At 36.9% G+C, this 72,089-nt stretch overlaps 1 protein-coding gene across 1 annotated transcript; it reads right to left on the reverse strand.

Annotated features, from left to right (window-relative positions):
- Positions 1-25,468: 25,468 nt before the first annotated feature.
- On the reverse strand, positions 25,469-33,543 carry LOC149141574 (putative serine/threonine-protein kinase PBL7). The gene is made up of 7 exons (XM_089447513.1): positions 32,665-33,543; positions 32,301-32,542; positions 28,930-29,062; positions 28,541-28,799; positions 26,326-26,458; positions 25,934-26,023; positions 25,469-25,828 (listed from the first exon to the last, which is right to left on the reverse strand). The coding sequence occupies exons 1-7, from the start codon at positions 32,894-32,896 to the stop codon at positions 25,694-25,696; spliced, it is 1,224 nt and encodes a 407-aa protein (XP_089303639.1). The 5' UTR covers positions 32,897-33,543; the 3' UTR covers positions 25,469-25,693.
- Positions 33,544-72,089: the final 38,546 nt, after the last annotated feature.

Consider the following 72,089-nt stretch of genomic DNA (forward strand, 5'->3'; position numbering starts at 1 on the left):
GAATTCTCTTTTCAAACTTAATATTGATTGTTAAGAATTTTTGTCGCTAGCAATCAGGCCAAATAATAAACATTATAAATGTTTATATGCCCACAATTTATAATGAAAAGGTAGAATGTTGGATTCTCTCTTAGCATTAAGAAGTTAAGAACATTGTAAAAATAGTACCATTGTTAATGACTTAACATAAGCCTAAACCATAAAGGAAAAAATGAAGGGATTATAGATTGAGATACATTACAGGAGAGAATGGAAGATTTGATTTCTCTCTAAGATCTAGTGGGTGTTAAACCTACAAAGGAGAAGGTCACTTAGTCAAACAAAAGAATAGGCCTTGGGAATATAGTGACTTGGCTATATTAATTTCTTATTCAAAGCAATTTTCTCATTCACAACCTTTCAATCCTGTAAAATATTATTTCTTGGGCAACCTTTGATCATAGGCCCATCTCTCTTGTTAGTGTCAGTGTTTGCATATTGCCATCAGTGATCAAAAATCCTCTTTTCATATTATTTCTTGCGAATAAAGTGGTTAGAGGTGTAAAAAGTATTAACCACTCAGTTTTTTGATGACATACCATTTCTAGGTGGTTCATGGCAGGAAAACTTAAAAAGGATTTAGGAATTTTTTTATGTTTCTAAGGGAAGGATTAATAATAGAAAAAAGTAAAATATTTGAATGGAATGTAAGTAATAGATTCCTATTGGTAATTTCCACAATTCTTATGTTTCCCCTTCAAGAAACATGGTCCTATTTTAGATACCTAAGCATGCATGTATACTTGTCCACCCCATCTTCTCAAACGTGGCAAAGTGTATTAAACAAGATTAAATCCATGTTTTATTAGGAGGCGTAGTGGTTGAACCAATTAAAAGAGGTTCCATCTAGGCATCTGGCCAATAATCATAGCTCTTAAGGAAAATGATGGTTTTCAAAAAAATATCCCACCTTAATGAATTTAACTCTTGGAGTAAAGTTACTCTAGAGGATGATCTACTACAATATTTGGGGGAATTTTTTTTGTATGAGAAATATTTTGCAAGATATAGGAAGAGATGTCTTGATAATATTTAATAAATAATAAAATGTTCTCCCATATGGAAGTTGATCAAATCAACAACTCAGGAAATGGTCAATTTATAGATATATGGCAGGATAGCATTATGGGAAAGAAATTGTTAGCCATCAAACGAGAGTTATGACCTCTACAAGAATGTTTGGCTAGTCAAAATAAGAGAATGGTTTTTGATACCCCATCTTCATCTAGTAGATCAAGTCAATGGAAGGGATGGAAATTTAGCTTTCCCCCCTCCCATATGTTTCCTCTTGTTTCTTCATTCATTAACCATCCATAAAGTTTTATGTTAATCATAAGAACCCTTACTATGCACTAGGTATTGGGCTATTACATTTCTAATGTTATATTAATAGGTTGGTCAAAACCTTTCATTACACCCTTTCATTATAATTGTACCTTTGTCTCATATATATATATATATATATATATATATAGAGAGAGAGAGAGAGAGAGAGAGAGAGAGAGAGAGAGACACACACACACACACACACACACACATATGTGTGTGTGTCTGTGTACACACATATAGATAGAGATACACACACAAATGAGACCTATTGTTAGGATCATCTCATCTTGTTTTTTACATCATATTCATTGTAAGAGGAGGCCCCCCCTCAAAGTGGATTGTATTCATTAAACTTTTGTCATTTTCAAGGCTTCTTTTCCATAACATTTGGAATCAAGGTTATGATCCTAGGGTTTTTCTTCTTCAATCAAGTCATCTTGGCATTTTCACTATAAAAAAATTTTACAATGTTTCAAAACAAAAGTAATATGTATGTATGTATGTACACACACGCGCGCAAAGGAGATCTATTGTTAGGATCATCTCAGCTTGTCTTGTATGTCATATTCATTGTAAAAGGAGGTCCACCCTTAAAGTGGATTGTATTCGTTAAACCTTTATCATTTTCAAGGATTTTTTTCCATAACATTTGGAATCAAGGTTATGATCCTAGGGTTTTTCTTCTTCAATCAAGTCATCTTAGCATTTTCGCTATAATTTTTTTAGAAAGTTTCAAAATAAACACACACACACAAAGAGAGAGACACACACATGCACAAAGGAGACTTATTGTTAGGATCATCTTGTCTTGTACATCATATTCATTGTAATAGGAGATTACCCCTCAAAGTGGATTGCATTCATTAAACTTTTGTCATTTTCAAGGATTTTTTTCCATAACATTTGCAATCAAGGTTATGATCACAAGGTTTTGCTTCTTCAATCAAGTCATCTTGGCATTTTCACTATAATTGTTTTTAGAAAGTTTCAAAACAAAACAAAATCGATATATTGAGACGAATACCAAGGTATAGGTGGTAAAAATTTCAAGTTCTAATTTGTATTGCTTTCAAAGATATGGCCTATGGAAAATAAAGTTTGTTACTAATCCTAAAATAATTTTCCAAGTCATCTTGGTATTTTCACCATATTTATTTTTCTAGGAAATTTTAGATAGTAAAGTTTTTTGGACATTGAGGAGAAATATCATAGTACAAGTGGTACAAATTTTAGGTATTGATTCACTATGCTTTCATAAATGTGATCTATGGAAGTTAAACTTTGTTCCTAATCCTAAAATCAATTTTGAAAGAGTCACCTGGAATTTTCATTATATTTTTTTGGATGAAGTTTTAGACTATTTTTAGAATCTTTAGATGATACAACAAATTACATGTGGAAGAATTTTCAAATTTTGGCTCATTATATTTCATGATAAGATTGTGTGGAAGTTAGGGTTTTTTACATTTAATTTCTAGTGATTTTAAGAGCTTTTTCCAAGGTTCACAAGCTCACTTAAAAAAAATAAAGAGACATTTTTGAGCTTCTTTAAATAACATAGTGATCTATCATCCATTGGGTAAAGCTATAGTTGGGGAAAAATATGCATAAAAGTACACATGATTTCATTTGATTGGAAACCCCTATAACCTTTGTTGGTATCCCTTTGAGTATTACCACATTAGAATACATATACACAGAATCTCACTTTGACTTAAATTTAGGTATACAAGAAGTACCCTAGTTATACTAAAACCAACTTTAGATACACTAATCGATCATGTTGTTGCTATTGTGCACCAAGAACAACACTTGAGGAGACCACTCTCTAATACCTGGGTAGTCCAGTAGCATGACTAAGGGTGTGATTGAGCCTTCTTAGTGAGTTCCCTAAGATATTGGGTTGAGTACTACTACTGGACCCCACATGTATATCAAAGAGCTATAATACCTAGCACTCACTTGTCCTTCAAACAAAATAATTTTTTCTCACATGGCTTCAAAGAAAGATCCAAAAATTATTTCACCGTTAAACCTCCAAAAAATCTCATCCATGACTCCTGAAGAAATAGAAGACATGTAGTATTGAGTATCCAAGTTATAGATTTAGGTTAAGGAAATAAGTGATACTATGAATGTTAAATTGTCATAAATGCAAGAACCGGTTAAAAAGGATATGGAACAAAAGATGGAGGAAAATAAGGAAGAAATATAAAACTTTATCAAGGAAGAAATACAAAAAATTATCAAGGGAGAAATACGAAAATCCATGAATTGCATGGAAAATATTCTTTAGAGAGGCTTTCTAAAATGGATATGGAGATCCAAGGAAATCATAAAAATAAGGAGAACAATTGTGTTGGGACTCAATCACATATGGAGAATATTTTATCATAATTGGAAAGCGCAAGTATTGAATCATTGAATCATATTGACCATTCATCAGTCTAAGATATGTACCATCAAAGGTTCAACTCGGCACCAAGAAAATCCTTCATTTCGAAGATAGATGTGAGGAAGTTTGATGGTAAAGACCCTATAACATGCATATTTCAAATGGATAAATACTTTGATCTACACAAAATGTCATCCTTATAAAAGGTAAATATTGCAATTTCTTTAAAATAATATCAATTTGTATGGTATCAATGGCTTTGTGAAAGGAAAAATGATTCTATTGTATCTTGGTCTAATTTTATGTAGGAATTGACAACACATTATGGGGATATTAAGAGAAAAGTATCCTTTATTAAATTTGTAAATATTCAACAAAGAGGTCCAATTATAGAGCACATTCAACAATTTCAAAAGTTGAGTCTCAAGGTAAAGAACATTCCAAAGGGTAATTTGTTAGACTTATTTATGACAACTTTAAAGGAAACCATCCAACATGAAGTGCATCTCTTTAAATCTAAACCCCTAGAGAATGCTTTCAGTATGGAGAGGAAATTTGAAAGAAAAAGTTTGGATACTAGAAGAGTGGTCACTAATAACTATATAGAACATCATGCTCCCTCTCGTAACCTCACTCAAATGTCAAGGTTGACACCTAAGAAAATGGATGAAAGTAGTGAAAAGGGAATATGTTTCAATTATGACATCAAGTACATTAAGGGGCATAAATGCAATGAGAATAAATTATTGTACATAGAATGTGAAGAGCAAGAAATAAATAATTGGAAATATCACAAGATTTATAGCTAAAAGAGATTCTTCCAACAATATCTTGTCATGCATTGGCTAACATTAGTATTCCAAAATCCCTCAGGATAGAAGGATATATCAAAAGGAAAAAGGTAACAATGTTGATTTATTTAGGTAGTATGCATGCTTTCATCAATTATAGATTAGTAAAAATCCTCGCTTGCTTTGTATTTCTAACACCATAATTTCAAGTATTGATTGCATATGGTGAGACCATAAATTGTTCAGGGAGGTGTCGTAGTACTAAGTTGAATGTGGGAGGATATTTGTTGGATAGCTTTATGATTGCAACCTAAATTGGTGGTGTTGATGTTCTATTAAGATTCCAATAGCTACAATCATTGGGAATAGTTTCCCTTGATTTTCAAGTCCTTTTCATGATATTTTCCTCATAAGGAAAGGAAACTAAACTTAGAGATGTCAGAGGGAAACCATTTAAAGCGATAAGCTCTAACAACATGACACAATTAATCAATAAAATTCACTATGGTGCAATTGCACATTGGTTCTGACTAAATGTTTAAACATGGATCTCCCCTACTCTAGTGGATCTCCAAAATTTATCAACAATCATTCCAAGGTAAGGCCTTCCACCCGCTCAAGATCAATGATGTTATTCATTTCCAACTTGGAATTGTACCACCTAGCATTAGTCCTTACACGTATTGATATGCATAGAAGAGAGATATTGAGTAGATGTTTCAAGAAATATTAGATGTTGACATCATTGAACCTAGCCAAAGTACTCTTCACCAATGGTGGTCCTTACGAAAAAGGATGGTTTATGTTGTATGTGTCCAGATTATAGACAACTCAAAAAAATAACCATCAAATATAAGCTTCCTATTTGTGTCATTGATGAATTGCATGGAGAAATTTTCTTTACTAAGTTGGATCTACAATTAGGATATAGTCAAATCAGAATGAAGCAATAAGGAATTCCCAATACACCCTTCATAACACATGAAGGTCATTATGATTTTTTGGTCATGCCATTTGGACTTACTAATTCACCCTCAACATTTCAAAGCTTGATGAATTCTATTTTCAAACCCTTCCATAGAAAATTTGTGTTCGTAATTTTTGATGGCATATTAATCTATAGTAAATATTGGGAAGAGCATGTGTAACATGTTGATAGTGTCTTTAAACTATTGCAATAACAACTATATGAAAAGCCTTCCAAATGCACCTTTGGGGTTCAAGAAGTGGAACACTTGGGTCATATGTATCTCATGAAGGTGTCAACGTGGATCCTACCAAATTAAAGCTATAATGACATGGCTAATCCCAAAACCTTGAAGAAACTTAGAGGGTTCTTAGTCTTTATAGGCTATTATTATAAGTTTATCAAGAATTATGGTCAAAAAATAGCACCTCTAATAACATTATTAAAGAAGCATTTTCTTGGACTCAAGAAGCAATAAAATCCTTTGAAAACTTATGGAGGCCATGTGTACAACTCCTATCATGGCCATAACTAACTTCACAAAAGCCTTTTTTTTAGTGTAATGCCTCGAGCCATCGCATTGGCGTAGTTTTAATGCAAGAAGGAAGGCCCCTTGTCTTTGAAATAAGCCAAATTAAAGGAATAACTTGCTCAAACCCATTTATGAAAAATAAATGTTGGCCAAACTACTTGATATTTAAAATGGTGCCCTCAGTTAATAGGAAGACACCTCGAAGTAAAAAATAAAACACAATAGTTTGAAGTACTTCTTGGAGCAATAATTATCTTCAGAAGAGAAATAAAAATGGGTTATAAAGATGCTATATTATGAATTTGAAATTATATACAAGAAAAGAAAACATGATATGGCGGTAGATACACTTTCAAAGAAAGAAGAAGAAAGAGATATTTTATTGTGTGTTGTTTCTATTCCACAATCTAATTGTGTGGAAGAAGTAAGGATGGAATGGAAGCAAGATCAGAAGGCACACAACATCATTCAACAATTACAAGAGTACACAAGTGCATTAGATAAAATTGTGTGGAAGAATGATCTATTATGGTATCAATATTTCGTATATTTGTGTAATAATTCCCAACTCAAAGAAAGTGTCCTTTTGGAATTGCACACTCTCCTATAAGAGGATATCCAGGGTTCTTGAAAACTTACTACATGGTCAAGAATAATTTTTTTAGGGAAGGTATTGAAACTGATGTTCAAAATTTTGTGGTTGAACGTGTGGTATGCCAACATAATACGAGAGAGATATCAATGCCATAGGTCTCCTATAATTATTAGCTATACCAAGTCAAAGTTGGGAATAAGTTTCAATGGATTTTATTATATATGTACGCAAATATGAAGGAAATAATGTCATTGTGGTAGTAGTAGATTGACAAACAAAGTATGCCTACTTTTTTCTCTCTTTGTCAACCATTTAAATCAAGTATATTGTTAACACCATTCATGGAAACAATCCAAAAGCTACATGAAATATTGAGGATCATTTTAAGTCATAGAGATCCAACTTTCACTATATATTTTTGGACTATGTTATCTTCTTTTTTCAGTACTCAATTGGTTCAAAACTCATCTTACCATCCTTAATCCAATGGGAAAACTAATATTATGAATAAATGTTTATAAAAATATATTTGTTTCTTTGTATATGATAAACGAACATAATGGGTCAAGTGGTTACCCTTGGTAGAATGGAGATACAACACATCCTTCCATGTTTCATCAAAAATGTCCCTAGTTATGGCACTTTATGGATATCATCCTCCATCCATCACATCACCCATGAAAGGGACTACAAAGGTTCAAGCAATAAAGGACCACATAGGGCACCAATAAGAGGTTCTCAAATTATTGAAGGATAACTTGGTTATAACACAAAATATGATGAAGTAACAAGTAGATACACGTCATAATGAAGGTGAATTTGAAGTGGGGGATGGGGTATTTTTGAGCTTCAAACCATATAAACAGGGTTCCCTGATGTAAGAAAAGAAGGAAAATAAATTATCACCTATGTATTATGGCCCCTATAAAGTGTTGTAGAGGATTAGAAGTATGGATTACAAATTAGAGTTGCCTCCATCTTCACGTTTAAATCCAATGTTTTGTGTTTCTTGCATAAAGAAAGTAACTAGTGACATGATCCAAATCCAAACTATTTTACCATAGATTAATGAATAAGTGAAAATCATATTAGAACAAGAAAAAATATTTGAAACAAGGATTAAGCAACTATGAAATTGAGCAATTATAAAGTACCTCATCAAATGGAAGAGCCTATTAATGGAAGAGGTGACATGGGAAGATGAGTTATTCATGTCAAAACACCCATAGTTAGTTAAGTGTTGAGGATACCATTTGTTTGAAGGGGAGGAGTATGTTAAGAATAAATCCTTTTTACGCCATATATATTGAGTTACTTCATTTCTATTCTTATATTAATAGGTTAGCCCAAACCTTTCATTGTACCCTTTCATTATAATTATAACCTTTGTCTCCTATATATACAACAAGGATACCTAGCCTTAGGATAATTTAATATTGTCGTGTACATTGTATTCATTGTAGAAGGAGGTTTCCCCCTCAAAGTGGATTGTATTCATTAAATTTTAATAATTTTCAAGATGTTTTCTCCATAGCATTTTGCACTATGGAATCTCAATGCTCCTAACCCAAAGGATGGTAATTTATGAACTACATTGTCAAGCAAGGGTCTTCCAAAAATAAACATTTTATATTGGACACTACCTCATGGGAAGGTCTTACTTCATCAAGTGATTTAGCCCTTTGGTGGATCTCATCCTTTTGCCATACTTCAAGTTGGTAGGGCCACTTATATTTACACGGTGAGTAGTGCTAGGATACAGTTACATTGAGGGGGTCATGCCTTATAAATCCTTCTTCCCATAAATAAAAAATAGCTAGTGTCTCACTTTCTTGATTAGCAACCTTAATATTGTCTATGTCATATGCACTTATATGTAGAAACAAGGTAGGCTATGGGACCTTCTTATCTCTAGCAAGAGTAGCTCAAACTACATTTAAGAACCTATGATGTGGTATGTCTTAGATGATGAGATTTTTTGGAATGAACTTGGGTGGTAAGTGCAAGCTCTTGGTAGCTCAAAATATGCTTATATATGTGTGCCATTTTATATGATGTACCAATTATCAATTTACTTATCATCAATGTGGCCTTTTCCATCATACTCTATGCATGATCATAGAAAATCAGCGTATGCATGGGAGCCATGGAGTTTTTTCATATCTTAGTATAATGAAACCTATATTTATGTTCCCATAGAATTTGGTAGTAAACATGAATTGGTTCTTCACTGGGCTACCACTATGATCCCATTCTTGTAAAAGTGTTTGTGGCATAAGCTAAATTTAACAAATATGATGACATATGAAATGTCGAAGGAACCCTTGTAGCTTGGTATTTACCCTTGCAGATAGTGTGAGTCAATGTAACCAGTAAGACAAAGGACGGGCTGAAAATTGACCCAACTTTCATCACTTTATGCAATAATGGGCTCAAAACTTACTTGAACGGGTTGCACCTTCTTCACCATGAAGTTTTCTAATCAAGGCCACTATTATCATGTAAGGTGTTTGGAAATGGGCCATTGAGTATACACCTATTTGTCATGTCCTAAAGACCTTTCCTTTAATCCACTAACTTTTGAGGAGTTGATGGTATTAATTTGAAGCTACATGACCCACTCATTGATGAGATAAAATTCAAGACTTGGAAACTTATATCATACATCTAAGCTTGAATGATGAAAGGCTACAATATCTTTTCCCTCCCTGTCTCTTGTAGATCTATTTTTTTGTTAGATTTTTGAATCTTTGATATAATAAAATCTCCAACATCATGTTACATTTTTATTGCAATAACACAATAATTTAATTGCAAAAAAGAAGCAACACTGGCAATGAATCTTGAGACAAAAGAGAATTAAAGATCACTCTTTGGACTAAAGAGATAAAAAGACTAATTTGAATTATGAAGCCGAAAGATCAATGTAATTTCTTGCATTACATTGAATTCCATGAGTATATTTATAATACTCTCTTAAAGAGAGGAACAATGTGCACTAGGTTTGGTTCCTTACTACATGCACATGCACGAAAAAATAAGCTATCCCTTAGTTTCAATTAACTAGCCCAAGAATAGAGTTAGCTAGTCAAAGATAGAAATAAACTCCAAAAATAGGACTAATGTCTAATGGCTAAGGTGTATCCAAGAATAGAAGGATGAGTGGATAAGGTGAACTTCAAGAATATAACTAGAGTCTCTAAGGATAATTGTGCACTTGTTCAGGAGAGGGATAAGGATAATAGACAAGGCTAGGCTAGTGCACTATGATTCCATGTCACTACCTTGTCACTGCCACATGTCATCTTGCATGGAAACACTTGCTAAAAATAGGAATCACAATGTAGAAAACCATCGCACCAAGCTACTCTTAGATGCTCCAAAGGCCCAAAAAATGCTAGCATTAAAAATAAGAAGTCAATATCCATCTCCCACTCACATCACACAAATATATCTCCAAGTTTGCATCACACAAGCTCCTAGTCTTCTTCACTCATTTAGTGGTCATGTTTAACTCTAAAGCTTGCATTATTCCAGCCCTAGGCTTTCTTTCATCACAAAGGATAAAGGCTTCAAGATATTACCTCTAGAGGTAGCTTTCCAAGCTTCTTTCCCATCCCATGGTTTATATCCCACAAACCCTAAGTCTTCTCTTGCATCACACGAGCGCTAAGACTTATAAACAATGTTGCAATGGAATATGAAGAGTATATTAACATATTCTCCAAGTCTTCTTCAAGCTTAGCATCACAACAAGGTTAATCTAGTGCTTAATCTTCTTCCTCTAGGTTTTACATCACACAAATCCTAAGTCATATTATCTTGCATCAAATAAGTGTTAAGACCTCAACTCTTTCCTAGAATTAACGCTCATCTTCATATGTCCTCTGGTATTTACATCACAAACCCTAAGTCTTACTACCTACAAGACTTCTGTAAGGAAATTACAAAGATATAATAATGCATACACCAATAGTGAAAAAATTCAAAGGCCCTCTCTTTCCTTTATATAGAAGCAGGTAAGGGAGGTCAACATAAAACATGGACTAAGTCAACATAAGTAACCCTAGACTTAAGTCAACAAGGCACCCCCCCATAAAATTCTCCACTACATAAGGAGGTACTAGCATCACACTAGGTTTATCCATTTTTTAAGATGATATATCTTCCAAGAATGATGCCCGTTTGGGCCCAACACCTCTCCTCCTAGATGGTGCATTATCCAACAAGTTGTTAAGCCAAAACTCCCTCTTACATGGTGATTTTTTCTCCAAGTGTCCTCATGCAAGGTGCTCTTATAATTTCATGCAACCAACCTCCCTCTAGTAAGCTCCTCAAACCAAACATCGTTAAGTATTACCAAACCTATAGGGTTTAATATGTCACATGGTCCCATACTCTTATGGTTAAGTTCCCTCCTCCACGTACCTACAACTCATGCTCCTAGGGGGGTACCCTATCCTAATCAAATAACCAATTCCCCTATTGTATACATCCAATGGGTTATATATCATGCCACATATGATAACAACCTCCTAAGAAAGTGCATTATGCTAACATTACAAGGATGTAAAAAATTCAATCACATTGAGTCATCCATATGTACATTAAGCATCATCAAAGGGTTAGGATACCACTAGGTGACAATACTTTTGGATTAACCCCAAAAGATAACAATAATTAAGTTGGAGATGTTCAAAATACTTCCTCAAGTCCCAATGTTTCTCTACTAGGTATGAAGAGGATCGGAGGATTCAATGGCACTACTATTTCCAACAACAAAGACAAGGTTTTAGAAGCAATCCATTCAATGGATGATAAATCCTAAGGTCCTACCTAGCTAGCCTTCACAATCACATAAAAGACAACTTATGTTATTCAAACACAAGTCCATAGATGAGTCATATGATCCCATTATGGGGCTTCTAATAAAGGGGGAATAAGAAGGTAAACATGAAAAATAACAACACTCACAATTGCACGAGTAGGACCCTAACAACAACTATGTTATTGCAATATTGATGGTCACACTAGGAAAATGTGTGTGTGTGTGTGTTAGTAACTACATCTAAAGCATTGAATCCCAACAACCACAAACAAGAGAATAAGAAGAATAATTTATAGTGGACAAGAGGGAGATAAAAACAACACAGATGTTTAATAAAAGTTTTTAAAGTTAGAAATCATAGCAATTGAAGGGGATCATCAACCTCTTAACAAAGAGGTGTGATCTTACAAAAATCATTTATTGAACATAACTTGGGATAGTGGTCAAGCCTTGAGGTAGAAAGTTCAATCAAATAAGGGTTAATTGAACCCAAGGCACATATCAAGAAGGGAGTGTCATTTTGGTTGATGACAACCAACTCAAGGGCACATGCATGATGGTATAAACTTATTATCATGCAAATACTAGCAATGAAATGTCCATCAATAATAGTTTAAGATCCCACCATTACTAACAACCTAAAATCCCTTTTAGTGTTAGTCTCATATTCCATCCCTTTTAGTGGTAATCTCATATTCCATCAAATCCCTTTTAGTGTTAGTCTCATATTCCATCCCTTTTAGTGGTAGTCTCATATTCCATCAACAATAATGGGAGGTTTTAGGTCAACATCTCCTAAAATCCTTATCAACATCGAATCCAAAGTCCTTGTCAACATCAACACAAAAGGAAAATTGGCTAATGTCAAATTAATAATTATAAGAAATGAGAACCATCTATCATTAATAATTACTATTTAAAAAATAATATTTCAAGAACTTATTCCTCTCATCTTTATAATTTAGGATGACCTTTGGTACAATTCCAATCAATAAACAATATTATCCCATATAATACAATAAAATTCCTATTTATCATTAAATTTTATGATACCCGAGATTTTTATCTAAAAAAATATTTTTCCCATTTGTAAAACTTGTTTTATATCATCGACGTGATTGTGATGTTCTTGCTGATATATAATAGTCCATTTTAATATATAGAATTTGTATTTGATAAATAATTAACCAAAGAGGAACTATGTGTGATTCGACCTTTTATTTACAAAGTTGATGAGGGGAATAACTTCAAATTGGCCATTTTCAGCTCATAAAGTGATCAAACTCTTTGAAAAGGCAGCCAGATTACTTTTGAGGGTCATAAAATTTGAGGGTGAGAAAAAGACATCCTTGCAAGGAATCGTCTTTAAAGTAAATCTTATCCAATTATGGGTAAATTTTTCCTATTGTTTTTTAAAAAAGTGAAAAAAAAATTATATTATAGTTATATAAAGTAAATTATTTTATTCAAAGTAATTTATTAATGGTTTATTAAAAAATAAGTTTTTTATTTTTAATAAATATGTTGGATTATAAACGTATTTTATTTCAAAAAATTAATTACATAAAAATAATTTTAATGATATTCAAATTAATATGTTTTTTTTTAAGTTTATTCACATATATTAATATATTAATTTATAATCTTTAATTTAAAATTATATAAAAAAAAAATATAATATATATATAAATGTAAAATTTACTTTTTATGTTAATTTTTTCATTTAAAAACTATTATATTGTTTGATGGGATGGATTACAATTTCATAATTATCATTTTTCTTTGTTTTTTATTAGAAGTCATATTCACCTATTGCATAGTTAATAAATGAACAAAACTTACTTGTTGGCTCATACATTTGTAATTTTGTAACTCAATCAACTAGCTAGAATTTATGCTCATTTTTTATTTTAATTAATAACTTTGGCTTTGATATATTTATCCAAATATTGTATGTTAGAAGGTGATTAATGAGAGGTTTCAAAATAATATGAAGACTTGAAAGTTTGTGTTGGTATTTTGAGCCCGTAATTTTAAATTAACAAGAAGGAAAAATGCAGTTGGGACGGTGTTTGCGTCTGTCACCATTTTAGGTGCTTTGGGTACGTTGGGACGCCTGTCACCAAGGGAGACCACGGTGTGGGGGTGGCAATCCGCGACAAGTAGATCAGCTAGAGCGAGACAATGACACCATGTTGGGTTCGTCAGATAGCCATGAGACAGAGGAGAGAGTTGATGGCTCCCCGGGGCATGTGGTTCCTCCAGCAACGTTGGAGTCTATCACTGCTCAAATATGGAACACTCAAGTGAATATGGACAACGTCAAGGACCAAAGGTATGATGCTTGTAATGAGTTGGTAGCTTTCGTCAATGACATTCAATTTGGCCAAAGTGAAATCATGGAACAATTGGATAATCTGCAATGCCAACAAAGGCACACCAACGACCACCTTCATAGTCTGGAAGCGAGGGTGGAGCATATTGATTTTCATATGCACGAATATGCTAGCTATTTCACAGCTCCCCTTGTAATCCCTCCCAACCCCCCTCCTTAATATGTTTCTTTTTGTTATGTTTCTCTTTTTGTTTACAGTATGTATGTCATGGCTCCTAGGCCACCGGAAAATAATGCATGAAGTTGGTAGCTCATGTTATCCTCTAGGTCCCAATCTCAACAAGTTTGGTTGGACTGAGAGAAAGGGGCTTGTTGAGATGCATTTTGTACTCTTCACTGTGATGTTAATATAATGATTGAACTTTGACTGACAAAAAAACAAGAAGGAAAAATGCACAATCAAATAGGAAAATTGAATAACAAAACATAAACATATGATCTACATGGTAAAACCTTTACAAAATGTCAAGGAAGCCTCCACGGGGCAAGGGATTGGAATTCTTTTATTAATCAAGGTTACCAATGACTCTCCAATACATTTTTACTCTCAAGATACAACATCTTAACCAATAGGCATCGTTTCAAACTGCTTATAGGTATACAATTGTCTGATCGGTAAAACAAGATTTACATTTACATAATATTTTAATTGTTGGAATTTTTAACAATCTCCACCTTGACAGCAATTTTCCTAATCCCTTTCCCATGCCCATTCATCATCTTTTCTACAAGCCAAGAGAATCAAAACACCACCACATCTTCTCTTTCGAAACTGGTTTCATAAACATGTCTGCGCAATTCTCCTGTGTGTGGACCTTTTTGAGACCTACTTCATCGCCATCAATTACCTATTTTACAGAATGGTATTTTACATCAACATGTTTAGTCTTAATATGATAAGCTCGATTAGTGGCCAAATGTGTAGCACTCTAACTGTCACAAAATACTTCCACTTTCTCTTGCATCCTTCCAAGCTCACCCAGTAGACCCTTCAACCAAATTACCTCTTTACAAGAATGTGAAACAACTATATACTTTGCGTCAGTAGTGGACAAAGCAATTGCTTCCTGAAGCTTTAACATCCAGCTAATCGCTCCACCTGTAAGAGTAAAGACATAATCTAAGTAGATCTCATTTTCCCCAAGTCACCAACATAATATTAATCAAAATATTCATAGAATAAATCACTTAAACCACTAAAGATGATACAATGGTCACTTGTGCCTCTCAAATACTAAAGAACCCATTTCACTACTCGCCAATGTTCTTTTCTTGGATTTACCATGAACCCACTGACAACTCCCACTGCATGTGAAATGTTAGGTCTCATAGACACCATCACATACATTAAGCTCCCTACACATTTGCATACAATACACGAGACATATACTCCTTTTCTTCATCAATACTAGAACTTAAGCCCAAAGAAATCTTAAAATGGGAAGCCAAAGGAACATTAACAGGTTTCACATTGTTCATGTCGAACTTTACAACTATCGTCTCCACATGCTTTTGTTGTGATAACTAGAGCTTTCCATTTTTTATGTCACTGTATATCTCCATGCCCAAGATTTGTTTTGCAACTCCAATATCATTAATATTGAACATCCTAGCAAGTTGAGCCTTTACCCTGTCGATCTCTTCCATGCTTTTACTTGCAACAAGCATATCATCAATGTATAAAACCAAGATAATGAATATACCATTGAAACTTTTGAAGTACACACAATGGTCATATTCACTTCTAGTGAAGTTCTGGCTCACCATGAAGGAATCAAACTTCTTGTACCATTTCCTGGGTGATTGTCTTAGGCCATATAATGATTTCCTGAGCTTGCAAACTAATCTTTTGTTGTGATCTTGTACAAAACCTTCTGCCTATTAAATATAGATCTCCTCATCCAAATCTCCATGAAGAAAAGTTATTTTAACATCTAACTGCTCTAACTCAAGGTCAAGTAATGCAGTTAGTGCTAACACCATACGAATAGAAACAAGTTTTACAATTGGTGAAAAAAATTCATGAAAGTAAATATCTTTTGTCTGAGAGAGCCCTTTTGCTACCAGCCTTGCTTTATATCTTTCAGTATTTCCATCAACATCTCTCTTCAATTTGAAGACCCATTTACATCTAACAACACTTCTCCCTTTAGGAAGTTCTACAAGATCCCAGGTTTTTTTCTTGGCCAAGGAATCCATTTCCTCGTCCATAGCCTTCTTCCATTTTTCACTATCCACATCATTCATTGCTTCCTGATAACAAGAATGTTCCCCATCCTTAATCATTAGGGCAACAGATGAAGCGAAATATTCATACCCCTTAGGAGATTTTATTTCACTTGTAGACCTCCTAAGAGTGATTGGTTGTTGAGTTTCTACACTTTCCTTTATATCTTCTCCACCTTTTTCTTCATAATCTTCTTCTTTCTTTTGTTTTTCGAAAAAAAAGGTTGTCTCCAACTAAATTTGCTAATTCTGCGATACATGTTCCTGTTCAACTTTTTCAACATCTACTTTTAGAAGAGAAATTTCATCAAACGTTACGTCTCTATTGATGATGATCTTATGCATAGAAGGATCCCATAACCTATATCCTTTCACAGCATCATCATACCCAACAACGACGTAGCTTTTTTCTTTTGGGTCTAATTTAGAACGATAATTCTTTAGAATAAGGTCATAGTTAGCACAACCAAAAAAAATTAAGTATGAATAGTCACAATACTCACCCAACCAAACTTCTTTAGGAATTTTATAATTAATATCAATTGAAGGTGAACTATTTACCAAATAACAAACAATGGATATTACTTTTGCCAACAACTACTTCTGTAGATTAGCATTATTGGTCATGCTCCTAGATATTTCCATAGGAGTCCTATTCATACATTCAACAATGTCATTTTGTTGAGTATAGACAACAATTTTGTGTCTAATAACACCTTCATCCATGCAATAATTTTCAAATTCTAAGGAAGTAAATTCACTGCCATTATTAGTTCTTAAATATTTAGTTGTTTTCCTATTTTATTTTCCACCATAAATTTAAACTATTTAAAAACATTAAATACAACAAAATTTCCTTTTAACATATAAACCCAAAAACTCTTGGAGTAATCATCAATAAATGTTCTAAAATAGGATGCACCTCCATAAGACACTATAAGAGATGGTCCCCAAAAATCAGATTGAATATAATACAAAACTCCTTTACTATTATGATTGTCAACTTTAAATTTTTGTCTACATTGTTTTCCATACACACAATGTTTGCAAAATCCAAATTCAAAGATTTCAAATTAGGAAGCAATTTGTGATTCATTAGTACCTGAAGGCCTTTCTCGCTCATGTGACTTAATTGTTGATGCCATAGGCAAGTAACTTCTCTTGCCTCCTCAGATATAGGCATTTTCTCATTGACTTGAATACTTCCTTTAATTCTATAAAGGTTTCTGATCTTCTTTACCTTCATAACAACCAAAGTGCCCTTTGAAACTTTAAGCACTCCACCTTGACTTGTGAATTTGTAACTCTTTGAGTCCAATACTCCTAAAGAAATCAAATTCTTCTTCAACTCAAGTACATGTTTGACATCAGTCAATGTTCTTATCGTACCATCATACATTTTTATTTTGACATTTCCCACTCCAATAGTATAACAAGATACTTTATTAACCATAATCATAGAACCGCCATTCACAGCTTGATATGAAGTGAATCAGTTTTTGTGCAAACTCATGTGATGAGAAGCACCAAAATCTAACAACCAATCTTCAAGGTGATGTGAAACAATGCAAATAGACAAAACTTCATCTATCACACCTCGATTCGATGGAGAGAACCTCATATATCATACCTAATTCAACTTGATTTGTTTCTTTCTTTGAGTTTTCACCAAACTCTTGTCTTTTCCAGCAGTCCTTCTTGAGATGCCCAATTTTGTTGCAAAACCAACATCTGGCTTTACACTTCTTACCTCTTGACATTGATTTGGAATAGCCCCTTGATTTCTCTCCTTTCTCCCTAGACCATATTTGGGCTACCATAACTTCTAATGTGGAAGTTTCAATGCTAGACTTCCTCCGCACTTCTTCAGATAACAAAGCTCCCACAACCAAATCAAAATCTAGAGAATTAGTTGTGCTCAAATTGATAGAAGTCACAAAATGGTCCTAAGATTCAGGCAAGAAGCATAACAACATAATGGCTTTATATTTTTCTTCAAATTTGACCTCCATACTAGTCATCTGGAAAATAAGATTATTAAATACATTCACGTGGTCTACAATCTTAGTGCCTTCCTTCATTTGGAGGCTATACAACTGCCTCTTCAAGTAAATCTTGTTGGTTAGAGACTTGGTCATGTATAAAGTCTCCAATTTCTCCACAATCCTATTGTTGAACTCTCTTCAACAATGTTGGAGAAAATGTCATCCACGAGAAACAACTTGATGGTACTTAGAGCTCGAGCATCCAAGTCCTTGTAGTCCAAATATGTCATGCCAACAAGTCTCTTTCTTGCCCTTTCTAATACTTTGTAAAACCCTTGTTGCACTAGTGAATCCCATACCTTCAGCTTCCATAATGCAAAATTATTTTTGTCGATGAATTTCTCCACCTCAAACTTAGCATTAGTCATTTTTGCCATTTTCCAGCGACACTAGTTCCTTTAACAAAGTTTAGAAAAAATTGGCTAGGTTCTTACAAAAGAGTTATCTTATGAATGCTTCTACTAGGGTTTTTGTAAAAAGAAATCTTGTTGCACCGTTTTCCTTTTTTTAATGGGTTTTATGTTCTTCAAGCAAAACCCCACTTCATTTTCAGGAAATCCAAAAACTTCAATTTTGTTTACAGAAAGTTCTACATTAAACTTTCTTCCATTATAAATTCTTGAGAGATTATTTATAGATTTTAAATTGAAACTCTGTTATGGATTATTAAAGAAAAAAAATACCCAACAGCTAGGGTTTTACACTGTGTGTGGATCTCAAAAAAACTTGTTGCTAATCTTCTTCAGCCCGCCTCATTTCTCTGACAGCGGCTAGGGTTTTTCATAAAGTGTTTTTTTTTAAGCGCAGACTTCCTTTCATGCGGACTAACCATAGTCCACGGTCAATGACTGCTACTTTGAACTTCCCTTGGCAGCATTTCCTTTGCAAGGGTAGCTTCTATGGATCTAAGACTTTCTCTTAACAAGGACCAGCTTCCTTGGATTGAATCAACTGTTGACGCTAACAAAAATGGAAACTCGACTCTTCACACTAGCAAAAAATAAGTGCTTTCTCAGAACCCCTACCAAATCTCCCAAAAAAATACAAGTTTTGATGTGGCTTTGAACGATCTTCACAAAATCACTGTGATCCTTTTAATCAAAATCAATCCCAATGAACTTGTGGCTATGATACCACTTGTTGGTATTTTGAGCATGTAATTTTAAATTAACAAGAAGGAAAAATGCGCAATCAAACAGGAAAATTGAATTCACAAAACATAAACACGGGATGTATGTAGTAAAACCCTAACAGTTTGTTAAAGAAATTTCCACAGGGCAAGAGATTGGAATTTTTTTATTAATCAAGGTCAACAATGACTCCCCAATACATTTTGCCTCTCAGACTACAACATTTTAATCAATAGGCACCGTTAAAAATTGTTTATCGTTATACAACCGCTTGATCGGTAAAACAAGATTTACATTACATAATCTTTTAGTTGTTGTCCTTTTTTAATAGTTTTATCATATCTTTTTTTTTTTTGGAATAAATATGTGTGTGTATGTGTTTACAGTAAAATAAATTAAAAATATTAAAAAAGTTTAATAGTAGAAATGTATTATTGTAAATTTAATTTGATTTTAAGAATATAGAATATTGGCACTGGAACATGTCTTTAAATTGTTTCTTCTTTGCTAAGAACTCGTCTTCCCCTTCCTTTGACATAAAGAAACAGGTAAATGGCCCAAGACCCAGAGGCATTTGGTATGAGTGAAACCCTACCCCCTTACAGACCACTAATGGGTAATTACAGGTGGCATAGTTTTCCTTGAATAATAGTGATGAGTCAACCTGCATAAGTGGATAGCTGCCAATGATGGTTGTCCCAATGGTTGGTTTGACGAGTTATGATAGGTTTTCTCACTGCTTAAAAAAAAAAATATATAAAAAAATTAGAAGTCAACAAATAAGAAGGAAATTAAAAAAATTGACTTCATTCTAATCCATAGAATTTCAAAATATTTCAGACATTGACAATCCACTTAGAGATGACTACTTCAGTGTACCACATGATTATCATTAAAATGAAGAATTATTTAAGGACAACCAAATTATGCTGAAGTTAATTAACAATTATGAGATGAAATGTGGTGTCCCACAAGGCATACTAGTAATTGAGGTACCACAGTCCTTACAGCCTACAATCTGGGCAAATATGCAACACCATGCACTAAGCCAATGATTGGCTCACGACCTTTTCATCTTTCTGTTGAATACTTTATTCTCATCCAACAAACAATACAAAAAAGAATTAAACCAATATTTAACTTACTACATCATACTTATAATATGCCTTTAATCAAATACACATTAATGCCATTGCCACACATACAAAAAAATAACAAGCTCTTCACCAGATATGCATGACTTGACTCATTACTTGTAATAGTTAATTCATGTACTGAACAAATACACATTACGTATTAAAAAAAATATACAGTGACAAATATCTAAATACTCACACTAAAACAAACTAAGAACATGGACAAAGTTGAATATCACTTTATTCTCATCCAACAAACAATACAAAAAAAATTAAACCAATATTTAACTTACTACATCATACTAATAATATGCCTTTAATCAAATACACATTAATGCCATTGCCACACATACAAAAAAAAAACAAGCTCTTCACCGGATATGCATGACCTAACTCATTACTTGTAATAGTTAATTCATGTACTGAACAAATACACATTACATACTAAAAAAAATATACAGTTACAAATATTTAAACACTCACACTAAAACAAACTAAGAACATGGACAGAGTTTAGTAGAATAAATAGACAATGCGCCATCACCCCTGAAATGATGAAAGAGGATTTGAGGGCAACCAAATCGTGTAGAAGTTGTTAACAATTCTTGGATACAGAGCAGTCCCTAACAAGGGGATTTGGTAATTGTGCTACAATAGTCATGAACGACCTATAATCGATCTCTTGTCTGATACACATTGTTGACATCATTGTTACCTGCATAATGTAATAAGTTACACATTAAATAAGTAGGGAAGAAAAAGTGGCTTCAAAGGATATGCACTAACTAATTACCTGTATGGGTTCCTTCATAGATAAGTGCCCTTCCATAGGAGGATCCACCATTCTGATAAGCTTCTTTGTTAGTTAGCCTAGGAAGAGTGTATCAAACAAATGGGCCCCATACACAGAAAGATTAGCGCTTTGTAACCTGTTTTATGCATGGATAGGTAGATTAGTGTCCCATAACTTGTGTTATGTATTTTTATTTCAACAAAGGCTATGCATAATATTGGCATTTTCTTGAGTAATATGAATGGGGTTAGATTTTTTGTCATGTTTTTTTGAAGTTGTTTACATCACACAAATTTTAACTCTTATTATGTTGTATTATACATTTTGTTAAGTTTATAGTATGATGTATTATACATTTTGTTAAGTTTACAGTATGATGTATTGTACATTTGTTAAGATCTAATTTCATAGATTTTGTGTAATGTCTTTCCAAAGGTTTACATTTATTATGTTGTAAGTAATTTACATATGTTAAGATACAATTTCATATTATATAAATCTTTTTTTTGTATTTTTTTTAAATAATAAATTCTAGGTTTTGTTTTCTATAAGAATTATTTAAGACAACAAAAAATATGGAATAACTAATACATCAATGATAAATAATATTAAATGTTCTCTCTTTTCCCTTTATACAAGAGTAGATTTAGCTGAGAGAGGTCAATATAAAACATGGAATAGGTCCACACTAATAACCCTAGACTTAAGTCAACAATGCAACCTTGGTAGGAAAATTCCATTACATAAGGAAGTGCAAGCCTCACACTAGGTTTATCCACCCCTCAAGATGATGCACCATCCTATCATAATGCCCCTTTGGGTCCAATGCACCTCCTTCAAAATGGCATGTTAACCAAAAAGCTATTAACCGAACACTCTTTCTTGCATGGTGGTTCATTTTCCAAGTGCCCTCATTCAAGGTGCTCCTCTCATTGTAGGCCACATTACTTTTACGCCCCATACTCCTCAACGTGTGTGCCAAAGCATCACTTGCTCAAATGTTGCTCCCCAACAACATGCCCAAGTCCACAACCAACCTCCACCAAGTATGCTCCTCAATCCGAGCATCCTCAAGTCAAATTTTCAACCTCTAAGTTATATGTCAGATGACCCCATGCTCTTATGGCTAAGTGCTCTCATTCAAGTGCCTAATGCTCATTCCTCTGGGTAGGTACCTCTCCTATTCATATAACCAACTCTCCATTATGTATATCCAATTAGTTAGTTATAATGACACATAGGATTACAACCTCCTAGGTAATTGCACTGTTCTAAGACTATCGAAGGTCAAGCATCCACTCACATTAAGTCATCCATATGTTCATCAAGCATCACCAAGGGAGTAGGAGACCTAACACTCTCCTAGCTAGGTAACACTACTTATGGACTGACCTTGAAAAATAACAAGTGGGAAGTATTCTAAGATCTCCTCAAGTCCCATCATTTCCCTATGGGGTATGAGGAGGACCACACGATTAAGTGGCACTACTATCAACAACCACAAAAATAAAGGGTACAAAGTAGACTACAAGGTTTTAGAAATAATCCATTCAATGAGAAGGATAAATCTCAAGAACACCAATGTGGACATAAAGTACTGAGCTAACCTTCACAATCACATAAAATGGACACTTATATTACCTAATTCCAAGACAATAGATGAGTCATACGACACCATCTTAAAGCTTCTATAAAAGGAACAATAGGAGCACTCTTACCATTGCATGAGTGGATCCTAAGAACCATTTTTACCATTAAAATATTAGTGGTAGCATTGAAAAAAATGTTAGTAAATACATCTAGAGCATTGGGTCTCAAGAACACCAGCTACATCAATAAAAAATGATGAATATATTATATTAGATGCCATGAAGATTTAAAATACAACTCAAATGTTAAATAAATATTTTTCAAAATGCAAATAATAAAATTAAAAGACCATGAACCTTTTTGTAGAAAGGTAAACATATGTTTTTCAAAAAAACCATTAACCTTTTTGTGAAGAGGTGTAATATCTTGATAACTATTTGTTACACAAAATTTTGAAATCCTAAATTAGAAAGCTTAAGTAAATAAAATTCAATCAAACTCATGTCACATCTCAAGGGTGTCATCCTGATTATGACAACTAATTTAAGACAACATGGATAATGACATTAATTTAACATTCAATCAATGCTAACACTTAATGTTTATGGACGATGGTTCAAAATCTTAGTTGATGTGAACCCAAAATCTCTTTTAATCTCTCCATGTTCCACCAACATTGATAGAAAGATTTCAAATTGACATCTCCTAACATCTTGGTCAACAATAACAATGACCCAAGGTTGAATGCAAAAAACTTCAGATTAACATCTCCTAACACCCTAGTAAACATTGACCCAAGGTCGGAAGCAAAAACATTATAAAATATTTTAGATTGACATCCCCTAATATCCTGGTCAACATTTGAGACAAGGTCCTCGTTAATATCAATTTAACAAACATCCTGGTAAACATTAACTCAAGGTTGAATGCAAAATATTTCAGGTTCACATCGCCTAACATACCAGTCAAACATTAAACGAAGGTCCTTGCTTACATCAATGTAATAAATAAATCAATCATTGTCAATTTGACAATTCCAGAAGCAGAAAACCATTTGCTCCAAATCAGTAAAAACTGTTACAGTTACAGTTACAATTGAACATGAGATATCAGGTACAACACAATTCAATTGCATTGCTTATCACTAAAGTTTCACTCCATTGGAAACAGTAACACAACAAACAAACAAATTTCAAATGCAACTCATCTGCACAACAGAGTATTTAAACATCCGCAGGCTTTTATTTCAGGTAAGGGTTGTCTCCAATTGCCAGACTTCTCTCTATCATCGATGTGATTGTTATGTTCGCTCGTTATCAAATTTGGTTCTGATAAATACTTAACCAGAGAGGGGCTCTATGCTTCGACCTTTTGGGGCTCTGTGATTCGACCTTTTGTTTGCAAATTTGATCAACGGAAAATATAATTTCAAACTAGCTATTATATGAACCGTTAGCTTTCGCTCAGGCTCATGAAGTCATCAAACTCTATTTGAAAAAGGATGCAATATAGTTTTGAGGTTGAGGGTGCGGAAAGGTAGATCATTGCAAGGAAGCATCTGTTTTTAGAAAAAAAAACCTACAGTGAAAAATCTGGTTTATCGAAATGTTTTTAAAAAAGATGCAATATAGTTTTGAGGGCAGACAATTATCTAAAAATAATGCAATATAGGTTTGAGGGTGAGGGTGCAAGGAAGCATCTGCTTTTAGAAAAAAATTCTCTGCAGTGAAAAATCTGGTTTATGAAAGTATTTATAAAAGTGAAAGTATTTATTAAAGTTTAAACTGTTTTGATTTGGGAAGTTTATTTTTTTTTAGGAACTATTTGGAGCTGAATAGAATTTGAAGTCTATTTTTCTTTTTTCTTTTTTTTTTTATATAAATATAAATTTTACGAGTAAGCTAACTGTGAGGGTTAGATTAATTGGTCAAGTTCTTGTAAAGCACCATTGTTATTGAAAGATCGTGGATTCAATTTTCTTAAGATTTGCAGGTTAAGTAAATCTGCCTAATACATATATTTGCTAGACATAGCAGCCACCAATTTCGCTGTAACAGTCACCTATCTCCAATCCTTACAAAAAAAAAAATACATTATTTTAAACAGTGTTCAAATTAGATAAATTCAACATAATTTATAATAACCATATAACCATATGTAATGATTTGATTCAATATAAAGTTTTGGTAACAATATCTTATATGACACGTATTATTCCATTTAACATATAACTAAAACCAATATCTTTACATAACTCTATAATGGAAAATATAACTATAAACATATTTTAATATACATTTAAGGGGTAAGATTTCACTTATTTATCTATAGTTAATAAATAAACCAATATATTTACACAACTCTGCAAAACATGAGTGAAATTATTTACAAATCGATTCCAAACACCAAAATTCTAGAGGTTAGAATTGGTAATAAAACATACTTTCTTATTGCTTACATCCTCCTACACTAAAACATAAATCCTCCCCACGATAGCGTAAAATTTCACTGACCCATCCATAGTTAATAAAGAAAGGAAACTTGCCTTTCTGCTTCGCATTTGTAATTATGTAAAACAGGTCTTAACAGAACCGGTGATGATTTAATGTGACTTTGGCTTTAATATAATGAACCAAAATAGTGTGGGACACCAAACGATCAGTCACCGTTCTCATAATAAACAAAGCTCGGCAATTTATTACTTACTTTTATTTGGAACAGAAAAATGAACTGTAAAAGTATACATATCATGTTAAGAAATGGCATACACAGTAAAAATATATATAAACATTCTCGATAAAACAACCTTTGAACATTGAAAAGGTTCAATGTTATTCTTTTTGGGAAAATACAGGGTAGGACCTCATCCCTGAAATGAACTAGGATTTGAAAGGCAACCCAGTTATCCGCAAATTAGTTTACGGTTCTTGGATTGAGCGCGGTGCCTGACAAGGGGAACCAGTGACTGCGCTACATCGGTCATGAACGGCCGATAATCTGCTTCGGGTTGGATACACATTGCTGCAACTGCTGCAACCTGTAGAAGGTAACAAGTTACACGTTAAAAATAACAAGGAAATAGCAACAAACAAGAGGTTTCAAGGGATATGTATGACCTGATTCACTAACTGATAATTATTACCTGTATTAGTTCCTTCACAGAGAACTGTCCTTTCAGAGCAGGATCCACCATTTCCAGAAGCTTCTGTCGATCAGTCAGCCTAGGAAGAGCCTATCATACAAATGGATATACATATATATAAAATTAGATTAGTGCCCTATGTTATACATCAGGTTCCAACTGTTGCTGTGCATAAAAGTATGTTCCAACAGTTACTGTGTATAAAATGAGCAATTTTTTTTGGTGAGACATAAGAAGAATTTGTTTATCACAAATATTAAGCACTATATATTAAAAATAAAATGTAAAAACAATAAGTAAAACATTAACTGCTTATTTTTTACTCTCATAACAATGTACACACATACTATACAGATTTAAGAAAAATAAAAGAAAGTAAAAATGATAGATACCCAATTAACAAGGACACCTTGTCCAGGAGGTCTCTTCATATCGACAGGCACTCTTGCAGTCAAAAGCTCTAACAGCACGACCCCGTAACTGTACACATCTGACTTTGTGGTCAGGTGCCCCGTCAAAATGTATCTGTGTGCAGCCATCAAGCTCAAATAAGTCCGGGAAGTCTCCTTTATGGCTTTTGGGAATTTATCGAATTTATTCTATAAAAATGAGTTTAGGTTTTGATGTGAGTTTTTTTAATAAAATGATTTAAAAATAAAGATAAAAAAAATATAATAATATAAAATTATTAAAAATAAAAATTTATAATAATTTTAATTTTAATATGTTAAGTTTATATAAATCATAAAATTTAACGGTCAAATTCGCCATACATCAAGTCAATAAAAATTTAAAAATTTTAATATGTTATATTTTTTATATGTAATAAATTTAAATATAAAATATATTTGCAATAACCTAATATCTTTTTTAAGCTTGTTGGTGTGTTCTTGCTATAGCTTATTGGATTAGGCATTTAAAACCACATAGAATGTTTAAAAATCACCTGGAATGGTATCAAGCTGATCACACCAACTTTTAGGATGGTTGGTTTTTAGGTGTCTCTTCACAGTTACCATAAGAGAGCTATATAAAAAATAAATGACCCTTAAACCAATCACACTGTATTTTAACCATCCATCATTATCAATAGTTTCATGCTTATTATGAATTTGACTAAGTGGTTTTAGCTAACTATTATATTTTTTTTGGTGTTTTTGGCTAGAATTTGGCAAAAACAATTTTGGTCAAATCTTGATCTTTGCTGTTTAAAATGGGTTTTTCACTGTATATATGGATTCAGCAGCCTGAAAAACCTCAGAAGCACTCCTACCTATTGTAAAAAGTTGATAACTCAAACTTATGATTCCAACAGATCCCTGCCAAATTCTGAGCAAATTGAATAGGAAAATATGTCAGAGAAAACCTCCAAAAACATATAACAGATAAACTACTTCCAGATGTGTCTTGGATTTCAAACATCCTTGTATCTATTGCAAATACCATAATATTTCAAAAACTAAATAAACATGAACAAATGTTACCATTTAACTTTGTTCAATTCCATATCTAGAATTTGCAACTTTGAAATTGACATAAGCTCAGATTTAAGTTTTAACAGTGTTGCTACTGGAGGCAGATTGAGTTTAAATCCAGCTCTAAAAAGCAATTAGGTATCTCTTCCCAGTTACCATGGAATGCTATATAAAAGAATACCCTTAAAACCAATCACACTGGATCTTAACCCTATATCTTTATCAACAGTTTCATGTTTATTATCAATTTGATTAATTCAATGTGAACATATGTCTTTGGATTTTAGACATCCTTATAGCATATTGCATATGCTAGAATATTCCAAAAATAAAGTGTGCATGAACAAAATCCACTATTTTTTACTTTGTTCAATTCCATTTCTGGAATTTGCAACTTTACAGTTAACATAAGCTCAAATTTAAGTGCTATATAAAAAGGACCCTTAAAACCAATCACACTGGATTTTAATCATATTTCGGTATCAATAGTTTCTTGTTTATTATCAATCTAACTAATTCAATTTAAGCACGTCTTTATATTTCGGACATCTTTATGTTTATTGCAGATGCCAGAATATTCTAAAAACTGAATGGACCATTTAACTTCTCGTTCAATCTCAACACCAAAATTTGCAACTATGTCAATATGACATAAGCTCAAATTTAGGCATGGAAGTACCATTTAACTTTGTTCAATTCCATAACCAAAATTATTGACATAAGCTCAAATTTAGGTAGGGCAGTACCATTTAACCTATCTTTGTCAATTCCATGACCAAAATTTTGCAATTATGTCATATTATGGCAGTACCATTTAACTTAACTCTGTTCAATTCCATGACCAAAAGTTTGCAATATATTTCATAAGCTCAAATTTAGGTATAGCAGTATTGGTGCTGTCAGATTGAGTTCAAATGCAGCCAGACAAACCAAAGCTTGAAAGGAGTTAGCCTCCCATCAGAGATTAGCTGAATCCATTATTAGCAATTAATTAGACTGGTTTCGTAACAAAAGTGCCCTTGAATTTTCCAACAAAAGTTTCAGAAAAGCAGATCTATACGAGCAACATCTACAGAAATTTTGAAATGTTGCTGGACTGGATGTAATTCAGGGTCAGGGAGAGGGTCCTTACTCGGGTGCAACGTATCCTTGAGTGCCCAGGACTCGTGTCGATACATGGCCATTAACCTTATCCGAACCCAATCTGGCCAAACCAAAATCAGACACTTTGGCTTTGAAATTGTCATCCAACAGGATATTGCTGGTCTTAAAATCTCGATGAATAACAGGAGGTGTGACGAGTTCGTGAAGGTATTCCAGGCCTCGAGCTGCATCCAAAGCTATTTTCAAACGTGTTCCCCAATCTAAAATGAGAGGACTTCCCGGTAAACCTGATGATCATGCACTTAATAATTGTCACTATAACGAAACTGCAACCAGAGAATGACATACACTAGCAAATTCATGCAGAATTTGTTATAACTTTTTAGATTTCATATGTCTGAAAGTGGTTGATCTTACCGTCAGAGTAAAGATGTTCTTGCAAGTTTCCCTTGGGCATATAATCAAAGACTAATAAGCGTTGGTCTAGATCAGCACAGTACCCAATCAATTCAAGAAGGTAGGGGGAATGCAGACGGCTCAGAAGGTCTACCTGTGCAACACCAAAAAAAATCAATTTCATCAATCACCATAGCATTCATTACTCATGCTTGCATATATTTGGTAGTACTTGGTTTTTATGTCTATTAAATCTAGTCTCCTTTGTAGTTTCTTATATCATAGTTTCAATATACATTATGGTAAGGTAGAGTCATAACTAAGTGGTGCTTCAGTTGACTAGTTTTTGGCTTATGATTATTTATCGGAGGTTTTGTATTAGTGAATGCTACTTTCTGTTATTTAAGTGGTGTTTCTTTTTCAGGAAAAAAAAGCATGATATATTCATAAATGAAGATTACATATTGCAAATACAAGAAGCATATGCAGGAGCATGGACCGAGCCACTAACAAAAATACTCCAAAGAAGTATCCAAAAAAGCCCTCAGACAGGGCAGCAGATAAAGGAATAAACCCCAGAAAATCTGCTTAACAGATCCCAAATAGAGCCACAAAAGGCCAATATTTGCCCCAAATAACCAGGCAACCCATCTATAAGGTGCAGAAGTGGCACCAATGCACCAAGCAGACAAGCCTCTGTGGAAAGAGAGCAACCAGCGCTAGATCTGTCCACCCAATACGAAAGGAGAGGCACGAAATGAGGAAGAGAGCAGCAAAAGTAGCCACTCCTTCCCCGCCCCCTCAAACTCTCCGCCCGAATCAGACGAGAAACAGAGGAAGAAACACTGCCTCAAACATCCACATCTGCCTGCAGAAAAAGACCATCGAAATCATCCATAGAAGCGGCACGAAACAGAGCAGAGCGTTGCTGTTCCCTCAACGCTCCAAAGGATATGCCGCGGCCAGAACAATCCAAACTGCCGCCGAGAAGGAGAAGACCCACCGGAGCAGAGACATCACCGGGGGCAGAGGCGGCAAGGGTAGCCACCTCGCCCCCGCTCAGAGAAAAACTAAAAGACCAGAAGATGAAACGAGCCTGCGAGACGAAACCCTCTCTGCTTGCCTCTCGCCTCTCGACTCAGAAGAGCCCGCACCTCACGCCGTTCGCCGCTTGCCTCCGGAGAAACCCCGCAGAGTCGCCGCTTGCCTCTGGAGAAGCCCTCGCTGCCTGTGGTGAAGCCCTCGCTCGCCTCTGGTGAAGCCTCACGCCGCTCGCCTCTGGAGAAACCCAAATTTTGTGAAGCCCTCACCGCCTGTGGAGAAGCCCTCGTTCGCCTCAGGTGAAGCCTCGCCGCAGCTCCCCTCGCAGCAAACCCTCAGCGCTCACATTTAAACCCTCTGCGCTCACCTCTAGAAAAACCCAACTTTTGAGAAGCCCTCGCCGCCTGTGGAGAAGCCCTCGTTCGCCTCTGGATAAGCCTCACCGCAACTCCCCTCGCAGCAAACCCTCAGCGTTCCGCAGCTCCCTCGCAATAAAACTTCAGCGCCTGCTCCCCTCGCCACAGCTCCCCTTGCAGCAAACCCTTAGCACTCCAGCCTTCCGCAACTCCCCTCTATGAGCGGAGGTATCACCGCAGCTCCCCTCACAGCAAACCCTCAGCGCTCCAGCCTTCCGCAGTAAAACTTCAGTGCCTGCTCCCCTCACCGCAGCTCCTCTTGCAGCAAACCCTCAGCACTCCAACCTTCCGCAGCAAACCCTCAGTGCTCCAGCCTTCCGCAGCTCCCATCCTATTTTAGTGGTGTTTCTTATCATATAATAATCATATTTTTGAAATTGTTGTCGTTGCTATTTAAAGAGTGAGAATACCAATTTTTGACATTGTAAATCAATACTGTGGAAAATCAATATTTTCACTCTTCAATATAATGATCAATTAATTTCCTATTTATTTAAGATTTTACCAATGTGTATGAACATAGGCCAATAAGAGCAGTCATGAGAAAGTGGTATCTTATTTAATAGATTGATTGATTGATAGACATTTTTCTTTTCTATAGTGTTTTTGTGTGACTCTATATAACATTATGTCAATAAAAACAATCACAAAAGAATGGTATCTAATATTAATATAATAAATTATAATTTAATTCACATAATAATGAATTAATTGTTAAAAGAATGGTATCTAATATTAATATAATAAATTATAATTTAATTCACATAATAATGAATTAATTGTTATGTAATATGTGAAATTAAAGAATTTTGTAAACTTATAAATATTATATTAATGAAAAAATATTAGTTATTATCACAAAGTAATGTTTTTTTTGTTAGTTTAATTTTATTAATATAATGATAAAATAATAGTTATATATATATATATTAGGTCAATTGGAGTTATTTAAGGTGGTTGGGAGAAATTATTATTATCTTTGTTAGTGACATGATAAACTATAATGCCCTATGTTTGTAATGGACGCTTCCTGCTTATATATATACATACTAGGTCAATTGGAGTTATTTGGGGTGGTTGGGAGTAATGGTTGTTATCTTCCCTATCCAGGATCAAATCTCTGTTAATGACATGACGAACTATAATACCTATATTTATAATAGGAGCTTCCTGGTTATGAATATTATTGTCTTAGCTTTGACTAACTATAATGCCTATATTTATAATGGCAGCTTCCTGCTTATAAATATTATTGTCTTAACTTTGAATTTTGTAAATTAGTAAGTGAATTTGTTGCAGTCACGATTGCTGTTACACCAAAACCCAGACACATCGCTAGATTTAAGCACATGCCACGAAACACACAGGAGCGTTGCAGCGATTAACGGGGAGCGCAACAATCTCCCCCCTCAACGGGAGCCAAGTGTGTTTCGAACTTGAGACCTTTGGCTCTGATACCACTTGATGGAGTGACAATTGCCGTTACACCAAAACCCGCAGGTTTTAGTAAACAGACACATCGCTAGATTTAAGCACATGCCACTAAACACACGGGAGCATTGGATCAACACTGCCATTAACGAAAGCACAACAGAATTTACCTGTAACCTGACCTATTACCAGTAACCTTACTCTAATCTCAATACAGTAATTTAATTACTAAAATTTAGGAAAATATATATATACTCTACCTCCTCTACTATTTTAAATTAATATATATTTATGACACTTACGGCTAAAATCTAAAACAATATACATATTCTACCCCTCACCTACTTTATGACATTTTGAAATACCTTTGAAAATATAAAACATATCCTGAGCCACATTTTGAAAGAACTTCTAAATATAAAACATATCCTCAAAACCCAAACCCATTTTCACACTATGATTCAAATTATTTTCAGTCTATGATTCAAATTAACAATGAAATACCTCGATTCTGAACTCGCGTTCTCCTTGTTTGCCATCTCTGCTGAGCTGTTTGATTGCTGCTACTCTACCATCACCTAAAATGCCTTTATAAACTGACCCAAATCCTCCATGGCCGATTATGTTGGCCGGGCTAAAGTTATTAGTTGCAAACTGCAATTGTCTGTATGTGAACACCTGTGCACCTGTCTCATGCACCTGCATGGCAGGCAGAATGTATTCCCCTGTGCGCTTTCTCTGTAAATCTGAATGAATATCAACAATGGCACAAACAATTTGATCAGCCTTCAAAACCTAAATGGAAATGGCAGAAACAAAAAACAAAAAATGCTGTCTGAACCATGAATAGATTGAGCACTCACTCTACCTGGAGTGTTGAATGCATCGTACTGCCGACCATATGCTCCATCCTTACGGGAAAAGGATACACTTCTCTTTTTGCGCCGTTTGCAGCCATAGCAGCCACCAATTACTATCAACAGAGCCACCAGACTGGAAAACACTGCCAAAAGTGCCACCAGTTCATGCTTTTTGTGGGAGCTACCTGCTTCCTGTGACAATACTGCAGGAGATGGGGCAGGAGTTTGAATTCCACTCATGGTAACTCACGAAGGCTCCTCAGCCTGAACACTTTTAAACTCCTAGCTCCTAGCTCCTCACATTATTCTTGTATATATCTTGACTCCACCTCATTAACAATACCCAACCCTCCACTGAACTACACACAGAAGTTAAAACCTTAGTTGGGTAATGGGTAGTAGCATTTTACAGAGCTGAACATGAATGACTAAAATCCATGGAATCTGGTCACTTTAACAGTTGCAACAACCCTATCCAACATTATGCAGAGAATGACATTACAGAACATTACTGGAATATGGTTCATGACCATTCCAAAGGTCCTGAGAATAAGCAGATTTTGGCCTGAATCAATTCAGAGTAGCTTCAAACAATGAACATACCGTTGCAGTCAAAGTTTACCTAACCTAACATGTTAGACCCAATTCCAGAAAACTCTGTACATGATCAAACGCCATTGCTGAAAAATATTAAGTAAATGGGCACTCCTCATGCTATAATCTTAACGATTGCTATAACAGGAAATAACTCCATAAGCCCAGGCTATCACGCATTCTAGGCATTGGACTGCGACATGGGCGGTGGAATGGGCAAGCAGTGCCGGGTATAATTAATCTGAATCACAAGTTCAGCTACTCACTTGTAGTTTGGTGGGGAAATTTATGGGTCATTAAATTTATTTTCCTTTAAATGATCCCGCGTGTTGCTATCACAGGTTGCTCTCACTTAAATTTCGGTTGACGTATGAGAGTAGGATAGTTAGAAATGGCGATATGTCACTCTGGTAAAGCAGTAAGAATTATGACAGAGAAAGGCAACCGTGGCAATAACATGGGGATTAATAAATTATTTTTATTCATTTATTTTATTTATTTTATTTTATTAAAGTAGTAGGATTATTTTCATTTTTAAGTTATTATTTTATTTTAATTTATTGGAGATATTAATTCCTATTTATCTTCTATTTAATGTGATATTTTTTATTTAAAAAAAAAATTATTAATTATTGCAATTTTTATGTAACTTATTTTAGTTAAAAAGTTGTTAGTGAGTTCTTAATTTAGTGTATAGTTGAGATATTTTCTCAACTAATTAGATTGTGGCTATTTTCATGTCTAATTTTTTGTATAAATATGTGATCTTCCATGAAGATAATAAGGTATGCAATAAAGTTTTGTGTGTGCAATAATTTAAGTTGGTGTGCAATAAATCTAATAAAATTTTGATTGTACAATAATTCTAAGTTGGTGGTCCAATAATTCAAAATGGGTATCAAAGCTAGTAGCTTTAGTGTAAGTCCCTTACGGGAGGCCCAAAAATATGAGGAAAATGTGAGATTAATCTATTGTAAGAGTAAAGCAACATAGATGTAGGTGTGTGATAGTAGATAAGTTGTCGTTTGAGTGTTTTGTTGAAGGTTTTTTATGTGTTTTTAGGTGATCCGCCATATAATGAATGGTTCTTACACTAAATCCCTACCAAAGCTCTAGGAAACAAGAAAATCTAACCCTCAAGCTCGTGAAGACAAGCCACGTTTCTCTTCATGCAATATTCTGAATTAGACAGTTGCACTCATATGTTGTAGATTTGAAAGGTTTCTAGCTAAATATATGACATGATCAATTCCCATTAAAATAATTCCTTCTTTAGTTTAAGTGTTTCAACAATTCTTTATCTCATTATCCGCTCTTCCTGGACGATGAGAGGTTGGAAGCAGAGATATTTTTAGGAGAAAAATTTTGCCAATTGGCTATTTTTTGGACATTTTCTCGAAAATATATTCACCCATCTCATTAAAATTTCACATATCTTTTTACATACATATGATTAAATTGATGATATTCACTAAAAAATTACCAATTTTAATAACAAATTACATGTTTTTTAATTGAATATTTGCCTACATTCTACATGTAGGTTTTTCAAACCAAAATAGTCATTTATAATACTATACATCAAAATAATATTTGAATTCTTAAAAAATTCCTTGGTTGGAAGTGGCAATTATATGAAAGAGGATTTGGGGAATTATTGGGACGAGGTTGCATATATGCATGAATGTGATGAGAAAGGACATCCCATGTGCTACAATGTTTATGGTGTTTTCCAAGACAATGAACTCTACTAGAAGACCATTACCAATGAAGCCAAACGTGAGAAGTTCCTACAATGGAGGGCTTAGTTTCTTAAGAGGAGCATCCTACAACAACTTAATTTTAGTCCTAGGGGTGTCAACTCCATGGTTCATATAATTGATCTCAAAAACAAATTAGCCTTGACTCTTGGAAAAAGTGAGCTCAAATACACTGCCAATTAGATCTCAACCTGTTGCAAGATAATTACCGTGAATTCATTGCCAAAAAGATTTATATCAATGCCTCGTGGTGGTACTTGTCTTATTGTACAATCATATCTCAATTTGTCTCTCCATGAACTAGTAGCAAGTTTGTTGTTTCCTACGCTACCAAGGTGTTGGAGACCTTGTTCAATTATTTTTCTCTAGAATGTGTACCAAAACACTATGGAGGTTTGAGATCCTAATTTTAGTGTTGTCGTCATCCTTGCATTTATTAGGTAGTCTTTTTTCTTAGATATAGATACATAAAGTCATAGACGTTGTGCATCTCATAAGCTAGCATCATTATTGACACATAGTTTTCTAAAATCACTAATAAAAATGGAGTCATTTTTCGACAGAATTTTATCGCCATTGTAATGACATTTTGTCGCTATAATGATAAAAGGGGGCTTTGATAAACGTGGAACATGGTATAATCACATTATCGACCTTTTGCCAAATTCATTGTAGTTTGTAGTTCTGACAGTTAACACACATTGGTACACCGACAAATGAACGATTAATATGTCGTCAGAATGCTGACGAAAGGAGGACTCTTATGGTATCGCATGATCGAAAATCATTGTGGTCAGTCTACCACCGAAAGTCTACTTACTTCGATGAAACTAGTCATTGAAAGACCGATGGCTTTTGACGTAGCTCTACCAACACTCTTGGGCATAGAAGTCCAAAGAATGATGGAAAAGTAAGCATTAATAGACTGACAACAGACAATTTTTTGAAACGAATGGGTTATATTGTCGATGTTAGCATCTGTCGTAATAGAGATGAGTACTAACCATCATAAGATCGACACCAGGCATTTGTTTATGACAAATGTGCTATTTTGTTGACATTAGCAGCCAATATAAAACATACAAGTAGCGATTGACATAAGACGAGTGCCAAGAGATTTTTTGCAATGAATATGCTATATCATTGACGTTAGCAGTCGTTGTAAGTTCTGACATAAGAGCGACAAGTAGAAATTAGCAATCGTTGTAATACCGACAATTAGTATTAAAAAAGAAAATTGCAATACAATGAGCACAAAGACTCTTCTCTAAATTAGTAATCTATCAAACACTTCATTGCTCTCAATTTCATTGTGTTCCCATACAATTTCTTTCTTAATTACCTAGATTTACTTCCTTTACCCACTCAAAATCAAAATCAATATACCTTGATATCTTAATTCCCATGGTCATATTTGACTATGTCAACCGCTTTGTATATTTTTATATACCTTGAGATCTTAATTCCCATGGTCATATTTGACTATGTCAACCGCTTTGCTTCCACCTATGAAAATTTAGTTCATTCATATATTGTCATAGTACATGCTTTGAAAGGCTCTATGTGCCTTCTTAATTTGTTTTAAGGTTTGAATAATGGAAGCTAAGATTTGTGACACAAGAATGGTATGCAATAATTTATTCCATCCATCATGTTGGATGGAAGATCTCATTCCTTGTGGTGTTGAATTAATTCAATGGTCAATTATAACACAATGATTTTTGAATGATGTGGGAATTCCAACTACCTTTGGATGCTCCTACATCACAAAGTGATTCAATTTCAGATCAATCATTAATATTGAAGGATATCCAAGATTAGTGGTTGTCCATTAGTAGAGAAGCAGATCATGAGGGTCTATAAGGCAAATGAGAATATAAGCAAGGAGGAAAAAGTAACAAAGGAAAGACTACAATTTTTTGGGAAATTAATTGAAAATGTGAAATGTTTTTATCGTGGCAAATATGGCCACATGTAAAAATACTGCATGAAGTGTTTGTGTAATATATACAATCAAGGGAAACTGGGTAAGAAGTGAGCAAATGTTGTGGAGCATGGAAAAGTAGCTCATAATTGGTGGGCATGTCCAAGAGGAGCAGTTTTTTACATCCATTTTCAACAATTTCAGCTAATGATTTCCACTTTTATCAATTTTGTGGCTCATGGTGATTTAGCCAATTCTAGTATATTTTTTGTTAAGGAATTATGGTTGTGGGTTAATATATGATGTACTGTAAAAGATGAAGTTGATTAATGGTAACTATTAGAGGGACAACTCTAAACAATTTCCTGGTATTCCTGGTTTGGGTTTCCAAGGTAAATCCATATGAAATATGTGATTACCATTGTTTCACTTTTATGTTTATTAATATTTTTTTTATGCATTTCATTGTTGTATAAGATTTAAAACTTACAAAATTCTCTTCATATTTTCTTGTTATTGTTCTTTCTTTTTTCTTATGGACAACTTCCAAGATCTCTTGTCCTTAGTCATGCCTACCTTTTCTTTCCATTTATTGCCTAGTGAGGAAGGATTACAAGAGAATATAGAAGGAATAAGTTTTTCTTATTCTCTGGTGAGATATCAACGAAGAAATCTAAATAGCTAAGCTTTTGTTGAACTTTGAAATTTAAGCTCTCAAGCCAAACAAGCCACCTTAGTATTCTAAAACTATTTGTTGTTAGTAACTTTTCACTTTTGAGCATGTCCCTACATGATGTTTAATTCGATCAAATTATGAAATGCATAGGTTTTAGAGATAACATAAAGTGTTATATTGTTTTATTTACAATGAGGATGAGGAGACATGTGGATCACATGGAAGATAAATGTATTTATTTTTCTCTTCTCCATAAGGCACTCAGAGACTTAGATATATAGTTGTTTATTAGTTTCTCTGATATGTTCAAAAGATTATTTTTTCTATGCATCTTAGAATATGTGATTTCTCTTTCTACTTTGAACATATCATGTACACTAAGGGGTTGAATATTAGGAATTCTAGTATGTTTAGTGCATTGGGAAATAACATAATAAGATCAAGGACAAGTTGCATTTTTTCTTGTTACATTTATCTTCACCACCATAGATTTGGAATTCGTAGTGACTTGAATAAATATCTCAAGTAGCTCATAACCAGAAATACATTCATCTCTAATAAAACCTATCATGTGAAAATAGGTAATTTCTTAAATACCTTGAATGCAGATTAGGAAGTCCATTGCTTCACCTTGAAGATTAATTGTAGATCCATCTATCAATGACGTACTATATTCAATATCCTTTTAGTAATATGATGGTTGTGAATTTCATTTTGGTAAATTTAGTTGGTAGTCAGTGTCTTGTCAAATACACTTCAAGATAGAACTAAATTCTTGTCAATCAATTTAAATGTTTAAATCCTATTACATTTTACTTTCAATCTAGGGACATAAAATTAGAAACATTGGCACTATATGTGCAAAATTAGTACATGAATGATTTCTATGCTATGAAAAGAAATCTATGGTTTAATGATCTAGAAAATGCACTTCCAAATAAAACCATCCAAAATAGAATTCAAAATATATAGAGGTTTGTTTGATCACCAAGTTTATATTTACAAGAGCACCTTTTTGGGCACATATCATAGTCCTTTGTTTAGCTCAAAGGAATAAAAAGGTTTTGTGATACATTACAAGCACATTCATTCATTAACTTTTAATGTCTAACTTCTATAGGGAAGCAACACTCTTAGAATTAAAGGCATGCAAAGTATTTAGGAAACCAAATAACATAAGTTGAAATTTTAATATAAAAAGAAGAGACATGAATGCATTTTTATTTAATTAACTAATATATCTAAGAAAAAATAGGTTGCAACAAAAACAAAATTAGGGGCCCCTTCCTAACTGACTTGCATTGCAATAAAAGCCATAACACTACAACTTTTTTATACACATAAGATCTATAGAACAACATTTCTTTGATATTAAAGAATAAGTGCACGAGTTTACATTAAAATTTACAAGTCTAGTCTACACAAACTTTTCATAGACTTGGCATAGAATCTACTCTCGATCCTCACTAATAGACTAGACTTCATGTGTTGACGGTGTTGGACCCGCCAACATTCAAGGGATCACCCCGGTATGATGTCCCAGCTAGACCTCACACCATTTGGTGTGGGAGTCCCATCCGGTATGATGGCCCAGTTACCATTGTCTTAAGGATTTGCCTCAACTCTTGCTTGTTAGCATAGGAGAGTGGTTCGCTTTGTCTTAGAGAAGTGAGGTTCACGTGCTTGGTGAGTGTAAGTGTACTTGTGTCAATGGTTGTTTCACTGTGAAGGGCAAAGGTGAAGGTGAGTTCCAGGTTGAAAGGGATCAGTCCCAACTTGGCTAGGAACATACAACACAAAGGACATACACAGATTTCGGTAGAGCAGTCCACTCGGATGTGGCAGTCACAACATACAAGGTAAGATAACACGTACAACACTCATGGATTAGTCTGAGATGACTGCAACGGTTGTTACAACAAGGTTCATGTGAAAGGTATGTTTGATGTCCGGCAGAGCAGTCAACACGGACGAGGCGATATTAACAGCATATATAACACATTTCCATTAATAGATTATGCATTACAACAAATGAATCAATTCAGATGTAGAACACAAGGTTAAAGAAAAAAGCATTACAAGTGTTAAAGATCAGTCTTACAAAAAATACAATACACGTGTGAAAATGTGTTGGCTTGTTGATAGGCTTCTGAATTAAGCGAAAGTTCCAAGACACATTGTTACACCATACATCACTAACCTCGTTGTTGCCGGTGAGACCACCCTAGGGCTTTGGGTTGAGAACCCCAACAGAGCAGAGGGCAAACCACAACAAGAAATGCTCGGGAAATCAACCTAAATGCTTATTCTACTGAACTATGCAGGACTGTTCTTACCCGAATGTCCTACGTTTTGGTAGATCCCGCAGGGTGCAAACCCTTAGCTTTTCCTAATGTTCTTGAAACCTGAAATTATTCAAATGGAACATATACAACAATATAAACATAAAGCATGTTCATGATATTAACATTAACTCGTATAAATGAAGGACCAATTATACATCAATATAAGATTCATAAACGAATTACAACATAACTTAATGCATAAACGCATTTAATATCAAAAATGGAACATCATTCCTTTTATTGAAGTTAGCTACAAGTAAAGTGGAGAAATATGACCAGAGTCCTTCTCTAGCTCCAAGCGGAACCGTCCTCCAGATCCGTCCTTTCTCGGCCTTCAGCAATCTTCCTCCATCACCAATACACAGATATCTCAAGCAAGATGAAGGATATCTACAACAAGGAAACAAGGGTTGCCTGAAGATTTGGGGAGTGTAGGAGGCACAGGGATTCATCAGACTCGATCAAGGATAATCTCACTATAGTATCAATATCTCATATCTTCTATCTTAAGGCCTTCCCATGGAGGTTTATTTATACTTCTCCAAATTAGTTTTTTTTAGTTGGGAAACAGTTGGGCCACGGGGCAAGAGGAGGTGAGTAATAGATGAAACCCATGAACTCCGCCCGAAATTAAGGAAATTTATTTTTTTAAGTGTTTTAACATATGTACATGGGTTGGGTATCTACTGACCCACATGTACACGCTTTTGGACCAAGTCTGGAAGGAAGGGTTGCCCTAGGCCATAATCAGAGCATCAGATCTACCAAGAGTGGCAAATGGTGCTATAACAGATGCCCCCTAATATATGAGGTTTAAAGGGGTACATGATGGCCGAAATGTATTAAGTGTGTGGAAGGAATCATGTCAAGACTGAGGAGGAGTTCACCAGAATTCAGCCTACAAAGCCAGCGAAAGAGATCAGAAAGAAACTATTGTCTGAGGTGGGCATATCCATGCTCAGAAATAGTAAAGCATGTCCACATGTCAAGTACAAAAGCGGATCCAATATGCATACAAGTATAAAGGAATTGCAAATACATAATGGATCATCTTATCACAATCAAGAAAGTACATGTCTGAATATCACATATAAAGGGCTGATCAATGATGTTGAAGTATGAAACTAATCATTGAAGTCAAGAAAATGATCAAAATAGTACCAAGTGAACATGATGGAATAAATGGTACTACACTGCAACTCGGGTGACAACATATAATATGTCGTTGTATGGAACTGCAACATATAAGGTGGATGGTGTCAACTAGCAGAAACATGAGCAACTGACAAGTGAACCAAGACATGCTAATGCAAACTCGAGGTCTTCACCGACCATTGTGGTACATTTCTACACAATGGGAATGAATGATCTAAAGTCGACCATGTGAGAAATCATTTGATTATCGGTCATTGATGTATACCATTAACAAATGTGAGGCTACTCACAGATAATGATGATGAGAGTCAAGGTACCCAGTACAATCTAATAAGTGCGAATAAATGAGTTGTAGTCAAACACTTGAAAAAATCTATCAATCAAGAGACAATGATTTTTTCCCACTATCGATAGCGAAGGAATTTGCCATTGATGATTGCAAACCCTAAGGTACTGCCAAATGGACTCTAGATCTCTTTCCCAAAGCAATAAGCTGAAGTCGATGGGAAAGGATCCACTAGAAGGAAGGCATTAAGGCATCCTTCATCAATCTAGCATGAGTGTAACCCGTAGGCCAATAATGTGGAAGGAATCTGACGAACAAAGATGTAGTAACCCAATCGAAGCACGTTTCCAGCATACATAAGATGTGGCTAGTGCACGATAGAAACATTCTGAACCAACCAATAATGAAAGCTGACACAAAGGCGAGGAATCCACCAATAGGGTCAAATGGAAACCAAGGCACTACACAAATCCCAATGTGTGATAATGAAAGATGATGTTGAACACATGGGAAACCACTCAGTAAAAGACCCATGATACTGATCGATGTTGAGCACAAGGTGACCTATCAATAATGAAAATAGGGCCTGGTTGTGGCTCTAGATCTGCCCTCAGGGAAATTTGTCGTAGTCAATAGACCCGCCAGCAAGAAGTCAATGGAGACCTTCTTAAACCGGCACGAGCAAAGGACCAATAAAACTGATGTGATAATGAACCTGGTGCTAACAACTAGGGATGACCAACTGAAAAATAGGTCAAGAGACACCGCAGAGAGGCTGACTCAGGTTTACTTCCCTTGAACAAAAGCACGACTCAACTGTAACTATATGGCAACATATAATAACTTTGTATAAGTTTGTCATGCAGGAGGCACAAGCAAACTCTCCATATGATTGGAAGAGGTAACCAATTGGAGGAGTACTGACTCAATAACAAGGTTAAGGCTCTCCTAAGTCAAACTAAAGCCCATCCCAATGGAGGAAAGACTTACTTTTGAGTGCTTTGTTCAAGGGCGACACAACTGACTCTAGCTGCCATCAAATATGGAAATAATGTCCTGTTCCCGCTCTTTTTGGAATATATAATTTTTTGTCTTTTTCTTTTATAGGAAGCTTGAAAAAGAATAAAGGAACACTATAGTATAGTGGAAAGAACGAGTGTTGAAAAATCAAATGTTCTAGTTCATGGGAGGGGAACATTCCTATTCTCAATGCAAGGAGGCGAAACTGGTCAAGGACACTCAAAGGAATGCTCTTTCCACGGGTAAAAGGGTGGGTCAAGTTGCAGAGGCTAAGTGATTGCAAGGTTGATTTTGCAGAAGACATGGTCGATACGTGGCCTAAACACGAGTCCAAGTGAAGTCGGCTCAAGGCCAAAAGGTGAAAGTAGTCAATATGCAATGCAACAGTATAACTCAACACAAAGGAGCCCCTAGGGTAAGGCTAGAAAATAGCGCAGAAGGACGACAATGAGTCTTCAATGCATAAGTCATGGCGGTACTAAAGAGGACTCCCGAGCCTACTCAATATAGTAGCATGGGAAACAAATGTCAGCGAGCATCCAACTAAGATACCTATGTAAAGGTTGGCTCTACCATCGCATCATGATTTTAAAGTCGGCGAGTGAAAATGGTTTGTGAACCAAGACACAATGCGGTCAACCCTATGGCAAACATATCGCAGTATGGAGGCTAGTATGCAAAATGCAGCGGAGAGTGGTATTCCCTAACCTATATGCCAGTAAGAAAACGATACCTACCATGATGGGTCTGCGGTCATGGGACCAAAACACTTTCTCGAAGAAGTCTCCTAAATTTCCTGTAAAGACAACCCATTCCCAACACTCCAAGCCAAAAGGTAAAAAATTCCATAGGATAAAAATCAATTTTTGAAAAAAAAAATCATTTTGCAACCTATATAAGGACTTTTGGACTCACATTTTTGTCGTTTGTGTTTTGAGCAAGGAGATGTCGAGACAAACTCAAACAACTTTCCTCCGTCCAATTCAACTGTTCAAATCGCTCCAAAACTTCCAGGTAACCCTTTTATCATGCTTTTAATCATTTGTGATACTTTTTTGATGTTTTTTTCAAATTTTGATTGTGGGAAATGTTAAAAATTTCAACTCTACGTACACACGGGTTGAATATAGGTAACCTGCATATAGAGGACCCTACATGCGACTGTGTAAAAAGGTAACCCGCGTGTGCACGAGTAAAAAATTAAAAACATAAATCTAATGGTTTGAAACATCTTTTTTGGGCAGGATGACCATCACTTGGTGAGAAAGGGAGCATAGTGTTATTGATAACCAAGTAATGGAGGACCAAAATGCCTTGGATGCTTTAAGAGGTTGTGGCTTGCTAAAATTCTTTAAAATGCCAAATATGAAAGCCAACACACAGTTTCTTGAGTTGCTAATTCATTACTGGAGTGCAGAGGATGATGCATTCATGATCGATCAGATGCCCCTAAGGACTGAGATCGAAATATATTTACTTCATTACTGGTGTTTCTCGAAGGGGAAAGGTAGTGCATTCTATTGGCAGGATGAGGGGTAGTCTTAGTGTAGAATACTATGTCCACATATAGTGTCCCAGTCATCCTAAAAAGATTGGAAGTCAGATTCCAATCAAGCACGTAGAGAGCTTGTCCTTGAAAATTCTACTATTTACCATTGCCAGGGTAAATGGTTCTACTACTTTACATCAGGCCTCACGAGTATCCATGAGCCTAGCAATGGAATGTCTCACCACAATGTTTGATTGGTGCACACCTCTACTGACCAATATGAAGAACCAACTGACTTCCATTCAGAAGGGTCAGACAAAGAATTTTGGATATGGCACAATCTTATGCTCATTCTTCTTTGAGAAAGTACCTAGGCTTCGACCCAAGGTATTATCGATTATCAGCAGCCCTAGGGATCCACGAATGGGCAAATGGGCTGACCTGATGAAACGCCTTGGGGGTGGCGATGTCCTCAGGACGACTTTTGACGATGAGTTTTTTGCATGGTGGGATCAAGAGGTCATCGTAGTCGATGACTACCCTTATTCCGAGATGGATTTCCGAGGACATCCAGATTTAGTGTTACCACCGAATGCAACATGGGGTGCCATAGGTAACAAATTTTGATTTTTTTGAATTTCTTAAGATTTTTTGGATTTTTAATATAAATGGACTTAAAAATATTTTTGATGAGACAAGACACTTACAAAATATATTGATCACGTTTCAGATGTGGGGCCAGTGAGACCTGGTGGATTTCCCTGACATAGGCGTCGTGGAAGAGATGTCGAAGGGGATGCAGTTGAGACGGAGAGAGTTCTCCATGCATTTTAGAGGAACTTGGTGAGACTGACTCACCAAGTACCCATGATAGCGATAGAGGACTTACCCAAGGAGATGCAATGTCGTGTGGTAGGAGTAACACGGGACTAGGTGCGACTCTTCCAGCGTGTGGCCAATCGTTGTTTATTTTCTAGCTGCTCATCATGAGCCAACCATATAGATGATAAATATTTTTATGATTAGACATGATGATGGGCATAAGCCCAAATTCTGTAGGGCATTTTGTCCCTATTTTTGTATATTATTTTTGACACAAACACTCTATCTATATACAGGCGATTTTATGATGATCATATATACAGATGATACTTCAATTATTTTTGATGTTTTTTAATTTGATGAATGATTTATATGCCAATCTAATGCTTGATTAGCAATAGAATCTACTAATGAATTTTCTGATCGTGGAATGTGAACATATGTGATATAAACAAATGATCATTGCAACAATCTCACTCTCAAAAATTGGCGATACAAATAGGGATCTCATACCCGATAAATGTTATTCAGCTGAGATACCACCAATTGTGAGTCTAAATAAACCACTAACGAATCAATACCAAGAGATATCACTTCAGATAGAAAAATAATAACAGTTGTATATTCGACAATATTATTCGAAGCAGGACCGATACATACTCCTCTTCAAACCATCAACTGGCCAGATAGAAAATAAATCACCCAAGCCGCAGAAGCAAGGTTTCGGGTATGCCTACTCGCACCATCCGTGAATCCAAAATATACTGAATCATCCATCAATAGATAGATATGTACAAACAGACAATATATACAAACAAGTAAGTGCTCGACCAAATCCTAAGCAAAGTACTTCTTGAGGTAGAGCCCATTTCTAGGTTCCGCCAACTTGTTTCCTTCAAAGTCAATTAATTCATAAGATCCCTTTTTCCAAACTCGCTTGATTGTAAAGGGACCGTACCACATAGACATAAAATTGCCTGCCCCCAAGGCGTCTTTGTCTTGATCGTAGATCAAGACAAGGTCACCTTCAGAAAAAATTCTAGGACGGACAACTTTATTGTATTGAGTTTTTACCCTCTTTTTATGGGCTTCATTTATTGTGGCGGCATCTTAACGCTGCTCATCAAGATGCTCCAAATGAATGAGGCGCTCCTCGAGACTAGAAGTCTCTGGAAGAAGTGAAACAATTAGTTTAAGGGAAGGAATTTCACATTCAACAAGAAAGATAGATTCCAACCCGTAAACTAGTTGAAAAGGAGTAAAGCCAGTGGCAGTCTTAACTAACGTTCAGTATGCCCAAAGTATCAGATACAACATGATGTGCCAATTGGATATAGATTTGTTACTTGTCCTTTGCAGGATGATTTTAAGGGATTTGTTCACGGCTTCAACCTGCCCAATGGCCCGAGGATAATACAGAGATGAATGCTCTTGCCGGAAACCCAACTTGAGAGCAAATTCAGACATCAGTTGATTTTGGAAATGACTGCCATGGTCAGTGAAAATCTCTTTAGGGATACCAAATCGTGAAATAACCTGACTGAAGAGAAACAAGGTCGTTGTTTCACTGTCGTTTTTAAAAGTAGGCATGGCCTCATCCCACTCCGTAAAGTAGTCTACGACCACAATAATGTACTTGTGATTTCCTATCAAAGGTAGATTACAAGGAGTAAAATCATTGCCCCACTTCGTGAAAGGGACTGATGGTGATAATAGGGAAAAGTGGAGTTGGGTGTGCGCGCATTTTCCGAGTATAGACTTGACAAGGATGGCATCTTTTGATCGCTTCAATACAATCTTTGAAAATCGAAGGCCAAAAGTAGCCTGCTCGCAAAATTTTTGGGGTTGTTGCAAGCCCTGATAGATGACCGCTACAAGCTCCGTTGTGGCAATCATTAAGAATTGACTTAGCTTCTTCCAAAGTTAAACAATGCCTAAGGATTGAATCAATCCTGCGACGATATAATGTGTCACCTATAATAACATAATTCTTAGCGAGATAACACAACTTTCTACACTCATATTTGGAAAAAGCAGACGGAGACTTCGAGGTCTAGAGATATATAATGATATTCCCATACCAAGGATCTTGTGAAGAAATGAGAAATAAATATTCATCAGGAAAATTTTCCTCATGAATAATTTCTTCCTCACAAGGCAGCTCTGATATCAACTCTGCAAATACTAAAGGTTTCTTAGATTTAGCCGACATGAATTCAAGATTGAATTCTTGCAAAATGACAATCCATATATTATATTTGCCACCAATAACTCACCTATTGAGAACAAACTGAAATGGATTGACAATTGCTAAGACAAACTTTTTTCGAAGTAGAATGTAATGCCGAAGCCGCTCGATAGCATGAACAACTGCCAAAGCTAATTTTCTTATGGGAGAATAGTACAGTTCAGGACCTACCAAGCCTCGACTTAGATAGTAGATTACATGCTCACATAAGGAATCATCTTCCTGAACCAGAACCATACCAATGGTTGATTTTGCTAGAGCAATATACAAGAGGAAATCTCTACTATATCAGGTGGACTCAACAATGGATCAGAGGTTAATGCTTTTTTCAAAGCTTCAAAAGATTGTTGCGCGAAATCATCCCATAAAAGCGCGACCCCTTTCTTAAGCAAACACATAAATCCTTTTGTGATCTCAACATAATTGGCTATAAATATCCTCAAGAAATTTGCTTTTCCTTGGAGACTTTGAAGTTGACGTATGGAAGACGGGGGAGGCAATTGAAGTATTGCCTCAACTTTGAAGGGATCAACATGAATCCCCTCTGTTGACACGATGAATCCTAAAGACTGACCGGATGTAACTGCGAAAACACACTTATTCGGATTCAATTGGATTTTATAAAAATGACATCGCTCAAAGATCAACCGAAGGTGCTTAGGATTATGGATTCTCTTTCGAGAACGAGCAGCTAGATCATCCAGATATACTTTGATAACGTGCTTGATGTCGTGAAAAGCATAAGACATGGCCCGCTGAAAAGTGGCTCGGGCCCCCACCATTGTTTCTTTCAGTTTTTTAGTTTCCTTACTGTAGCACAATTTACTATTTTTAGCAGTTTTTCGGGTCCTAAACTTCCGGAGCCGTTTTGAGGCCCTAAATGACGTTTTTTTTTTTGGGAAATCTAACACTAGCAATTTGTTGTTTAAAATCGTCTTTTCTATTTTAGTCCTTGAAGAGATCTTTCCAACGGGTTATCATGCGTGTCAAATGGAGATAATATGACCAAATCACAACCCCAAGAAGTTGGTTGTCCAACTCACCCCAACAAGGCCCATAAACTCTTGGTGTTACATCTCCTCGGGTTAGGGTTTTGGTTGTTTAGGGTTTTCTCTTATTGTTCAATAATAAAAAGGCCCTTGAGCCTCATTGTAAAGCAGTTCGGAGACATGTAACCACCACATCTCTTCTCAGAGATAAGCTACCATTGCCCTAGCTAGTTTATTTCCATTTATCTTTGTAAGCATTGTTAGCCTCCTGCTGCAGCAGGTTAATCATCTTTCATGATCGACATTTTTACATGCCAAATATGTCATACTTTGCTTGCTGCAATGCTCCATATTTGCTACAGATGGCCAGAGAAGTATCCATGAGAGTGTGCTAGTCTAAATGCCACTGTTGTGTTCCATTTTTAATGAGTTGATCCATTTTCATGAGTTTTCAGCTAAGGGAGGTCCAAACAGCTTAATCTTGGTCTCCCTAGGTTTAAGTTTCCTGTTGTAGAATATAGAGAATCAACATCTGTCCAAACAGCTTAATCTTGGCAGATTTGTAGATAGGTAGAGAAACAAGGGTGCTCAACAGCTTAATCTGAGCCCCTGGATGCAATAAGTGTAGTTGTAGATAGGAGGACAGCAAGTAGAAAAGAACAAAAAGCTAGGTATGCTAGTTCAAGTGCACCCAAACCAAAAAGAAGAGAAAATGCTAGGTGAATAGACCGGGTAGGTAGCTTTGTGGTTGCAGAATCATGGCTTGTGATCCATTTCATATTGTCAACTGTTATATCTATCATATCACAAGTTGAAGGTGATTTTTCAGTTGGAGGACTTCAAGAAATGCATGGCTAACTTCCCCTTCTCCCTCTTTCCCAAATCACTCACTAACTTCCCCTAAAAAAGGTCAAGATCTGCTTGATACCTCTTAGATTCATCATTCTCCATATCATCTGCCTTGGTGAAGATCTGCTTCACTAAAGGAATGTTCACACTTCTTCTATCAGTCATTTTCCCCCCATTGATAGCCTAAGACTTCATTCTTAGTGTTTTTTCTCATCATTATCATATTAACTACTAATTTTATTATGTAACTCCCTATCTCTTTTCCCTTCCCCTACTAAAACTATCTCTATAACTCCCCTATATACTTATCCCCTCCACTTGGTTGGAAAATAACCATATACATCCTTGGGAATTGCTAAGTTTATCTGAAACTCAGCAAGAACCCTCATTGACCCCTCTGGCCATCTTCCAAATGCATAAGGACTCATTCCTTTGCATAGTTTCCCTTCATATGTATAAAAATCATCTCTTTGGCCTTGGTTTGCCTTTATAAGGCATGAAACCCTCTTTGGCCACTAAACCCCTCTCAAAACCAAATCACTTTCCCCCTAAGTGCCTTTGGACTCCTTCCAAAGCATAAGAATACAAAAACCATGCAAAAACCATAAAAAACCTTCAAAAAATTGAGAAATCCTCCTTTTTTGGGCCTCCGATGCCCTAGAAATCCATTTAAAGCACTTTCATTACCCCTCCGAATCCATTTACCTTTGCATTTTAATAAAATGCATGCTCCGATGAGAAAAGGATCTTTGGGACCCCCTCCGATGCGATATCGCAGTCGAGAGGGAGGTCTTGTGTTGAAACAACAACATTTTTGCATGCCCGATCAACAATGGCCGATGCGATATCGCTTATCGGCATATCGCAAGTATTTGAGGTTATAAGGCATGTGTTATAATGGGCCGCCGATCGCCGATTGCGATATCGCATCGGCAGTCGGCGGTAGCATATGTTATATATCAAACAGTCCCGCCCCATCTGCCGATGCGATATATGTGTTATATTGCATATATATCATATCGCAACATTTTTTCGCATCGCAACATTTGTTACGACAGCACCCCGGCCCCCTCCGATCTCCGATCCGCCGATGAATCCAGGACCGTTGGATCGGGCCCCAGATCTGACGGCCCAGATCTTGTCGCGCGGCCCCCCACTCCGCATCGCCCCATATACTGCTCCGATTTGGCGGAGCCGATGAGTTATCAAATGCAGTGTTAAGGGTTTTCGGGTCCGCGGACCCATTCCACTATTAAAACCGCCGATTTGGGTTCCGCCGATGGGTCGGACCCGAAATAAAATAAAGAGGGCCTGTATAACTTATCGGGTTCGATGGGTTTCGGCGTTTTTATGTGGCAACCCCATGACCCCGCCGATAGCGAATTGCCGAGTTAATCTCAGCCGCCCATTCAGGCCCAAAGATCAACGACCCATATTTAATCGCATCACTCCTATATGGCTCTGCCCAGCGGAGCCGAAAAGTAATAAAGCACGGCATAAAGGCATATCGGGTCCGAAAGGGTCCGCACTGTGTGCTCCTATATCCCGGAGCCGAAAAATATTAAAGGGCAGTTTTAAAGGATTTCGGGTCCGCATATTGATTTTGTTAAAATCCGTCGATATGAAATCGCCGACGGACCGGACCCGATCTCCATAAAGAAAGGACATATAAGCATTTCGGGTCCGCCAGGTTCATTGCTATTCGGAGGTTTTATGTGTTGGGACCAATGGTCCGCCCCGATGTGATTTAGCGCCAGCCGTTGGATCTGCCTTCGCGCGATCCAACGACCAGGATTTAATCTCCTCTACAGTGCCGCTCCCGCCTATGTTTTTCACGAATTTTACATGGAAATTGGTCTTTTTTCTGTGTAAAAGAAAAGGCGGCATTTGTTCATATTTTGACATATATGCCCGCGCCCGGCTCCCGATAAGGGAATTCATGCATCCCTAAGCTTTCTGAGATCCCTCCAAGACCCAGTTTTGCTTCAGATAGCCAGTCTCGGCCTCGGCACAGTTGGCAACACTTTTTCCTCCTGTTTGCACCATTTTTCAAAAAGTTTAAGGCTAGTTTTGATCAGCCAGAGCGTCGATAGCATTCCAAAGGCCACGGGAACCTTTGAAGCAGTTAATTTTGCATTAAAAGGCAGAAAAAGGGGCGATTTGACAGCGTAAAGTGTATCAGAGGAAAGAGAAGGCTCAAGTGCATGTCAAAGTGTATCAGGATGCGGCAAAGAGTATCAGTCCAATTTTTCAAAGCAGATGAAAACAAAGCAAGCCCAGCAAAGTCAACAAAGCATCATTCAGCCATTAAGGCTCACCAACACTTCTTTTGTTGCTTTAAAGCCACCTAAAGGCATAGATGAAGGCTTTCAAGGCAGAGTTATTGCAGAGACATTGTTCCCAGTCATATTTTTGGAGTAGCGCTGCTTCCTTAAATGCATAGTTATCACACAGAGGACAGCGCGTGGCTCAAGGAACTCTTTCAGTCCATTTGTGAAGCTGCAGGACCATGCGCAGCCTTAGAAAGACATTTGTATGAGGCTGTTGCCTTATGTGCAGCTGTTTTAGATATTTTATTGCATTTATTTCCAGCACAACTTAGCATTAGAAGCAGTTATTGCACAGATCTCTTTTGGCTCTGTTCTGATAGATATTTTGAGATATTTTCTCCCTTGACACCTGTTCAAGGGGATGTTTGTAAATATTTTCTATTTAAACCACCCTCTACACTGTTTTAAGGGTTGGTTGGTCCATAACTTCCTCTCTAGACTTGCATTGTATTTTCTGAGATGAATTGACTGTTGTGTTTTAAGGTCTGAAGAGTGACTATGGAATCCTAACGCTTCTACATAGCCCAAATAAGTGTTTCTTATCTCTGTTCATAGTTTATATGTGTTTATGCCATCATTGTTTCACTATCTAAATAGCAGAAAGAAAGAATAGTTCAGAGCTCACTTAGTTGTATTATGTTCTCAATTTCTGTGATTTATCTATGTTTTCCTCTGAATTAGTCCTAAATATGAATACTGATTTGCTCATATTTACACTAGTTCCTTCATATATGAATGTTGTTTAGGAATCCTTGATTGCTCCTATATAAATGTTCATTCACATTCCCTCTGTTAGCATAATGAGAGCTAATTAGTTGCCTTTCATTCACTAACCTTCATTCCATCTTTATTCTAGCTCGATATTGTTTTATGTGTAGCTATCCTGCTCTGTATTCCTCTTGTGACCAAGAAAACGCAACAGCAAGCCTAATCCACAACTCCATGCCCAATGGTTTGAACTTCTCACACTATGCATCCCAAATCTGTTTGAAAGAATCCTCCATCCAACCAAAATCAAAACAAAACCCAAGAAAATCATAACTAGCCTAAAATCAACCCAAAACAAAGCTAAATTATAAAGAGAGAGCCCTCTCTGACTGCAGGTAGGCTAGGACCTGCAGTCCAAAGATTGGTTTGTGGTTACCTCGGCCGTATCCTTTAAGGAGCTTTAAGGACAACCTGAGTGATAACATAATGGCGACTCCACTGGGGACATCCTCAGATAATTTCACAAATCAAGTTGGAAAGCTCCACTGGGAAGGAACCAGACCTTCAAAAGTTTCTTTCTAACCCTTATATTCTTAGAAAAATCCCCAAAAAACAAGCTAGAAGTTGGCTCCCAAAAAGAATTCACGTTACAAGGTCAAATCCAGACCTAAATCCCCCAGCAGCTTTTGAAAATCCCAATATAATCCCAAGGAACCTCAGGAAGCTAGAGCGAAGAGAGGAGCTAGAGCGAAGAGAGGATTTTGCTGATAATAGTCCTCAAGCAGTTCACCCACGCTGTGGCCCAACCCCTGTCAAAGTTTTATTTCGTTCAACCCCTAGTTCCCCTTGTTCTTCATCCACCTCTCAAAGCACTCCTTCCACACCTCCATTCACTACACATACTACCACTATTGCTCCTATTATCCCAATTGTTCTAGCTGTTCCGTTTATCCCTGTTGTCCCTCTTATCCTTGTGAATATGGCTAACAGATATGCACCTTTGCAATTACCTGCTAATCCTGGAGCTATGCCTCAGGATTACCAAACTAAAATCACATATTTTGATGGCACAAGTGCCTGCACAGCCCTTCAGCATACAAAGAAAATGCAGGATTACTTTGAAAGCTATGAGATTGATGATGACGTTGTGAGAATGAAGATTTTTGTCCAAATCTTGTCAGGTGATGTCAGGACTTGGTTTAGAGCACTTCCAGCCAATTCCTTAGCAGACCCAGAAGCCTTATACCAGTCATTTATCAACAGATGGGAGAAAAAGAAAGATCCCTTGCACATACTAGCTGAATACGATACAATCAAAAGAGGTCCACAAGAAACAGTCTTGGACTATTGTGCAAGGTTCAATAGCGTTTATAATGCTATCCCACAAAACTTAAGGCCCCCACCTGACCTTGCCTTATATAAATTCCCTGATGGATTCGACCCAGATATGGCCTACCAATTAAAGGAAAGAGCCCCTAACAGCCTTGCAGACATGCAAAATGTGGCTGTCACTGTGGAGGCAAATTTAATTGCCAAAAGAAACAGAGCTAGAACTGAGAGAAGAACCACCTTCAAGGAAGAGCCCTCAGCCTTAGATCAAAAGCTAGATGCTATTATCAATGGCATGCACAGGCTGGGAGACAGAGTAGAGAGTGTTGAGAGGAAATCATCATGGGAAGGGCAACAACCCAATACCATAAGGAACCCAAATTTCAGGACAACTCAGAACTCAAATGCTGGTATATCTAGCCCAGACCGTGATATAAGGCCTCCTTTTCAAGAAAACTACGCAGAAGCATCCACATCTAGTGATGCCATAGAGGACACTCACATGAACTTGGTGGATTTGAAGGGTGAGCAACAAATTTTCCTAACTCAAGAAGACCAAGATGACCATGAGATAAATCAATTTCAGACTAAGTCTGGTGAGTCTTTTGACTTTAAACAAGGTTATGATTTAGCTGTTTATGAAGTCCACAAACAGTATAAGCTAAGGACAAGAACCATAGATGTGCCCGAAAGAGTTAAACCAAAGGAGGGCAAACAGCCCAACCAGATTAGAGGCAAGGCTATTATAACAGAAACAACTGATATAACTGTCCCAAACCCGCACCAAGTGACTGTAGAGGACATAACAGACATACAACCTTCTATTGATCAGCCTCTGCCACCTTCTTCCTCGAAAGAGAACTTGAACAGCACTCCTAAAAGCCTTCCCAAAATAGAAATACCGCAAGGTATCACTCACCATAACACTGATAATCAAGAGGAAAACGCAGAAAATACACTTGAAAAGGGGAAATCTGCTATTGCCAACACAAAGACTCCATTGGAGAAACCATTCAACTTAGAAGCAGAAATAAGCAAACTTAAGATTTCCATCCCCTTATCTGAACTTGCAAAGCATGATGTGTATAGGCAACAAATCCAAAGATCACTGCAAATGCCAGAGAATAGGGATGATGTGAATGTTTTAGATGATACACCTGAGTTGCTTTTTGGTCCAGAAGTTGATGGCAAATCAGCACATGGAGCTGTTCTACCCTTTTATGTCAGTCTGCACATACATGATAAAGTTTTACATAATGCAATGTTTGACTCAGGTGCCTCACACAACCTTATGCCCAAAGTTGTAATGGAGAAGCTAAACCTTGATGTAACAAGACCCTACAAAGATCTATTCTCCTTTGACTCAAGTCAGGTCAAATGTTTAGGCCTCATCAAAGACTTATGTGTCTCCTTAGTCCAATTTCTCAACAAGACAATCCTCATGGATGTGGTGGTTGCTGACATTCCACCAAAGTATGGCATGCTGTTGTCAAGATCTTGGTGGGCAAAACTCCAAGGATCTCTCCAATTAGACCTCTCCTATGCCACTATTTCAGTCTTTGGGCAACCAAAGAGACTGTATAGAGAAACACAGATGAAGTATGTGGTAAGTAGTGAGGAAAAGCCCCAGAATTTCCCTATCTATTCAATCCATTCTAATATGGATTCTTTTATTTTCTTTAATGATGAAACAAGTCCTCCAACTAATGAGAGGCCTTTGCCTTTAGAACAAGAAACATGCATCAATCAGGAATCAGTTGCCCATACCCAGGAAACTGTCAAAACAGTCAGTGCAACCAGCATACAAGAAGAACCACATGAAGCACAAAACCTAGGTCTGCCCAATCCTAAAATGACCGAAACTCTTAATATTAACCACAAGCAAGAAATCACATGGTATTTAGAGTTTGATGGTTCTGTTAATAAGCTAGGAGCAGGGGCAGGAATATGGATTCACAATACACATAATAGCCATGCAGAGGGTCATTCTTACAGACTTAACTTCAGATGTACCAACAACATGGCAGAGTATGAAGCTCTCCTTTTAGGCCTTAAACTGCTCAAAGCTTTAGGAGCTGCCAAAGTTTCCATTCTAGGTGACTCAGACCTAGTAATCCAACAAATGAAAGGCAACTTTGTTACCAATGATAGAAGGCTAAGAGCTTATAGGACTGCTGCCACTGCAATACTTGATACATTCACTGAATCCAAGCTTGCCAAGATTTCAAGAAATCATAACATTCATGCTCACAGCCTAGCCACTTTCGCTAGTACATGCAAGCTTCCCTTTGAGCCAAATCACCATTTCACTGCTGAAATAAAACATAGGCCTGCTGTCCCAAATAACATTAAAGATTGGCAAGTGTTTGAGGATGATGCTCAAATCAACAATTTTCTTACCTTACAGCATGAGTTTTCAGGCCTAAACATTGATATGGATGCCATGGATGATCCCCTGCAAGCAATAAACCAAATCCAGCAAACTGTAACCGCTGAAACAGCTAGAAAATTTCTACAGCCAACCATCTTTGATGAAGAAAACATAGAAGATCTGAAACAGATGCATTTGTAGGAAATAGCCAAAACAGAGGCCGAAATCATTGATCTAAAGGACAATTTTCTCCCGGTTGGCCTCACTCCACTAGAAGACATGTTTGATGCAAATGATGTGCCTAAAAAGCCAAAAATGCAGCCTATAAACACTGCCATAGAAGAATACAACATTGGAACAGCAGAGAAGCCCAAAATGATCAAACTGTCTAAATCTTTGCCTCATGATCAAAAACCAAAGTATGTGGATTTGTTCAAAGAATTCCGAGATGTATTTGCTTGGAGTTATGAGGACTTGAAGTCCTATGACACCTCAATTATTCAACATACCATTCCCTTAAAGCCAAATCAAAAGCCCTTCAAACAGAAACTAAGGAGAATCAATCTTGTGCTTCTCCCTTTAATTGAGAAAGAAGTGAAAAGAATGTTTGAAGCAGGTATCATAGCACCCATTAGATTTTCTGAATGGGTATCCAATCTTGTTCCCACAAGAAAGAAAACAGGTGAGATTAGGCTTTGTGTAGATTTGAGAAACTTAAACCAAGTCTCCCTTAAAGACCACTACCCATTGCCCAAAATGGACCACATCCTACAAAGAGTAGTGGGGTCATCTAGAATCTCTTTGCTAGATGGCTTTTCAGGTTTTAATCAAATACTGGTTCACCCGGATGACCAAGACTAGACAGCCTGTACCACACCGTGGGGAACATTTAAGTATGTTAAAATGCCTTTTGGCTTAAAGAACGCAGGTGCCACCTTTCAAAGGGCCATGGACATTGAATTTGCCAAGGAAATCCATGATTTCTTGGTTGTCTATCTTGATGATCTTACCCCTTTCTCCAAATCTGATCAAGAGCACCTAAGACATTTGAGACAAGTGTTCCTAACATGTAGGAAATATGGCATTTCCTTGAACCCCAAGAAGTCTTTATTTGGCCTTGAAGAAGGCAAATTACTTGGACATATCATTTCAAAAGACGGGATTAGAATTGATCCAGAAAGGATCCAAGCCATTCTCCAAATCCCATATCCAAGAAACATAAAAGAGCTGCAAGCATTCCTAGGAAAGATCAATTTCCTAAGGAGATTTATCCCAAATCTAGCCGAGCTGATAAGACTGTTGAGCAACATGTTAAAGAAGGATGCCAAGGTAAAATGGTCTCTCGAAACCAAGCAAGCATTTGAGAGTATCAAAGTTGCCCTAACTCAAGCCCCAGTCCTCACAAGTCCTCAATTTGATAGGGACTTTATCATATTTTCATTTGCATCTGATAATACCATAGCTGCTGTCCTATTGCAAAAGGATGACCAAGGAAATGAAAAGCCAATTGCTTTTTTCAGCCGAGCCTTAAGAGATGCACCCCTGAAGTACCAAATCATGGAGAAGCAGGCCTATGCCCTTGTTAAAGCAATCAAAGACTTCAGAATTTACATTTTATATTCACACGTGATTGCCTATGTCCCAAATGCTGTTGTAAAAGACATATTAACCCAAGAAGGATTAGAAGGCAAAAGAGGCAAGTGGATTGCTAACATTCTTGAGTATGGCATAGAAATAAAACCAACCAAGCTAATAAAGGGGCAAGGTTTAGCCAAACTGATGTCCGAAACAAACTTTCAAGCCTTAGACATCAACCAACTGGACAATGAACAGGAGCTGGCGACTCCACAGATCAGTGAAACCTTTCTGCAATCCCCATGGTATGCTGATATATGCTTTGTATTGTTAAACATGTTTGCTCCCCCAGGATTGTCCAGGACCAAGAAGAGATTTTTAAGAATGAAGGCTTTGAAATTTTGTGTCTTAGATGGTGCTTTATTTTGGAAAAATCATGAAGGCATATTGCTTAATTGTTTGACCATGAATGAAACTAATAATGTCATGAAAGAATTCCATGCAGGGGACTGTGGAGGACATCTATATTGGAAGTCCACTGCTGATAAAATTTTAAGGGTTGGTTTCTATTGGCCCTCTTTGTTTGCAGATGTAAAGAAGTTTGCTATCTCATGTCACAAATGCCAAATCTTTGAGGGCAAAAGAAAGCTGTTGCCCTTGCCTCTTAAGCCCATCTCAACCGAAAAGCCTTTTCAACAATGGGGTCTTGACTTCATTGGAGAAATCCATCCTTCTTCCTCAGGCCAACATAAGTGGATTCTATTGCCATCGACTATTTCACCAAGTGGATTGAAGCCATTCCATGCAGGTAGGCCAATGACACCACCATTATCCAATTCCTTGAGTGCAATATCCTGTCTAGATTTGGCTGCCCTGAGAAGATCATCACTGACAATGCCGCTGCTTTCAAATCCAAAAGGATGATCAATTTTTACCATAAATTTCACATTACCTTAGGCCACTCTACAGCCTATTACCCTCAAGGTAATGGCTTAGCCGAGTCATCTAACAAGAGCCTGATCAGTATTATCAAGAAGATCTTAGAAGAAAACAAGAAGAACTGGCATAGAAAGCTCACAAATACCCTATGGGCAGACATATTATCAACCAAGAAATCCATTGGGATGAGCCCTTATGAGCTAGTATATGGCATGGAGGCCAGATTTCCTTCATCACTGGGCATCCCTATTATCAAGCTGCTGCAAGAAATTCAAGCTGAGCCAAATGATATACAAAGGAGGATAAACCAAACAATTCATTTGCAGCAGACGAGAGAGAAAGTCTATGACAGAGCTCAAATTATGCAAGAGAAGCTCAAAAGGATGTTTGATAAGAGGACTAAGGCTGAGAATTTCTGTGTTGGCAACAAACTTCTAAGGTGGGACTCACGAAGAGAAGACAAGGGAAAACATGCAAAATTTGATTTCCTTTGGAGAGGGCCATTTGTTATTTCTGCTATTCAGGGAAATAACACATATTTCCTCAAATCTATAGAGGGCAGCACTGCTGAAGAAGGCCCTGTAAATGGCCGTATGCTGAAGCATTATCATGATCCCTTTTGTTGAACATAACGCAGCTTTGTAAATATCTCTTTGTACATTGATATTTGTATATATCAGCACTTTTGTTTTTATTTTGTATAAACAGTCTGATTGTTAGAGGAGCAGCAACAAAGTTTGTGAAGACACAGCCAATGCAAGTCCTCTATTTTTAAGCTCTGTCTTTGCAGTAATCTCAGCAAAACAGCAAGATCAGCGCTGTCATATCACAGTGATTTATGTCAAAGAGAAGCTGTTTTGCAGCTTGTAGTCTTCAAGTCAACAGTATCAAAAAGAAAGGAGGATTTTCAGTCTACTTCAACACCCTTTCAAAGACAAGAAAAGAAGAGCTCCAGTTTTATTCCTTTTTTTGTGTTTATTTCACAAGGCAGTTCTCAAGCAAAAGTGTATGCAATATCAAGCACGCAGAAGAAAGCAGGCGATGCTTTATTTTTCACAGTGTTTCTGTTAAGGAGGAGTGCTGCATTCAGAAGTTAAAGTTCTAGTCATTCAACAGTTAGCACAGAAGAAATTTTCAATTAACAGCAACTACAGAGGATCAAGGCATTCTGACCTGTTGTTCTTGGCTTGTCACAAGGAAAAGCCATCCCCAAGTGGAGCCACTGTTAGCCTCCTGTTGCAGCAGGTTAATCATCTTTCATGATCGACATTTTTACATGCCAAATATGTCATACTTTGCTTGCTGCAATGCTCCATATTTGCTACAGATGGCCAGAGAAGTATCCATGAGAGTGTGCTAGTCTAAATGCCACTGCTGTGTTCCATTTTTGATGAGTTGATCCATTTTCATGAGTTTTTAGCTAAGGGAGGTCCAAACAGCTTAATCTTGGTCTCCCTAGGTTTCAATTTCCTGTTGTAGAATATAGAGAATCAACATCTGTCCAAACAGCTTAATCTTGGCAAATTTGTAGATAGGTAGAGAAACAAGGGTGCTCAACAGCTTAATCTGAGCCCCTGGATGCAATAAGTGTAGGTGTAGATAGGAGGACAGCAAGTAGAAAAGAACAAAAAGTTGGGTATGCTAGTTCAAGTGCACCCAAACCAAAAAGAAGAGAAAATGCTAGGTGAATAGGCCGGGTAGGTAGCTTTGTGGTTGCAGAATCATGGCTTGTGATCCATTTCATATTGTCAACTGTTATATCTATCATATCACAAGTTGAAGGTGATTTTTTAGTTGGAGGACTTCAAGAAATGCATGGCTAACTTCCCCTTCTCCCTCTTTCCCAAATCACTCACTAACTTCCCCTAAAAAAGGTCAAGATCTGCTTGATACCTCTTAGATTCATCATTCTCCATATCATCTGCCTTGGTGAAGATCTGCTTCACTAAAGGAATGTTCACACATCTTCTATCAGTCATTTTCCCCCCATTGATAGCCTAAGACTTCATTCTTAGCGCTTTTTCTCATCATTATCATATTAACTACTAACTTTATTATGTAACTCCCTATCTCTTTTCCCTTCCCCTACTAAAACTATCTCTATAACTCCCCTATATACTTATCCCCTCCCCTTGGTTGAAAAATAACCATATACATCCTTGGGAATTGCTAAGTTTATCTGAAACTCAGCAAGAACCCTCATTGACCCCTCTGACCATCTTCCAAATGCATAAGGACTCATTCCTTTGCATAGTTTCCCTTCATATGTATAAAAATCATCTCTTTGGCCTTGGTTTGCCTTTATAAGGCATGAAACCCTCTTTGGCCACTAAACCCCTCTCAAAACCACATCACTTTCCCCCTAAGTGCCTTTGGACTCCTTCCAAAGCATAAGAATACAAAAACCATAAAAAAAACCTTCAAAAAATTGAGAAATCCTCCTTTTTCGGGCCATCAGACCCCTTCCGATGCCCTAGAAATCCATTTAAAGCACTTTCATTACCCCTCCGAATCCATTTACCTTTGCATTTTAATAAAATGCATGCTCCTGTTAGCCTCCTACTGCAGCAGGTTAATCATCTTTCATGATCAACATTTTTACATGCCAAATATGTCATGCTTTGCTTGCTGCAATGCTCCATATTTGCTACAGATGGCCAGAGAAGTATCCATGAGAGTGTGCTAGTCTAAATGCCACTGTTGTGTTCCATTTTTGATGAGTTTTCAGCTAAGGGAGGTCCAAACAGCTTAATCTTGGTCTCCCTAGGTTTCAATTTCTTGTTGTAGAATATAGAGAATAAACATCTGTCCAAACTGTTTAATCTTGGCAGATTTGTAGATAGTTAGAGAAACAAGGGTGCTCAACAGCCTAATCTGAGCCCCTGGATGCAATAAGTGTAGTTGTAGATAGGAGGACAACAAGAAGAAAAGAATGAAAAGCTGGGTATGCTAGTTCAAGTGCACCCAAACCAAAAGAAGAGAAAATGCTAGGTGAGTAGGTCGGGTAGGTAGCTTTGTGGTTGCAGAATCATGGCTTGTGATCCATTTCATATTGTCAAGTGTTATATCTATCATATCACAAGTTGAAGGAAATTGTTCAATTGAAGGACTTCAAGAAATGCATGTCTAACTTCCCCTTCTTCCTCTTTCCCCAAATCACTCATTAACTTCCCCTAAAGAGGTCAAGATCTGCTTGATACCTCTTAGATTCATCATTCTCCATATCATCTGCCTTGGTGAAGATCTGCTTCACTAAAGGAATGTTCACACTTCTTCTGTCAGTCATTTTCCCCCATTGATAGCCTAAGACTTCATTCTTAGTGCTTTTTCTCATCATTATCATATTAACTACTAACTTTATTATGTAACTCCCTATCTCTTTTCCCTTCCCCTACTAAAACTATCTCTATAACTCCCCTATATACTTATCCCCTCCCCTTGGTTGAAAAATAACCATATACATCCTTGAGAATTGCTAAGTTTACCTGAAACTGAGCAAGATCCCTCACTCCCCCCCTCAAACCATCTTCCAAATGCATTAGGACCCCTTCCTATGCATAAAATCCCTCCTTTCACCTATGCAAACCCTCCATTATCCATGTTTTAACCTTTTTTCAAGGCTCAAAACCCTCTCACCATGCTTCGGACCCCTTCCGATGCATTAACAACCTTCCTCCGATTTCATTTTACCTTTCTTCAAAGGAAAAAAACCCCTTCTATACATATAAACCCTCCTCCGATGGATTCCCCCCCCCCGATGCGATATCGCTATCGGAGGCTTCCTCCATTATATTTTCCCATATATCCCGCATATACTCTTTTTTATCGCAACTCCCCTTTTTTGTTTTATCGTTTAAACTCAAGTTTTTTATAAAACTTAAGTTATAACGTAAAAACCCACATTTTTCAACAATATCGCATCGCAGCCGTCCATCGCCCCCGCTCAGATCAACGGCCCAGATCTTGTCGGCGATCTCCCATTTCGGCGATCGCAATAATATAAAGTCCTGCCCCATGTCCCCGCCGATAGCGAAATGTCGATTTAATCGCGGCCGCCCATTCAGGCCCTCAGATCAACGGTCTTTATTAAGTCGCGGCCCCATATATAGCATTGCTTATTCCGAAGCCGAAGTATTAATAAAATGCAACATATAAAATTATCGGGTCGGAAAGGAGGCCTTTGTACAGCGAAATGGGAAAGCTCCGATATTCCAGAGCCGAAAAGTTATAAAGGGAAGTTTTAAGGGATTTCGGGTCCGCATATTGATTTTGTTAAAATCCGCCGATATGAAATCGCCGACGGACCGGACCCGATCTCCATAAAGGAAGGGCCTATAGCATATCGGGTCCGCGCAGTTTCGGCGATTGTTTATGTGCCACCCCCTGGTCCGCCCCGATGCGATATTGCGATGAGATCTGGGCCGTTGGATCGGCCCGCGCCGGATCCAACGGCCAGGATTGAATGATTGCTACAGTGTCCACTTAAGCGCCAAATTTTCACAATTTCGCAGTGTTTTGAGAGCATTTTCATATTATGATAAAATGGCCATTGTTTAAGGTTTGTGTGCAGCGCTCCCGCCCGCCACCACCATTAAGGGAAATCATACATCCTTAAGCCATTTAGGATCGCTCCAAGCCCGGTTTTGCTCCAGGGGGCCAATCTCGGCCTCAGCACAGTTGGCAACGCTTTTTCCTCCTGTTTGCACCATTTTTCAAGAAGTTTAAGGCTAGTTTTGATCGGCCAGAGCGCCGATTGCACCCAAAGGCCACAGAGGACATTAGCAACAATTATTTTTGCATTAAAAGGCAGAAGGGGGCGATGGGACAGTTTAAAGAGTATCAATGGTGAGAAAAGGCCCAGATTCAGTGCCAAAGTGTATCAGGATGCGGCAAAGAGTATCAGTCCAGTTTTTCAAAGTAGATGAAAGCAAAGCAAGCCCAACAAAGTCAACAAAGCATCATTCAGCCATTAAGGATCACCAACACTTCTTTTGTTGCTTTAAAGCCACCTAAAGGCATAAATGAAGGCTTTCAAGGCAGAGTTATTGCAGAGACATTGTTCCCAGTCATATTTTTGGAGCAGCGCTGCTTCCTTAATTGCACAGTTATCACACAGAGGACAGCGCGTGGCTCAAGGCACTTTTTCAGTCCATTTTTGAAGCTGCAGGACCCTGTGCAGCCCTAAAGAGCCATTTTGATGAGGCTGCTCCCTCATGTGCAGTTGTTTTAGATATTTCATTGCATTTATTTCCAGCACAACTTAGCATTAGAAGCAGTCATTGCACAGATCTCTTTTGAATCTGTTTTGATAGATATTTTGGGATATTTTCTCCCTTGACACCTGTTCAAGGGATGTTTGTAAATATTTTCTATTTAAACCACCCGCTGTTTTAAGGGTTGGTTGGTCGATAACTTCCTCTCTAGACTTGCACTGTATTTTCTGAGAGTCTCTATAATCAAAGATCGCTGGAATGTTTGGGAGATGAACTGACTGTTGTGTTTTAATTACTGAAGAGTGACTATGGAATCCTAACGCTTCTGCATAGCCCAATAAGTGTTTCTTATCTCTGTTTACAGTTTATATGTGTTTATGCCATCATTGTTTCACTATCTAAATAGCAGAAAGAAAGAATAGTTCAGAGCTCACTTAGTTGTATTCTGTTCTCAATTTCTGTGATTTATCTATGTTTTCCTCTGAATTAGTCCTAAATATGAATACTGATTTGCTCATATTTACACTAGTTCCTTCATATATGAATGTTGTTTAGGAATCCTTGATTGCTCCTATATAAATGTTCATTCACCTTCCCTCTGTTAGCATAATGAGAGCTACTTAGTGGCCTTTCATTCACTGACCTTCATTCCATCCTTATTCCAGCTTGATATTGTTTTATGTGTAGCTATCCTGCTCTGTATTCCTCTTGTGACCAAGAAAACGCAACAGCAAGCCTAATCCACGACTCCATGCCCAATGGTTTGAACTTCTCACACTATGCATCCCAACTCTGTTTGAAAGAAACCCCCATCCCACCAAAATCAAAACAAAACCCAAGAAAATCATAACTAGCATAAAATCAACCCAAAACAAAGCTAAATCCTAAAGAGAGAGCCCTCTCTGGTTGCAGGTAGGATAGGACCTGCAGTCCAAAGATTGGTTTGTGGTTACCTCGGCCGTATCCTTTAAGGAGCTTTAAGGACAACCTGAGTGATAACATAATGGCGACTCCACTGGGGAACATCCTCAGATAATTTCACAAATCAAGGTGGAAAGCTCCACTGGGAAGGAACCAGACCTTCAAAAGTTTCTTTCTAACCCATACATTCTTAGAAAAATCCCCAAAAAACAAGCTAGAAGCTGGCTCCCAAAAAGAATTCACGTTATACAAGGTCAAATCCAAACCCAAATCCCCCAGCAGCTTTTGAAAATCCCAATATAATCCCAAGGAACCTTAGGAAGCTAGAGCGAAGAGAGGATTTTGCTGATAATAGTCCTGAAGCAGTTCACCCACGCTGTGGCCCAACCCCTGTCAAAGTTCTATTTCGTTCAACCCCTAGTTCCCCTTGTTCTTCATCCACCTCTCAACGCACTCCTTCCACACCTCCATTCGCTACACATACTCCCATTACCACTACTACTCCTATTATCCCAGTTGTTCCTATTGTCCCTCTTATCCCTGTGAATATGGCTAACAGATATGCGCCTTTGCAATTACCTGCAAATCCCGGGGCTATGCCTCAGTATTACCAAACTAAAATCACATATTTTGATGGCACAAGTGCCTGCACAGCCCTTCAGCATACAAAGAAAATGCAGGATTACTTTGAAAGCTATGAGATTGACGATGATGCTGTGAGAATGAAGATTTTTGTCCAAAGCTTGTCAGGTGATGTCAGGACTTGGTTTAGATCACTTCCAGCGAATTCCATAGCAGACCCAAAAGCCTTATACCAGTCATTTATCAACAGATGGGAGAAAAAGAAAGACCCTTTGCACATACTAGCTGAATACGATACAATCAAAAGAGGTCCACAAGAAACAGTCTTGGACTATTGTGCAAGGTTCAATAGCGTTTATAATGCTATCCCACAAAACTTAAGGCCCCCACCTGACCTTGCCTTATATAAATTCCCTGATGGATTCGACCCAGATATGGCCTACCAGTTAAAAGAAAGAGCCCCTAACAGCCTTGCAGACATGCAAAACGTGGCTGTCACTGTGGAGGCAAATTTAATTGCCAAAAGAAACAGAGCTAGAACTGAGAGAAGAACCACCTTCAAGGAAGAGTGTTACACTAAAAAATGTCACCTTGACTACTTACAGTTAGTATGGCTCAAATCAACAGTCATGCTACCCTCTTAGGCAAGTCTTATGCCTCTGTTATCCATCTCAAACTCAAAGAAGAGAGAAAGTCTTGTAAAAAATATGTTTATCTCTGGGGTCGCAGGTTCTCTCTAGCCTTACCTGCGGGGACGCTGACCATGTTCACAAAAGGTGCGTCCTTGGACGCTCTGTATGTTAAAGGACAGGTGCGTCCTTCTGTAAAAGGCAAAATGCGCGAGTTTCATCTTAAAAAAGTTACTTGTGGTTACTTCTAGAACTTTCTAGAGGTCGGTTTGATGAATTGGATGCGCCTCCAGTTGGTTCATGTATCTCTATTAAGGGGGAACTTATCCCATCAATAAGGGAGCTATCCCACCCAAAGAGGGGGATTATCCCATTGATGGTGGACCTGAATAACCTCTTTACAGCACTATAAATAAAGACATTGAGCCAGAGGGAGGAGAGGTTGGAGCTATACATTTTCTTTGGGTAAATGCTGCAGGAATTAGGACTCCCATTTAGAACCTTGTGAGGAGAGATTGTCTTTGCTTGATTCTACTTGGAAGTGGGTGAGCTTTGTCAAAGTAGAGGAAAACCCTTGATGGACCCTGGGAGGAACTTGCACAACACCAAGGCCAGGTTGTAAGAGTTTCTTTGTTTCGTTATTAATACAAACTGGTTTATTTTTCTCAATAGCTTGTGTTAATGAGTTATTTCATGTGTTCCTTGGTCTACATGTTGAATATATGTTTTACTATATGAAATGCAAGTGCTTGGTAATTGTTTGATTGTTTGTGGTTGCAGGAATTGATGTGAAGGAGGAGCTCATCCGGATCGGCAAGGACGAACTACAACAACAACGTTTTGGAATAAGGTAAGCCTAAAAACTTGTAGTTTTCATGTTTTAAAAAGGTATATTTAGAGAAAGATCACTCCATTTTGTCTTGTTTGTCGCTAGAGAGTTTAGACTCCTAGGGAGGTCAGTTGTGTCCGCACAAACGACTTTTTCCGCCACGACAAATTGGCGACTCCGCTGGGGAATCCATTAATGAGAAAGTCTTTTCCTTTGTGTGAACTTTGCTCTGAGAAAATCATTTTTATTTTCTGGTTTTTGACTGTGAGAATTAGTATTTGGGTGGCTTAGCTTTAGATTTAGTTAGATTTGGTTTTTCTTAACTTTTCCAGAAGGACGCACCCTCTGAGTACTGCACAGTGCGTCTTTGGACGCGCTGTTGCCATTTGCACAGAGCGGGCCCGCACCTGTTATAACGGGTTGCCTGCGTCTTCCTGTAAAATTTAGGAAAATTCCATTTTTTGCTTTAATTGCTTTTAGATTTTGGTTTTTCTTAGTGTTTTCTGCCCAGATCCTTTAGTACCCTGTCAAAAATTTTCACCTGAACTTGTTTCATTAGCATTCCTGCTTTTAGCTTTCATCAATTGGGTGTTTTGAGTCTCTTTTTTGAGAAATTCTTAATTTGATTTCCTTTGGTCATTCCTTGGAGGTTTCTCTCAGTCTTTTCACAATTTTGCATCTTTTTGCTTTTGTTTTTGCAAAAAAATTTCCCCCTCATTCGCCCGGGGGGGCTAAATTGTGTATGAGTGTTAATCACCTTTGAGTGTTTTTTATGTTTTGATCTTTGGAACTCTCACCCAATTTTCTCGACTTGCACTTGATTGGTTCTTAGATTACATTAGAATCATCTTGTGTTTGAGAATTCTCTTGCATAGATCACATTTGCATAATTAGAGTTCTCAGTTTCAGAATATGAATGAAAAATGTGCATAGATTACATTTGCATACTTTTCATGTGAATTGTGCATAGATTACAATTGCATAGTTTACATTCTGAAAAATCAATCGTAGATTTAGATCAGCTTTCTTTGATTTGAATTTACACAAAAATAAAAATAAAAATTGGTTTGGAATTGATTTGCATTAGTTTTTCTTGATGAAATTAGTGCATTAGAGAATTTGTTAAATTTTCTCTTAATGATCAATTTTTTGCATTGTTGGAAGTGAATGGAAACTCTCTCCTTACTCTAGTTAGGATTCATCGAATTGAAAGGATTGCATTATCATATTCGATTGCATTCAGTTGAGTCGGGTCATAACACCATTGGTTTCATCTCCATTTACCCATTTGAGTAATAACAGCCTTAATAACACAGCGCTTAATTAAAATTCATCTAGTAATTTTTACATTTCTAGGGCTCTGAAACACCAACATAGCTTAGGCTAGGGTCTTGGAGTAGGTAAGTACTTAACTCTCCAAGACTACAAAACCAAACAGATAGTTTATCTTGAGTAGAATAAATCCAATTGTTTCAATTGCACTCTGGGAAAGCTCCTCTTAAAGGAGAAGCACGAGCTCGTGTCCGAACTAGTGAGGGGATCATTCCCCCCTCGTTGGGAACGACGCCAGACAGTACGTATTACAAACGGTAAACCTCGGATTAACCATTGTCGAGGAGCCAGGGGTCACTTATCGGTAAACCTTGGATTGTTGTCAAGGAGTCGGTAAGGGGATTGAGCTTGCTACTCTGCCCTTGCGTGCTGTCGGAGTTTAGACTGTTCCCCCAGGTGTATTTGTTACTGTTGGTGACCTTAGTGACCATAATCTTTAGGGTTCTACCGAGGTGACGGTGGAGGGAAGGTCCCACTGTACCTGGAGCAGACGTCGGTTATACTCACTTGGATTTTCCGGGGCGTTCACTTCACTTCGAGACGGTTAAAGTGGAGGAACTTGGTCCAGTCTATTCATTAAGCAGGTTGTCGGGGTAACTGTTCCACCCACCACTTCTGTACTGAATTCGGCGATGTTGGGCTTCATCACCAACTAGTGTTTTCGGTCCGGAAGGCTACTGTTTGTGTATGGTTTGACTCCTAGATTTGATAGCGCGTGTTAATTTGTTTGTTTTTACTTTTAGAGACCATAGGTGTGAATTGTGAATTTTAGTTGTTAAGTGTGAATTGTGAATTGTTGATTTTAGTTTTAAATTGTTAATAAAATTCACTGAAGTTGAATATAATGGCAAATGTTCCGGAATTTATCAACCTAGGAACCCCTCCTAATGAGAATCCTAGTACTTTTCCTTACTTTGGAAATGTTGGTCCTCCTTATATGGCTACTTTGTCATTACCTGGATTTACAATAGGATTACCGATATGGTTATTTTCAACTTCGTTGGCCCAAAATACTCCAATTGTTCCATCTCAACCGGATGCTTCACCTCAACAGAGTTCACCATCTCAACATCACCAACCTTCTGTTGACCCTTTACCTTCTTCGCCTAATTTTTCTTCCTCCATTTCTTCCTCTTCGCCTGGTAAAAGCCTTGATGTTACTAACCAGGAGGTTAAGAAGAAGAAGAAAGGGAAGAAGAAGAAGAAGAAGAAGAAGAAGAAGAAGAAGCAAGATAAGAAAGAAGTCAACCAACCAACCATGGCTGTAAGTGTTAGTTGTGTTGAGGAAAATTCCGACATGCACCGTAAACCCAAATACCCTTGCAGGCTTTGTAAGGGTGACCACTTCCTTGTCAATTGTCCTGGTATTCCAAAGGTCTTGGAAGTATGGTCAGAAAAATCTCATCAACTTTCTGTTGATCCATCAACCAGTGATAGTCAGGTTCCTGGGGAAAAGGGTAAAGTTAGGTTTCCTTGTAAGTTATGCAAAGGGAGTCATCAAACTCACATTTGCCCTCACATGGATGAAGCCTCAATGTTGTTGGAAAACCTTACTGTTCCACAGCAAGAATTTCCGACTGGTTACCGTAAACTTTCTCCCAACCTACCGTCATCTAACGGAGTGATTGATTTAAATTCAAGTATAGTCGATCACACTCTCCCATTGGAGAGTGAAACTCATGTCACTCAAGTTGATGATCCATTAGTTGATCAAGTGGTCGATTCAATTTCACATTCGGTCGATCCCACTTTCCATTTAGAGAGTGAACTTCATACTGCTCAGGTTCTTCTTGTTACATCAGATTCTTCTATGCCGGGGGGCATTTCACCTGTTTCTATAGAACCCCCTCCAAGTAGTGAGGTCTTTTCCTTTGATTGGAATAGACTGACAGAACCTCGTCTTCCTTCCTCCATCCCTTTCCAAATCATTGTTAAGGCTGGTAGTAGGGACATACATCGTACTCAGGTAGATGAAGGTGCTTCTGTTAGTATTTTATCCTCAATTGTTTGGAAAGCTTTGGGTTCCCCTCAGCTTGCGCCTATTACGCAGAATCTGAAAGCTTTTAACAGAACCATTAGTGAACCTTTAGGGATCCTTCCTAAGTTTTCTCTTACCTTGGAAGGTAAAACTGTCTGTATTGATCTTATGGTAGTTCGAGGTCCCTTGGATTTCAATTTACTCCTTGGGCGAGACTATGTTTATGCAATGAAAGCTGTCGTATCGACACTCTTTCGCGTGATGTCTTTCCCTCACAATGGCAGTATTGTGAGTGTAGACCAGCTTTCGTTCCCTAGTCTTATCTCAACTACCAATAATATGACACCCCTAAATGTTCCTGATTCTAAAGTGGTATCTACCCTGCCACGGGTTAATTATGTGGCAACTGGTCCCATGTTTTCAGTTACCGATGTAAGTGAGCCTCTCACTGTTGATTTAGATCCGGTAATTGACATGGAAAACTCTATGGGATTATTTGAACACGATGTTCTTATCCCTTTTGAGTCCCTTGACGTGTGTTCCTTCCAAAAAACTATTCTTCCTTCGGATGAAGACCTTTTGGAAGCCATGATCAAGGTGTGTCCATTGACATGTCTTTCTTCCAGTTGGAAGCCATGATCAGTGTGTTACGAGGATAGTTTGTTCCTCTCTCAACCTCGTTAAAAAATGAAACTGGATGGTACGAGGATAGTTTTTTCCTGTATCAACCTCGTTAAAAAATGAAATAGGCTGTAATGAGGATAGTTCTTTTACTGAGTCAACCTCATTAAAAAATGAATCAGGTAGATTTTAAGTTATATAGGAAAGTAGGATTAGAGAGGAAAGTTCCTTTTACTGTGTCAACCTCGTTAAAAAATGAATCAGTGAATCGAGGAAAGTTCCTTTTACTGTGTCGACCTCGTTAAAAAATGAATCAGTGTGTTCGAGGAAAGTTCCTTTTACTGTGTCAACCTCGTTAAAAAATGAATCAGTGTGTCCGAGGAAAGTTCCTTTTACTGTGTCAACCTCGTTAAAAAATGAATCAGTGTGTCCGAGGAAAGTTCCTTTTACTGTGTCAACCTCGTTAAAAAAAATGAATCAGTGTGTCCGAGGAAAGTTCCTTTTACTGTGTCAACCTCGTTTAAAAATGAATCAGTTGACGAGGATAGTTTTTTCCTGTATCAACCTCGTTAAAAAATGAATTAGGCTAGCATGAGGACAGTTCTTTTACTGAGTCAACCTCATTAAAAAATGAATCAGCTAGATTTTAGGATATGTAGGTAGATTGTAGAAAGTAGGGTTTTGAGGACAGTTCCTGTTACTGAGTCAACCTCATTAAAAAATGAATCAGGTTTGAGGATAGTTCCTGTTACTGAGTCAACCTCGTTAACAAATGAATCAGGTATGAGGATAGTTCTTTTCTTGTGTCAACCTCTTTAAAAATGAAACAACTCCCTTTTCAAGTTAAATATTGAAAGTAAACCTTCATTTCATCCAGCCGGTTGAATGCAATGAAGCCTGGGGGGCATGTACCTCACTTTGCATCATTATGTTGGGGGCATGCGAACTTTTTTGAGCATAGTTCATTATCTTGTGTCAAGCTCGTTAAAAAATGAAACAAGGATAGGTTAGATAGGTAGATTTTAGAGAGTAGTCATGAGCATAGTTCTTTGTCTTGTGTCAAGCTCGTTAAAAAATGAAACAAGGATTTTAGAGCATAGTTCCTTGTCTTGTGTCAAGCTCATTAAAAAATGAATCAAGGTTTTTAGAGCATAGTTCCTTGTCTTGTGTCAAGCTCATTAAAAAATGAATCAAGGTTTTTAGAGCATAGTTCCTTGTCTTGTGTCAAGCTCATTAAAAAATGAATCAAGGTTTTTAGAGCACAGTTCCTTGTCTTGTGTCAAGCTCGTTAAAAAATGAATCAAGGTTTTTTAGAGCATAGTTCCTTGTCTTGTGTCAAGCTCGTTAAAAAATGAAACAAGGGTAGGTTAAGTAGGTAGATTGTAGAGAGTAGTCATGAGCATAGTTCCTTGTCTTGTGTCAAGCTCACTAAAAAATGAAACAACTCCCACGAGTCTTTCCAAGATTTTGAAAGTAAAGCTTCATTCCATCCACCTCATTGAATGCAATGAAGCTTGGGGGGCATGTACCTTGATTTGCATCATTATGCCGGGGGCATGTGAACTTATAACAAGCATAGTTTTTCGTTTCAAGCTTGCGTAAACATGAAACCAAATCCGAGCATAGTTCTTTTCCTGTGTCAAGCTCGTTAAAAAATGAAACAAATCCTCCTCTACTTGAGTCGAGAGATTGACTAGATCTCGTAAATGTTAAGTTGTATATTTAGGTTAGTTGTTTCGGTGTTTTTCATAATTTTCTTACAGTTTTAGGTCAAAGTCTTTTAAATGATCTCGTCACTAAACCTTCATTTCATCCAAATGGTTGAATGAAATGAAGCTAGGGGGGCATGCACTCTAGCAGTTATGCTTAGGGGGCATCAAGCACAGTTTTATCTCTGTTTCAAGCTTGTGTAAAAATGA

Source organism: Pinus tabuliformis, chromosome X, assembly GCF_031772625.1.
Source record: "Pinus tabuliformis cultivar Carrire ecotype Pingquan chromosome X, CPIR1, whole genome shotgun sequence".
Classification (NCBI taxonomy): domain Eukaryota; kingdom Viridiplantae; phylum Streptophyta; class Pinopsida; order Pinales; family Pinaceae; genus Pinus; species Pinus tabuliformis.

Coding starts and splice junctions, on each gene's coding strand:
- LOC149141574 (XM_089447513.1), bottom strand. CDS start 32,896: ATGAGTGGAATTCAAACTCCTGCCCCATCTCCTGCAGTATTGTCACAG. Junction 26,024..26,325: donor AAGGTGTCCTTGTTAATTGG/GTATCTATCATT, acceptor TTTGTATGATAG/GCTCTTCCTAGGCTGACTGA. Junction 25,829..25,933: donor CTGTGAAGGAACTAATACAG/GTAATAATTATC, acceptor TACCTTCTACAG/GTTGCAGCAGTTGCAGCAAT.